The 72,089-nt window shown below is 35.2% G+C and overlaps 1 pseudogene; it reads left to right on the top strand.

The window, feature by feature from the left end:
• Positions 1-13,614: 13,614 nt before the first annotated feature.
• LOC140519004 (caspase-2 pseudogene) lies at positions 13,615-69,640 on the top strand (annotated as a pseudogene).
• Positions 69,641-72,089: the final 2,449 nt, after the last annotated feature.

Below are 72,089 nucleotides of genomic sequence, written 5' to 3'. Positions count from 1 at the left end.
AAGAAAGAAAGAAAGGAAGGAAGGAAGGAAGGAAGGAAGGAAGGAAGGAAGGAAGGAAGGAAGGAAGGAAGGAAGGAAGGAAGGTAGAGAGAGGGAATGAAAAAAGAAGAAAAGAAAGAAAAAGTAAGAAAGGAGAGAGGGAAGAAGATAAGGAAGAAAGAAAGAAATGAAGGAACAAAGGAAGAAAGAGTATAAATAGAATGTTTGATCTGTATTAAGATTTTATTTTTTTCTCTGGAGGCATAAAGCATTTTCATCAAGAGTGCCTTTGGAATTATCTTGGATCATTGTGTTGCTAAGAATAGTAAGTCATTAACACTTATTTATCTTACAACATATCTGTTACTAGGTAAAATGTTTTGGTTCTTCTCATTTCACTCTGTATCCATTTAAGCAAGTCTTTTCTTATTTTTTTTTCTGAAATCATCATGCTCATCATTTCTTATAGTACAGTAATCTTCTATTATAATTATATGCCACAACTTTTTCAGTCATTTATCAGCTGGTGAATATCCTCAATTTCTAATTCTTAGCCACTACAAAAAGAGTTGCTATAAATACCCACATCCAAATAGGTCCTTTTCCTTTAAAAAAAAATATTCCCTAAGCTTCTGACTTTGGCCATCTTCTTTTTTCTCCTTTTACCCACCTCTTGGCAATCTCACCATTATAATTATTTCAGTTACCACCAAGAAATAGATGACTCTGAAATCTATATACACATACCTGATGTTTCTCCCTAAAGTCTCTCTCTCTCTCTCTCTCTCTCTCTCTCTCTCTCTCTCTCTCTCTCTCTCTCTCTCTCTCTCTCTATATATATATATATATATATATATATATATATATATATATATATATATATATATATATATATATATATATATATATATATATATATATATATATATATATATATATATATATATATATATATACTGCATTGTGTTGATTCCTTTGGCATTTACATCATAATCATTTCTTTTTTAAATGTATTTTACTTTAATATATATTTCCCAATTACATGTAAAAAAAAGAACCTTTTAATATTCCTTTATAAACTTTTAAGTTCCAAATTTCCTCCCTCACTTCTACCCACTCCTTGAGAAGGTAAGTAACTTGATTTTGGTTATACATATCATGGTTATTTCTAACTTTCATCTCCCTGCCAAATGAATCTTTCTTTGAGGCAAATTTAAGCAAAAGTAGTCAATGTGGAGACTGTCTCCGATAGAGTATAACATAGCCTATCTCAGTAGTTTCCTTTTATTTGTCATAATTTTCAACTGCAAGAAGAGGATTTCACCTTAGAACACAGAAACACTGCAGAATTAAAAGGTACCACAAAGACTATCTCATTCAATACATACCTGAAAAATTATTCCTACTTCAAAATATCCAGAAAATGAAAGCCGCTATTTTTGGCAACTCATTCTACTTTTAGATAACTCTGATTATTAGAAATTTAGCTGTGGGTTTTCATATAGCCTAAATCTGTCACTGAAATTTCCACCCATTGCTCCTAATTTGACTTCTGGGAGCAAGTAAAGTAGATCACATACCGCTTAAATAAAGCAGTGCTAGAAGTACAAGATGCTGAAATGAAAGCAGAGACTTACCCAGGCTCTCTCACAAATTCCTTTAGATACATCTAAAAAGTTAATCTGAACAAATTTGAGAGTGGCATAATCCACTAGTCGAAAGAGTGTGGCACATTTTCAGTTCAGGAGAATCAATAAGGTGAATGGGAAGGATCTCTTGCACATGCTGGGAGAGTGCAGAGCAAAGGATCTACCCCCAACCACAGGCAAGCAAGAGCTAGCCATGACAGACTGACTCATCATTGCAGTGGTGATCATCAAGCCCCTCAGGAACAGATGGGGTTCTGTTGAAGCTGGATGAGAGAGAAGGGCAGGGCCTGTGGCAAAGGCAACAGCTACTCCTGGGGCTTTCAGCCCACTGACAAAATATTAGAAAGTCACCTACTTGAATTTCTGGGAGCCAAGGTGGCAGAGTAAACCATAAGTGCTCTTATCCTCTTTCCTGAACTTCAAACACCCAAAGAATATTGCCCCAGGAAAAATCCTGGAATAGTGCAGCCAGAAGGGGTACAGTATTCTTTTAGCTCAGAAGGCTAGGGAGATTTCTGGGAAGGGTCTCTCTTGGTGTGGCTGAAGGGCTGAGGAAAGACAGGAGGCATCCAGCAAGCCCCACCTCAGCAGACCAGAGGGATATTATTGAGTCCCAGGGGAGTGCAACTGGCAAGTGTCAACATCAGGACCCCAGGCATGCCTTTGCATAGCCAGGGGAATTGGCAGAAACTAGCAAGGAGGGGTGTCCACCAGCTGCTTTTTCTACCTGTGTTCTAGTGCAACCCTACAGGGAGGAGACCTCTAGGGGCCAGGTCACGCTTCCACCACATTTCATGCTGTGAGCTTCAGTATAACTCTGGAGGAATTTAGAAAGATTTCTCCTGGTCTTGATGTTGGTACACACCACCGAGCTCCAGCTCAGCACCAGGTGAGCTGCAGTATTATATGGCATCTAGCTGACAGAAACAGAGGCCGCAGTAAAAAAAAAAAAAAAAAAAAAAAGCAATGGCAGTAGCCAGGCCCCTAGCCCCCAGCACAAGAATCATGGGACAGGGCCCTCTGTGCCCCAAAAGCAGAGATTCACTTTAAAAGCCAGGAAAAAGGTAATCACAATGAACAGGAAGCAAACTAGAAAATCAATAACCATGGATTCCTACTATGGGGACAGGGAAGATCAAAATACAAATTCAGAAGAGGACAGCATGGACACTATACCCACATCGGAAATCTCAAAAGGGAATATGAACTATTCTTAGAAGACCTCAAGGAGGATTTTAATAGTCAAATTAAAGAGGTAGAAGAAAGAACGACCATTTCTTTTAAAAATATGATGGACAAATGGAAAAAAAAAAAAACCACTGAAGAAAACAAATCTTTAAATGTAAAATTGGCCAATGGAAAAAGAGGCACAAAAGCTAACTGAAGAAAAAAATTCTTTAAAAATTAGAATAGGCCAAGTAGAAGGTAATAACACTATGAGGCACCAAGAAGCAGTCAAACAGATCTAAAGAATGAAAAAAAATAGAAGAAAACATTAAATATCTCACTGGAAAAACAATTAACCTGTAAAATAGATCCAGGAGACATAATTTAAGAATTATGGTGTATCAGAAAGCCATGATGTAAAAAAGCCTGGGCAGTATCTTCCAAGAAATTATCAAGAAAAAATGACGCAATTTCCTAAAACCAAAGGCAAAAATAATCATTGAAATAATCCACTGATCATCTCCTGAAAGAGATCCCAAATTGCAGATTTATCAGGTCAAGGAGAAAATACTGCAAGCAGCCAGAGCAGAGAGAAACAATTCAAATATTGTGGAACTGCAATTAGGATTACAGAGGATTTTATAGCTTCTACATTAAAAGAAGTAATTGCAATATGCTCATCTGTAATACAAAAATGCTTGGACTACAACCAAGGATCAACTCCCCAGAAAATCAGAGCATAATCTTTCAGGCAAGGAGATGGGTGTTCAATGACATAAGGGACTTCCAGACCTTCCTGATGAAAAGCCAGAGCTCAATAGAAAATTTGATCTTCAAATACAATACTCAAGAGAGGCATAAAAAGGAAAACAGGAGGAAAAAAAAGACTTGTTATTCAATAAGGACAAACTGTTTATATCCCTACACATGAGGATGATATTTGCTGATCTTGAGAATGGTATATTTATTATGACATTTAAAAGGGATACACATAGACAGAGGGTGTGGATGTAAATTAACAGATGTGATAAAAAAAATACTAATTAAAGGGCACAAAGGGATTGCAATGGGAGAAGAGAAAAGGACAAGGCAGAAAGTGTAAATTACATCACATGAAAAGGCACAAAATCATATTAAGGTAGAGGGAAAGAAGGGAGGGAGATGAGCATTGTTTGAGCTTTACTCTCATCTGATTTGGTTCAAGGAGGGAACAACATACTCAGTTAAGTATAGAAATGTAACTTGCCCTCCAGAAAGTAGGAGAGGTAAGGGGAAAGAAAAGCCAGGAGAGTGGTGAGAAAGAAGGCAATAATTAGTAAGGAAAAGGAGAAAGAAAAGGGAGGGGGCCTGATAGAACTGGAGGAGATTGAGGGAGGTAGTGAGCTAAAGTAAATTTTTTTTAATTTTTTGATATATACATTTTATTTATTTTTAATGCTCTACAATCACTATCATAAAACTTAGATTTTTCCCCCTACCTACCCCCCACCACCTCCCTCCCTCCCCAAGATGCCATACAATTCTGTATAGGTTCTACACATACATTCCTATTGAATACATTTTCATTATAGTCATGCTGTGTATAAGAACTAAAATGAATGACAGAAATCATATAACAAATCAAAACATAATACACACACACACACACACACAAAATGATCTGCTACATTCTGCGATTGAATTCCATAGTTCTTTCTCTGAATGTGGAAGGCACTTTGCCTTAGAAGACCACTGGGAATTTTTTTTTTAATGTCCTTGCATTGCTATGAAGATCCAAATCCACTAGAAAAAACTCTCTCAAACTGTGGTCATTGCTGTGCACAAAGTTCTCCTGGTTCTGCTCCTTTTGCTCAGCATCAGATCATATAAATCTTTCCAGGCCTCTCTGAAGTGTTTGGCACAATGGTATTCCATTACATTCATATACCATAATTTATTTAGCCATTCCCCAATTTATGGGCATCCTCTTGAATTCCAGTTTTTGGTCACTACAAAGAGAGCTGCTATAAATATTTTTGTACATGTGGGACCCTTTCCCATTTTTATCATCTCTTGGGGATACAGTCGTAGAAGCAATATTGCTGGGTCAAAGGGTATGCACATTTTTGTGGCCCTTTGGGCATAATTCCAAACCTCTCTCCAGAATGGTTGGATGGGCTCAAAGCTCCACCAACAATGAATTAGTGTTCCAACTCTCCCACATCCTCTCCAACATTTATCATTTTCCTGTTCCGTCATGTTTGCCAATCTTATAGGTGTGACATGATACCTCAGAGTTGTTTTGATTTACATCTCTCTAATCAAAAGTGATTTAGAGCATTTTTTCATATGATTATAGATATCTTTAATTTCTTCTTCTGAAAATTGTATGTTCATATCCTTTGACCATTTATCAGTTGGGGAATGATGAAACAAAATTGTTTTGAGGAGGAGAAGAGAGAAGAGAGAAATAAAAACATAAACAGGACGGGAAATAAGATTAAGAGAAAGACACAGATAGTAATCATAACTGTGATTGTGAATGACATGAACTCTCCCATAAAATGGTGGCTGATAGCAGAATGGATTAAAAGCCATATATAGTATGGTATTTACAAGAAACACATTTGAAACAGTGGGATACACATGGGATAAAGGTAAAAGGTTGCAAGAGAATATATTATGCTTCAGCTGAGGTAAAAAAAAAACAAAAACAAAAACATCAGGGTAGCAATTTTAATCTCAGACAAAGCAAAAGCAGAGATAGATCTAATCAGAAGAGATAAGGAAGAAAAATATATCCTGCTAAAAGGTTCCATAGACAATGAAGTAATCCCATTACTAGACATATCAACCAAGTTGTATATCACCCAGATTCTTAAAGGAAAATTTAAGGGAATTACAAGAAGAAATAGACAGCAGAACTATATTGGGGATGTCAACCTCCCACTTTCTGAACTTGATAAATATAACGTCTAAATAAACAAGAAAGAAGTTAAGGAGGTGAATAGAATGTTAGAAAAGGTAGAAATGGGAGATGTCAGGAGAAAACTGAATGGGGATAGAAAGGAAAATACCATTATCTCAGCAGGACATAGCATATACACAAAAACTGACCATGTACAAGGGCATAAAATACCTCACAATCCAGTTCAGAAAGGCAGAAATATTGCAGATATCCATTTCAGATGATGATGATGCAATAAAAACTATATGTAATAAAGGACTATGGAAAGATAGACTAAAAATTACTTGGAAACTAAATAATTTAATCATAAAGAATGAGTGGGTCAAATAACAAATCATAGAAACAATAATAACTTTAATCAAGAGAATAAAAATAATGAGAAAACATACCAAAACTTATGGGATGCAAGGAAAATAGTTTTTTAGGGAAGTATTTTATGATTGAATGTTACACGAATAAAATAGAAACAATAAGAAAGAATAGAAAAGGGAACAATTGCTTGGGCATGCAAGTGAAAAAGCTAGAAAAAGAACAAATTGAATATACTCGAATAAATACCAAATAAGAAATACAGAAAACTAAAGGATAAATTAATTAAATTGAAATTAAGAAAACTATTGAACTAATAAATTAAACTGAGAGCTGGATTTATGGAAAAAAATAAAATTGATAAACCTTTGGATAATTTGATTGAAAAAAAGATAAAAACAAAACCACCAGTAACAAAAATGAATAGAAGGAATTCATCCCCAGTGAAGAGGAAGTTAAAACAATAATTAGGAATTATCTTGCCCAATTGTATGCCCATAAATTTGACAATCATAGTGAAATGGACGAATATTACAAAAATATAAATTGCCCAGATTTGCAGAAGAGGAAGTAAAATACTTAAATAACTCCACAACAGAAGTAGAAATTGAACAAGTCATCAATGAACTCCCTAGGAAATAATCTCCAGGGTCAGATGGATTTAAAATGGAAATCAATAAAACATTTAAAGAAAAATTAATTCCAATACTACATAGACTATTTGGGAAAATTGGTGCAGAGCAGTCTTACCAAATTCTTTTTTATAAAGTGAATATGGTAACCTAAACTGGAAGGAGTCAAAACAGATAAAGAAAATTATAGATCAATTTCCCTAATGAATATAGAATGGAAAAAAATTAAATAAAGTATAAGCAAAAAGATTACAGCAGATTACCAAAAAAATAATGCACTTTCATCAAATAGGATTTATATTAGGAATGTAGGCCTGGTTCAGCATTAGGAAAATATCAGCATAATTGATCATATCAACAAAAAAACTAACAGAAACTGTATGATTATCTCAATAGATGAAGAAAAAGCTTTTTGAAAAAATATAACACTCATTCTTATTAAAAAACACTAGAGAGCATGGGAATAAATTGGGCCTTCTCAAAAATGAAAAATAGCATCTGCCTAAAACCATGAACAAGCATTATATATAACCTGGATAAGTTAGAAAATTTCCAATATCATCAGAGGTGAAACAATGATGTCCATCATCACCATTTCTATTCAATGTGGTGCTAGAAATGTTAGCTTTAGCAATAAGAGAAAAGGAAATTGAAGGAAATACAGAAGGCAAAGAAAAAACTAAGCTATCACTCTTTGCAGATGATATGATGACATACTTAGAAAATCCTAGAAAATCAAGGAAAATACTACTTGAAATAATAAACAACTTGAGAAAATTTGCAGGATATAAAATAAACCCACAAAAATCATCTACATTTCTATATATTACTAACAAAGCCAGACAGTAAGAATACAAAGAGAAATACCATTTAAAGTTATTGTAGGTACTATAAAATATTTGGAAGTCTACCTGACTAAACAAATCCAGGATTGACTATATGAACACAATTACAAAACATTTTTCACACAAATAAAGTCAGATCTAAATAATTAGAAAAACATCTGATGCTCATGGGGACCCCGAGCTAATATAATAAAAATGACAATTCTACCTAAATTAATTATTCAGTGCTATCTCAATCAAACTACCAAAAATGTATTTTATAAAGCTAGAAAAAAAATAATATTAAAGTTCATCTGGAAGAAAAAAGATCCAGCAATCAAGAGAATTAATGAAAATAAATGCTAGGGATGGTGCCCTAGCTATACCAGAGCTAAAATTGTATTATAAAATCGCAATCATGAAGACCACTTTGGATCGTCTAAGAAATAGAGGGGTAGATCAGTGCAACAGGTTAGGTTCACAAGACATAGGTTAGGTAGTCAATGATTATAGCAATCAGCAGTTTGATAAACCCAAACATCACAAGTTCTGGGATAAGAACTCATTGTTTCACAAAAACTACAGGAAAAGCTGCAAAATAACATGGCAGAAACTGGGCATAGATCAACAACTGACACATTATATCAGAATAAAGTCCAAATAGGTACACAATCCAGATAAAAAGGGTGATACTCTATACAAATGAGGGTAGCAAGGACTAGTTTATCTCTCAGATTTATAGAGAATGTAAGAATTTATAACCAAAAAGAGATAGAGAACATTATGAAATGCAAAATGGATAATTTTTATTCCATTAAATTGAAATGGTTTTACACAAAGAAAGCCAATGCAGCCAAGATCAGGAAGGAAGCAGAAAACTCTAGTGCTTCTGATAAAAGTCTCATTTTTAAAATATATAGAGACCTGAGTCAAATTTACAAGAATACAAGTCATTCCCCAATTGATAAATGGTCAAAGGATATGAACAGGCAGTTTTCAGAGAAAGAAATTAAAGCCATCTTTGGTTATGTGAAAAAAATGCTTTAAATCACTATTGATTAGAGTGATAACAAATCAAAACAACTCTGAGATACCACATCATACCTATTGGATTGGCTAACATGACAAAACAAGAAAATTATTACTGTTAGAGAAGATGTGGGTGAGTTAGAAGAGTAATTCGTTGTTGGTGGAGCTTTAAGCTGATCCACCCATTCTGCAGAGCAATTTGGAACTACACCCAAAGGGCTATAAAATGTGCATACACTTTGACCCAGCAATATCGCTCCTAAGAATGTGCCTGAAAGAAATAATAAAAATTGGAAAAGGAAAGGACCCACATGTACAAAATATTTCTAGCAGCTCTTTTTGTGTTAGACTAGGAATGGAAATCGAGGGTATGCTCATCATTTGAGGAATGGCTAAGTTGTGGAATATGATGTAATGAATATTATTGTGCTACAAGAAATGATAAGCAGGTGGACTTTGGGAAAACCTTGAAAGAGTTATATGAACTGAGGCTTAGTGAAGAGGGCAGAACAAGGAAAATATTGTACACAGCAACAGCCACAGTGTGCAAGGACTGCTTCGGATAGACTTCAACCTTCTCAGCAATTCAGGGACCCTTTTCCAAAGGACTCACAATGGAAAATGCCATCCACATGCAGAGAAAATCTATGGAATTGGTTTGCAGTAAAGCAGATTCTTTTCTCTTTTTGTTTTGTTTTGCTTTTTTTTCATTCTCATACTTTCTCCCATTCATTATAATTCTTCTATGTAACATGACTAATTGTGAAAACGTATTTGATAGGAATGTATGTGTAGAGCCCATATCGCATCGCATGCTGTCTTGGGAAATAAGGGGGAGAAAATTTAAAATTTGTGTAAGTGAATGTTGAAAACTGAAAATTAATTAAATATTAAAAAATGCAGCATTCATTCAACCATGTGAAGGCAGACAACATGTACTCCTACCTAGCTACTCTACATTTCCTCATCTATAGGCTAAGTCTATCCAGGTCATTCAACTAATCAATGATTAGTTGATTAGACTATTTGAACTTCAGCCTGTTCACCATCATGGTTGCTGCCCTTTGAGAGTCTTCTAGTCTATTGATATCTTTCACAAAATACAATATCTAGAACTGAATACAATATTTCATATATTGTCTGAAGAGAGTATAAAACAAAATCAGTTATTTCATCACTCCCTTCAAATTTATGCATATATCAAAACACTATTCTTGTTTTCCTCATAAATTTCATTCCCATTCTGAATTCATGATTTTATGGTTTCAGTAGGTACAATACAATAAGGAACCTAAAGGCTATATTTGATTATTTCCTCTGTCACCTTGTACATGCAATAATTGCCAATACAAACTTTTTAGATATCTCCAAGATTTCTTCTTCTCTCTTGACTCCTCCTTGCTATTTCCTTGGCCAGCACCTTATTGTCAAATTTTATAATGAACCATTTGGTTATTTGCTCTAGTTATAAGAGCCTGGTAACAGTCCATTTGGCTTCTAGTAGCACACCCTTCCAATCCACATTTTATGTAGAGGAATCGTCCTTGTAAATAGACTTGTTCTTTGCTTCCTTCTGTTCTTCTCCAAGATGGTTAATGAGTTCTTCTTATCTATTTCATAAAGTTACTTCCTTCTTATTTAGTTTTAACTTTAACATTTGCTATAACTAGGCCATGTACAGATAGCTACTGTTGAAGTGAATTTCATAACAGTAGTAGACTATTTCATGTTAGTTAAAATATATCTCAGTTTCTTCATTAGCAAAATGGGGATAATAACAGCACCTTCCTCCTGGGGTTGTTGTAAGGATAGAATATTACTATTAAAATGTTTAGCCTACTTATCCTAATATAATAATATTATATAGCAAATTTAATTTTTCTGATATTTGTTGGAAGATGCTTTCCATGACCAGTGCCTTCTATAGCTTATTTTCTAGAAATTAGCATAATTTACACTTATAAGTTTTCCAAATACTATGAATCCATGTCCTCTTTATTTTACTCAAATCTTACCCTCCAATATATTTTATGCCTTTAACATAGTTTGCAACTGATGTTGGTATATAAACTGCAATTTTCTCCATGGTGGTCTATTTGATTTTGTTCATAATAAGAACTGTAAGGAAAGAAAACTAATCATCTTGGGAAATATCATATTTTGTTGACTTTTTGCATGGGAAGAAACCAATTTTGCCCACTATTTTTTTTTTTGTTTCTCAGAGGAAATCTTCTATGTCATCATTCCATTTGGCTACAACTTCTTAATGTGTTCTGGTTTCATTTAGAGGGAGAATATCCATATAGATGTTTCAATTATGGTATATCATTTCATTAATTGATGGACTACATTTTTGTATTTAAATACCAAAAATAAAATTCTATCACATTTCTATACCATAACTAATTCAATCATTTTCTAACTCATTTGTACTGTCTCAAATTCCAAGTATTTGCCACATTATAGAACGCTATAAACATTTTTGTGTATTCTTAGAGTTTGTTTGCTTGAGACTAATCACTCTCTTAGTGTACCCTGTCTTTTCCCTGCACCCATTTTCTCTTCTCACCCTTTTCTTCTATTTTCCTTTTGAGAAAAATATATTTCTGTAACAAACAAAACAAACAATATATACTTGTGTGTATGTTTTTCCTCTCTTTGGGTAAGGATAAGAATAAGGTTTAATTGAATACTCTCATATCCCCTTCTTCTTTGACCAGGTAACTCTGGATTTGGGATATTGTATATGTGGGAGTTTTGATTTTAGAGTTTCTTTTAGAAACTAATTAGTTGTAGTGGCAAGCATCTTAGCACACCCAGGAAGGCCTGCTAGCACAGGTCCTTTATTCTGTTTTTCTAAAGAAATTTTCTAAAAGGGTCAACAATCTCACTTTAATTACAGATAATAGAATGAAGTTAGTATAGAAAATACAAATAGATAAATTAGCACAAAGATTCAAGAGACAGGGCTCCAAGTGTCAAAAAAAAGTAATCCAATCACCTAGAATACACCACTAGACTGGAAGAGCATCAATATTTGAGTAGTCAGGGGCCTCTTAACAAATGGCTACTCGGTCCTATCCTGGGAATCAAAAGGTCCTTCCCATGAGCAAACCCCCCAAGCAACATGCCAACCTCCCAGAATATATAATAAAACCTGGTCCCTGATTGTCTCAGAGCAAATAGGTATAAAACCTAGTGACTAAGCAGAACTGTGAATTATCTAGGTTCAAAGAAGATCAGTCCTTCAAGTGTTCTCAATTTAGTCCAAGCCTGGGAAGCTGAACTTGAAAAAGAAACAAAAAAATTACCACATCACTTGTGCTTCCATTAGTGCATTCCTTGTATTTTCATTTTGCCATTTTCTGTCATGTTTTTGTGCCTCCTTTGCCAAATTGTTAACTTTTTTAATGATTTTATTGTATCACAAGCATTACTCTTCCCAGTTTTTCCTCTACCTTTCTTACTTAATTTTTAAAATCCTTTTGAGTTCTTCTATGGTATGAGACCACTTCATATTTTTTTTTGGATTCTTTGAATGAAGAAATTTTGACTTTGATATCTTCTTGTGAGTGTGTGTTTTGATATTGTTGTCACCAAAATTTTTTTTCTGTGGTCAGAATTTTTTCTATTGTTTGCTTATTTTCCAACCTATTTCTTAAATTTTAACTCAATGCTAAAATGGATTTCTGCTTCCCAAGTGAAGGAGGTACTGTTCCAAGCTTCATATCTATTTTGTGCAATTGTTTTCAGATGTAATTCTGGAGACATGTAAGTATTTGGTTCTTCCAAGGTGCTATGATCTAGGGAGAAGTATATTTACTACTCTCTGGTACTGTGCACTGGTTTGTGAATGACCATAAGCACTCTTTTTCACCTTGGAACTGTAGTCAGGGCCCCTGCTCCCTTGCAGCTGAAAGTTCTGCTGTGCTAGTGCTCCTCCTCACACTGGGACTAAGACCCAGAACTGTGACTCAGATCCAATTATAGGCAGTGCAACAGAGTTCTGCCCCAGAAAAGGGATTCTTGTAAATCTACTTCTGACTCACTGCCTGATGCCTTTACACTCTGTGAACTGAGGGGTCCTGAAACTGCCACTGCTACTGTTGATTCAGTCACCCGGAGAACTCCTCCTGTTTTTCTGGGGCCAGGGCTGTGCAGGCACAGCCAGCATTGGACCATGCCCTACTTTTAACCTGATACAACAAACCTTTCCTGCTGATCTTCTAGGTTCTCACGGACTGGAAAATTATTTCATTCCATATTTTTATGAGTTCTGTTGCTCTAGAATTCGTTTAGACCCATTTCTTGAGGATATTTGGAGGAGTTTGGGGGAGAATTCAGGTGAATCACTGCCTTTACTCTGCCATCTTGACTGTGCCTTTGCTTTTTAATAGGCAGGGAGCTAGTTATACCTCTTTCTATCATCTTGGTTCACTGCGAACTTGCCTATTTTTTTCAGGGAATAACTGGCAAACATTTTTGGTAAGTAGATTGGTGCTTAAATTATTATCCAGGCTTACATATACATAGAAACGTTAAGCAATCTGTCATCCTTTGTCTAAACAATACTTGCATAGATAAAGTTGTAGTAGAAATCTTTGACATATTTCTGTCCTTGATTCTAAAACTGTATAATTTGAAATGAATACACAAAATCTTATATTCCATTACAAATATCAAATTTAGTCTTTTAAAAAAGTTTTATGATTCAAATTTATTGATTTAAGCCATAGGAATGTTTTGCAATTGGACAGTAGTAAAATGGTAGAATTACAATTGCTTATTCAATTGTATGTGTGTATGTATGTATATATGTATGTATGTGTCTATTTTTCTATAGAGTCCAAAAATATATTTCTTACAATGAACAAAAGAATCAGTTTCTATTGAAAGGTAAATGTTTTCAATATCTAGTACAACACATTTTACCACCAAAGAAATATACGAAAGGCCTCAGCTTGGAAAACCTGGATAAAGTTTCTTACAGACTGATTCTGGTTTATTTCTCCATTTACCACTCTTTTTAGATGTACCTGTAGAAAAATACGGCCATTTTAAAGTTCATTGATCTAAAGATGACCCTTGTATCCTGTAGCTCCAATGTGATATTCACAGCACCCAAGGCAGCCATGAATATCAGCAATTCTGAGTCACCAAATACCACAGAGTCTCCACATGTAAGACAAAACCAAAACATTTATTCAGACACAAGAAAGCCAAATCTTTCATAATAACAAAGATATCTATACACAATAACAACACATAGAACAACACCATCCCCAGTCCTTCTTCCATGCTACGCTTTCCACAAACCAATCCCAAGCAGGCCCCCTTAAACAAAATCACAAACAAGACCTTTCACTCATGCTAGCTAGCAGCCTGCTATCTTGCATTCTTCCTAGCTCTGATTGCTCTCATGACTAACCTCCCCTCAGCCCTGTTCTAGCTCCACCTCTTTCTGTTCCAGTCATTCAGCAGACTCCTCCCACCATAGGTTCCATGTAACTCAGACTTCCACAAGATTCATGGGCCTATTAATGAATGGGAAAGGTCTCCCCATTCAAATTACTACTACATGCCCATACCCACCTTTAAAAACCTTCAAAGGATTCTCTGTTAAACCCAGCCCCTGCCTGCTGCTCCCTCCCAAACTGAGGAATAGGGAGAAATGAAGATTTTTTTGTGTTTTTATTTTCATTGATGTTTCCTACCTTTTATGTGATATGTGAGTACAGGATGTGAGATGGTTTTGATGAACCATTTCTATCCCTCAAGGTATCATGTTTGTTCTCAGACTATTTCCCATGACTGCCAAGACCCCTTAGTGTTTGACCAAGATAAAAGCTTCTGCTTTGTCACTAGATTTAGGCTTCATGTAACCAGCACCATGGTATCTACAAAGGAGAGCATCAGAAGAACTTCACCATCCTTACAGAAAACAACATCAGCTTGCCCTAAATCAGGATTGAATCCTCTTTGAAACTTTTCCATCCCCCAGAAGTGAAGACTTTTGGTGTATACTCATCTCCCTGTGCTAGGTCTTAACAGATATCAAAGGTTATAGAGTCATGGAGCAGGGTTATTTCTGTTGTTAAATATTCCAGGGAATCCTGAGTGATGGTGAGGAAAGGATGTAAGGTATTTTGTTGGAGAAGACTCTGTAAGGTATTTGTGCTATCAAACAAAGATTTTTTCCCCTTCAATTTAATTACAATTAGATCTTATTATTTATTATACAACTTTTAATCTGATGCAGAATAGTAAAGATGGCATCCAGTGTTGATTATCTCTTGTGAAAGCCTGCTTAAAACATTCTTTGAGTGTTCTTAATTTACGTATTTTATATTTATGTGTTTATGTGAGTTGATTTTTATCTAATTTAAAAAAACAAAAATCAAGGATAAATAGTTATGCATTATGGAATGAAATGATCTTAAAACAACAAAAAATTCATGTAACCCAAAGGACACAGCAGAGATGCATGTTGGGTTTGAAGTGTTTGTGGCATATTACCGATGCTGACTTGCATCTGAGATGTGCCATCAATGATACATTCAGTAAATCTAATCTAATATACATTTAGTAGGTACCTACTATGTGCCAGGCAGTGTCCTAAACATTGGGGATAAAATTAATAAAAGAAAGATAGTCCCTGCCCTCTGAAGAAAATTAGTCTAAAGAGGAAGATCATCTTTTGTCATGAACTCAAGATCTGAACTTCATCATTTTGATAGTCCTGCTCTGAACTTACATGAATTCCATGTATAACAAAATATAAAACAATTGACAGGATTCCATAATGTTAAAAAAAAAACTTTGAAAAGTTGGGTTAGAATTTCAGATTTCAATATTTATGACTGACTCATTTCTTATGACATTTATCAAAACTGAGACAGGTCAGGAATATCTCAGCAATTCCAGCAGGGCTCTCAAATATACAGCAGGATATTTCTTAAGCAAAGAAACAACATAGAAAGATTAATGATTTACCTATTTTATTTTAGCACTTTTGGTTTATACTTAAGAACATACTAAATCTTCTGACATGAGGATATGTAGGACTAAAAATCTCATTGCTCTAAAGGGACTCATTTTTTTAACAAAGGGGGAAATAAAGCCCAAATTCTTGAAATAAATTGCCCAATGTAATCAAGAAAATTAGTGACAGGGATAAGTGGAGCCAAAGTGTCTTCATTCTTACTGTAACATTCCGGTCTAATTTTACAATTGAATTTAATTGAATACAGCAACTATATACCACATACTATGTGCAAAAATCTGTGATAGTTGTGGAGAATTCAGACAGTGACAAGAGAATAAAAAATCTATGATAAAATGAAAGTTCATGCAAAGGAAAGATATATAGTGCTGTAAATGTTTCAATGTGAGATATTGTCATTTGGTGTAGGGTATCAGAGTTCTTCATAGATAAAGATGATTCAATTTGGGCTTAGAAAGTTTAAGTGAAGGGCTTAAGGTCACAAAGATGGTGAGATTCTAGATACAGTGCAGTAAGGGCTTTATCTTTTGACTCTTAATTCAGCCATCTTTAAAGGTCACCACCATGCCTCCTCTTCAAAGAATTCACCTAATTGGAATTGGATTTACTATGATGTTTGTCAATAGTAAAGACCATCCAACCTCTCAGACAGTAGATTGAGTTTAAAAGCATATACATTTTGAAATTGTGAATTAAAATCCATTCCAGATTAATCCCTCCTTATTGACTGTTTATAAACTACCCTAAATCAAAAGCAATTTAATTGAAAACATTTTTCTTACTACTTTATTATAACTCATTCAATCAGCAAGCATTTATTAAGGGCTCAATATGTGCCATATACTGTGCTGTGTGATGAAGGATACAAAGACAAAAAATCTTTGCTCTCAATAGAGAAAATGTGCGCACAGGTAGGTATAAAAATGATAAATAGAAATAAGACACAAGATAAGCTTGATAAGAAGGTATGGCAGCTAGAAGGGACAAGGAAAAAATATCTAAGTCAAAATCAAGAATCCAGATCAAGTATTAAAACACTAACAATCAAAACAAGAACACTGTTTTATCTGAACTAATTAAGCAAGTGAATTCATTAGCATTTTTTGAGGCAACTGGGGTTAATTCGCTTCCCTAGGGTAACAGAGTTAGTATGTATCTTAGGTCAAATTTGGACTCACATACTCATGACTCCAGGGCTAGTGCTCTATCCTCTGAATCCTCTAACTGCCCTTCTACAGAATTTTCCTTTTCATAATGCAGGCAACAGCTGATTCCCTAAGTCAAGCTCTAAATAATAAAACACATTCATTTAGCATTATAGAGTTTGCAATATATCTTATGAGTATCATCTCATCTCATTTTAGCTTGAAAACAATACTATTTTGTATTGTTTTGTGGGGTATTGCTATCCACAGATTATAGATAAGAAAACTGAGTCTTAGAGAGGTTATCAATTTGCCGATGTTGACATTGTCAATGGTGGGATTTGAACCTATATTCTTCCTTACTAATTCTAACACTACGCAAAAAGCCTTGTAGTCTCTCACTAGTCACTGCTTCTGGAACTGGAAGACCTGGGTTCTAATCCCAGTTCTAATAAACATTTCCTACCTATGAGATTTTGATCAAGTTACTTATCCACCCAGGCTTCAATTTCCTTAACTGTAATTAATATGAGGATTGAACTAAATGGCCTCTGAGTTTTCTTCTCCCCCAAGATTGATAATTCTATGATGAAGTCTCCATGTCTAGCCACTTTAGTTTATAAATAATAAAGAAACTGATGTTATATTGTCTTGAATAGACAATCACCTCTTGAGTACAAAGGTACAGAAAAAGAGAGAACGACTTTCTCATTGATTTCTCCTTAAAAATTCTAACATAGGGATTCTTGGGAACCATGGTTAGATTTCAGTAGGTCCTTTCCCTAGATGGAGAAACATTTCATGATGATTGATTTGCCTTGTTAATTCTATATATTTTATTTTATGCATTTGAAAATGTTTTCCCAAAAACATGATCTGACATGAAACATGAAGCTTCACTAGACCATCCAAAGTGGTCCAAGACATACAGAAAGTCAAGAAACTCTCCTCTAAGTAAAGGGATGAAGACTTTTTCCTAACCAGGCATCAATAGCACAGGACAGCATGATGGATTGAAATGGCAATATTTAAATCCAGATCTACGTCTCATTGTACTATGTCCCATTCCTTCTCTTTATTGATATTTATCACTGAGCTCCTAAAATTAGCTAAAATTTTATTAAAGAAGTTTAACTTTTTAGACTTTCTTAGATTACTATAGTTTTTTTTATTTAATTCATATATCCTTGTTAGCAGCCCCTGAGCTTCCTAGAATTTCTAAGAATGAAGAATTTGGAATATTCCAAGAATCATGTTTAAACACCATCACCTTTACTATAAGTCAAGGCACAGGCTATTTCATTGTCTAACAAATCAATGAGTACTTATGTAGTAATGATGACGTGTTCCTCATTATGGTCAATGTGAAATTCTCTTTCCTCTCTCATGGTCTGCCTTGAAAATCACTTACTTTCTAAGTTTAATAAGATTTGAGATTATTGGTTTTGAAGCTGTGAATACATTCATTCAGCCTAGATATAATATTCATCTGCTCAGTCAAGATTTTTTTTAAACCATGTTTAATAATTCAAAAATATAATGACAGGAATAATGTAACCTATAAAGAACTAAGGAAAATTAATGGGTAGTAGAGAATACAAGGGTCTCTATCTGTCTGTTGGTTGTTCTTATCAGTAAATACTGAGATTAACAACCCTATCAATGGAAGGAAAGTCTGAATTAGAGGCACTGAAGCAACTAACACCTTCAGCAAAATCAATCAAAAGGAAAGCTCATTGAATTTTAGCACAGTCTGGGAAATAGTGCAAGTTGTCAATATATAAGACATGAGAGAAAAGAAAGCTCAATGAAGGCTTTCCTAAGAGACTAGAAAGTAAAACTGAATTGGACCAAAGAATCTAGAATTAGCCACCTCAGGTATTGAGCCAATCTGGAGAGCTCAAATAGAAAGATCATTATCTTAGTCTGTATACACCAATTACAAGGAACCTGAGTCTTTATTGACACACTAGGAAGAATGGAACTAGACTGAGTCAAAGGACCTAGATTGATTTTTCAACACTGCTACATTTAGTCATGAATAATGAGAAAATCACAAAATCTCCAAGTCTCTGTTTAATCACCTCTAAATTGAAGCTGGACTACCTTATCTCTAGTATCCCCTTCCAAATGTAAGATCTCATGATTTAAGGTTAAAATAGGTGGGGTTGCTTCAGTTTCCTAATCTGTAAAATGGGAAAGGTTGAATACTTGCATGAACTACTTCATCAGGTTATTAAGAATAAACTTTTAATATGACTAAAAGATACAAAATGTAAATTAATATTTTACTGATGTCCAGAATATATTCAACATAGGATTTTAAGCAAAACCTTTCTGTTCTTTGGTACTCTGGTAGCAAATATGGCAACCTTGAATCATTTTATAATGTAGCCTTATTCTTCTAGTTATGATAGATAGCCATCCATTACTCTAAACCTTTTTCAGAGTTCCAAATATTTTACTTGGCTATCACATGAATTATCAACTATTATCATGAGTCATTTTTGTTACATTTTAAAACAGGAGAGTGAATGAATATTTCAGTGAATGTGTAAGGATATCTGTCATCTAAGAATGAAAACTATAATCAAAGAAATCAAAACTAACTTGCAGATATAGATTTCAAGTTCATCTTTCTTGCAGTAAAGATGGGAGAATTAGCAAATTAACAGCATAGACTTACTTTACTAAACACAGCTATATTAGGTGTGAGGCCTCAGTTTAAAATTCCTCCATTTTTCTCTCCTGGGAGACTATGATGATTAACTACATAAGTCTTCTCTATCACTTAAATTACTGTTAAATGTTCTTCCCATACCATATCTTTAGAAAACATTGTAGCTTTTATCAGTCTGAATGAAAATGTTATTACTCAGTTTACTGCTACTGCAAAAGAATGTCAGAACCTATTGCTACATGTGGCTTAGTACTATTTAGCTAAAGTGAAACTATTGAATTGTAAAAATGATCTGAGAATTTCTAATAATCTATTAAAATTTCTGACCTAATGGAATTTAGAAACTAATATGGATTCATACATTTTGTCCATGATTGGAATATATTACTAGACAGAATTCACAAAAAGTTGTTGAAAGTGTTGTACATCTTTACTGAAGGAAGTCTTCTCCTGATTGACTCTCATTTCTATTCTACAAGGACCAGTACTCAGAAAAAGTGACACTATAGTGAAAAGTGACACACATCCTCTTCCTCTTTCTATTCCTCCTCCTCTTTCTTTCTTTTTTCTTTCTCTCTCTCTTTCTCCTCCTCCTCCTCCTCCTCCTCCTCCTCCTCCTCCTCCTCCTCCTCCTCCTCCTCCTCCTCCTCCTCCTTCTTCTTCTTCTTCTTCTTCTTCTTCTTCTTCTTCTTCTTCTTCTTCTTCTTCTTCTTCTTCTTCTTCTTCTTCTCCTATTTTCCTGTTCCTCTCTTCCCTTTACTTTTCTAGATTATTTGAGATCTGTTGATTCCATTTCTTCATTATAGAATTCCTTGTCTATTCATTTTAATCAGACTTCCATCCTCAATACTACTGAAACTATTGTCTCCAAGGTCACTGATCATTCTCTGTGAGGATCTTATGACATTATGTTTGTAAAGCATAGTGCCTGACACAGAGCAGGTATTATATAAATGCTAATTATAATACTTATCATTGTTACTATTATTAATAATGATTATTTTATTGCTAAACTCAATGACTTTTTCTCAGTCTTCCTTATTTTAGACTTTTCATTAGCACATTATTTGTTTTCAATCACTTGAGTTGTGTTCAACTCTTTGTTTGTTGGCAAAGATACTGGAGTGGTTTGTCATTTCCTGCTTAAGCTCATTTTATAGGCGAAGAAATTGGGGCAAACAGGGTCAGCGTTTGAGGCTGGATTTGAACTTAAGAAAAAGAGTCATCCTGATGCCAGGCTTGGCATTCTATCGACTGTGCCACCTTTCTTGCCCTTTATTAAGCTATAAGCTAAATTTTTTTTCCATTAATATACTCTTTTCCCTTGACCTCAAAAGCTTTTCCATTTCCTGGTTTTGTCCCATCCTTTCTAACTACTATTTTTTCCCATTATATGAATGAATTTTCTCCTTCCACACATGGACATGAAGTCATCCATGGCTTTATGCATGTGTCCTTATTTCATCCTCCACATTTTCTCTTTGACAATATTATCTATTAGCATGCCTGTAATTATCACCTGTATTTATCTGTCTCCAATGAGAGACAGAGACACATAGTCAGAGACACAAGGAGAGATACAGAGAAAGAAAGAGTGACTAAGATGGACAGACTCAGAGTCACTAAAAGACAGTGAGATTGTGAGAAAGCGAGAAGCTGGTATCTCCTAGTTTTTGAGACTTTGCCAAAGGTCATTCCTTCTCTTGTTTCCTCATTGAATTTCTCAATTTCTATTGACTCCTTTTCCTTTGATTATAGATATACTGAAGTCTGAAATAAGCTAAAAACAAAATAAAAGACAATCTCATTGACTTCTCTTGACTGGAAATATGTTATACATGTGATGCTTCCAGAGATTTAGTGTAACTTACATTGGTCTGGAGTAGAGAAAGTGCCTTTTAACTTTATCAAGCCTTAAATTTCTTATTTCAAGATATCTAGACCATTCTTTTGCCCATTCTACATCTTATTCTGTGTGTGTGTGTGTGTATGTGTGTGTGCCTTTTTTGCTCTCAGATCATAAGCTCCTTGGGGGAAGGAACTGTGCTATTAATTCACATTTTAGCTAAAGTAATTAGCAAAATTAATATTTCCATATTCAGATCACAAAAAAATTCAATGAAGAATTTATGTAGGATTCATGAAAGGGAAAATATATTAATCCCAAAAGATGGAAAGATGCAGATAAACTTCATTCTGATCATTTTAAAGACATACCCTCTTACTGTGACAATGGATCTATTAAACCAGTGGTCCTAGCCTTGGGGCTTTTGAATTTAGTTTTTTTTTTTTTTAACATGTTGCTTCAATATAATTGGGATTTTTGTAATCCTTTACATTTATTTTATTTTTGAAAATCATTTATTCTAAGAAAGAAACATATAGTTTTCATCAGACTTCAAAGTAAGCTCATGAAATATACACAAAATGTTATGAACTCCTGCATTAAAGTATCAGAAAAGTAGGTCCTTTAATGGATGTGTAAAAACTATTTGTTGCATTCAATTGAGATAAATACTTTTTATTGTTTAGGTCCTTTATTTCCTTCATGGGTTTTGTGCCCAAATAACTATATACTCAACAGCTGGCTAATAATAAGCCTGTCAATCGAAGTTGTCATCAGAAAGAAAATTCAATCATTGTATACACATGTATACATATATACGTATATAATGTGTATGCATGTGTACATGTATGTGTGTTGTATCAGTAAGTGTCCAATATACACAGGAGAGCCTGTTATCACAAGTTTTTTAGATCTACTTTTATAAAAAGAAAGGGGTCAGCAATCACTTCAATTACATTCAACATTCAGAGACCAACAGACAGGCTTCCAATTGTCTGATCATTATACACATATATATGTGGCTACCAGAGGGGGAAGCAGCAACATCTGAGTTTTCAAACCAGGGTCCTGCTGATCAGCTTCCCAGAGTCTCATCTAGCACACAAATCTCCTTCCAAAACTAAGCCCTAAAGCAAAACCTCCCCTCAGAGTATATACATATATATATATATATATACTCAAATTACATCTGTGTACACACATGCATACATACATACATACATACATACATACACACACATGTAAGTTGGGGGGGGGGTGTATGAACCATTGGCAGCAGATGTGATGAAGTTCCGAAGAATGGTAGTTGCCTTTGATGAGAAGGATCAACTCCTTACTGAGAATTGGAGCAAAGGAAGTTTTAGAGGACTCTTGAAGTTTTAATTTGGTGGTTCAAAGGAGAAGAAAACCATGAAATATTCCCTTCATTTCTTTCAAAGTACAATAGGAGATGTAGTTCTTAGATGAGAGAGAGAAAGGAAAACTGAGATAGAGGAAAGAAGCAAATATTTTGAAAAACCACTAAGTAGGTTGAGATTTAATAATGAAAAAAAAAAAACAAAATAAAAGTGCCATACAATATCAGGGTTCCAATTGATACTAAATAACACAAACTTAGAGTGTCCCAGTCAACACACTAACATGATTGCTTTCAGTCATTACAAGTAGAGAATGAGTAGGAGGGAGAAAGCAGATCATATGGATAACTGAGGGTTTGGGTTGGAAAGATATGACTGTTAGTAGTTCAGATAGTATAGGATTCAACAGTTGAGGATAGTAATTATTTGGACTTTTGACCTTATGTTATCCATTTCCAAAAAAGTTAAAAAAATAAAAGACTGCTTAACCTAGAGCCAGGAAGAAGATTTGAGTAAGATATTAAGAAGTTTTAATATACAAATTTTTGAGATATTGGCAAATATTGCCAAGGAACTAGTCTATACGTCATTAAGAAGCAGACTGAGTTCTGTATCCTGGGGATTAGTCTTGTATAATTCATTGTACCTGGAGACATAGGAAACTCTACCTGATAATGGAAAACTGTCAGAATTTTAAGGTTAAGTCACTGAATTTTGACCAGTTTTTGCATTGAGATACTACAGGGCATTAATATTTAAAACAGCATTAATTAACCAAAAATTCTTCGAAAAGGGGCATTTATCAATTTGGATGTATATTCTTTCAAAGGGGGCATTTATCAGTTTGGATGAATAGGTGAGAAGAACAAAAACAAGAAACATTTGTGTTAAGATTAAGGTGAAAATCTTATATCACATTTGAAAAGTGCTATGCTAGAACGATTTTAACTTTGACTACCACGTAATATGTACTCTGAGGTCCACAGAATATTCTTAATGTATTAGGTAGACATTGCAATACCCTGGTCAGAGCAACTGTTTTCTCTAAAACACTAGCAGCCTGCATTGTGCTAAGAAAATGACATGAAAAGGGGCAGAAGCAAGATGGTGGAGTAGAAGGACAGATCTGATATACTCTCCCCCCAAAACCCATAAAATATCTGTAAAAATGACTCTAAACAAATTCTAGAGCAGCAGAAGCCACATGATGACAAGTGAAAGAGATTTCCAGCCAAAGGCAGCCTGAAATGCTGAGAGGAAAGGACTATAGCACCAGGCTCAGACTACAGCACAGCCCACAGAGCTCAGCACAGCCTTGGTCTCACAGCACAACAAGGAAAGGACTGGAGCAGGCTTCAGGGTGCAGGATCTCATGTAGCAGCTGAGGTTCTCAGATTTTTCAACCCACAAACCCGAGAAACACCTTCAAAGGTCAATGAGAAACTTCTTTCACCTAGGTGAGAAGGGAGCAGGATCTTGCCTTAGCCCCAGCCCCAGGCAGCTGCAGCATCCATTTTTGGATCCCTAAACCTAAAGACCCTGGGGGAATCAAGCAGCTGACCTGGATCTCAGCCCTGAGTGGTGGTCCTGGGATGAGGAGGAGCACTGGGATGGTGGAACTGGAAGCAGTTGTGGAGAAGGAATCCTACTCATAAATCCTGTGCAGAAAATCTTGTAGTTGCTCCCAGACCAGAGTACAGGCCAGGAGCGGAGTAAATACCTCTCCCTTAGTTGTGCCACCATGGAGGAACAGAGAACTTACAGATCAGTATAACACTTAACAAAAGACTAAAAAGTCAAGTAACTGGCTGGGAAAATGCCTCCAAAATGGGAAAAAGTAAGACTACAGAAGGTGACTTCCTTGGTGAAAAGGTATTTTCCTCCATCATTTCAGATGAGGAGGAACAAAGCATATCATTAGAGAAAGACATCAAAAGTCAAGGCTTCTTTATCCAAAGCCTCCAAAATAAATTTACAATGATCTCAGGCCATGGAAGAGCTCAAAAAAAATTTTGAAAATCAAGTAAGACAGGTGGTGGAAAAATTGGGAAGAGAAATGAGAGAGATGCAAGAAAATCATGAAAAGTAAATCAACAGCTTGATAAAGGCAACCCCAAAAATGCTGAAGAAAATAACATCCTTAAAAATAGACTAACTCAAATGGCAAAAAAAGTCCAAAAATGAGGAGAAAATGCTTTAAAAATCAGAATTAGCCAAATGGAAAAGGAGGTTCAAAAGTTCATTGAAGAAAAAAGTTCTTTAAAAATTAGAATGGAACAGATGGAAGCAATGACTTAATGAGAAACCAAGAAATTATAAATCAAAACAAAAAGAATGAAAAAATTGAAGACAATGTGAAATATCTCTTTGAAAAAACAAATAACCTGGAAAATAGATCCAGGAGAGACAATTTAAAAATTATGGGACTACCTGAAAGCCATGATGAAAATAAGAGCCTAGACATCTTCTTTCATGAAATTATCAAGGAAAACAGCCCTGATATTCTAGAAGCAGAGGGTAAAATAAATATTTAAAGAATCCACCAATCACCTCCTGAAAGAGATCTGAAAAGAAAAATTCCTAGGAATATTTTAACCAGATTCCAGAATTCCCAGGTCAAGGAGAAAATATTGTAAGCAGCAAGAAAGAAACAATTTGAGTATTGTGGAAATATAATCAGGATGGCAGAAGTTCTAGCAGCTTCTACATCAAGGAATTGGAAGATTTGGAGTATGATATTCCAGAAGTCAAAAGAATAGGATTAAAACCAAGTATCACCTACTCAGGAAAACAGACTGTAATACTTCAGGGTAAAAATGATCATTCAGTGAAACAGAGGACTTTTAAGCATTCTTAATGAAAAGACCAGAACTGAATAGAAAATTTGACTTTCAAAAACAAGAATCAAAAGAAGCACGAAAAGGTAAACAGGAAAGAGAAATCATAATGGACTTCCTAAAGTGGAACTGTTTACATTCCTATATGGAAAGATAATATTTGTAACTCTTGAGACTTTTCTCAGTATTTGGGTAGTTGAAGGGATTATATACATATAGACAGAGGACACAGGGTGAGCTGAATAGGAAGGAATGATATCTAAAAAACTGATCTCTCATAAAAGATCCAAGAAAAAGCTTTTTCAGTGGAAGGAAAAAGAGGGGAGGTGAGAGGGAAAAGTGAAGATTACTGTCATCACATTTGGTTTAAGGAGGGAATAACATGCACACCCAATTTGGTACAAAAATCTACCTACACTATCAGAAAGTAAGGAAGAAGGTGATAAGTAGTATTTGGGGGCCATGACAGAAGGGAGGGCAAATGGGAGGAGAGAGTAATTGTAAGTAAACATTTTTGGGGAGGGACAAGGACAAAAGAGAGAATAGAATAAACAGGATAAGATAGAGGGAAATATAGTTAGTCTTCACAGCATGATTATTATGGAAGTCTTTTGCATAACTACACATATATAGCCTATATGAAATTGTTACCTTCACAGTGGGGATGTGTGAGGAGGGAGGAAGAGAGAGAAGTTGGAACTCAGATTTAGGAACGAATGTTGAGAATTGTTTTTATATGCAACTGGGAAATAAGAAATACAGGTAGCAGGGTATAGAAATCTATCATGCCCTACAAGAAAAGAGAGATCAGGATAAGGGAAGGGAGGGGTGTGATAGAAGAGAGGGCAGATTGGGGGAAGGGATAATCAGAATGCAATGTGTCTTGGGGTAGGGGGAGGTGAGAAATGGGGAGAAAATTTGGAACTCAAAATCTTGTGGAAATGAATGTTGAAAACTAAAGATAAATAAACAAATTTAAAAAAGCAAAAAATGACATAAAGTGTCAGGGAAAATATATATTGACTTTTAATAGTACACAGAGTTGGCTATTTACCTTAGAAAATGGGGCAGTGTGACAAATTTGACAACTTATTTTTTTCCTCATTGTGGTTTTGGAGAATAGAGGGTAACATATAGCTGTATTTCAGAGCTACTCAGATCCTCTTTAAATCTTAATGTTCTTTTGAGATTATCTCTAATTTTCTCTATATATGTATGTATATGTATGTGTTTGTATGTAACTGTTTGAATATTTCTCCTGTTGCCCTTACACTGTGATAATAAAATCTAACATAGGTCAATTGGGAGGGATTGAGTGAAGATATAAATCATTTGGATTATCAGTCATTAAGTGAATTCAAAGTGATATTGACATATATGTATATATGTCACATATTCATATAGATACATATATTCATATGTATATATATATATATATGTATGTATATATGTATATTCAAGTTCCTAAATATGAGAATAAATTTATCTATATGTTACACTTCTTAAGAAAAGGAGTTGTGGTCTTAGGGCAGGGATTCATTGGCCAATGTTGTGACCAACAAGCTCTCCCAGAATAAAATTGTGCACACAACGCACAAATTTTAGTTCAATTTACATTATTAGAATTTTCTCTATCACTCTAAGTCTAGACAATGAACAAAACAATTATTCAAACTCTAATCTGTAGTTTTCTATTTTAAGATGTCTAAATGCTCACACTGAGCATTTATCAAGTGAATCAAGTAAACTCCAGCAAACCTTTGCAAAGAGGACATAGTATTTGGGCAGTAATGCTACAGACAATTTAAATGGAGCAAGTAAATTTCAAAAGAAAAGCATCTGCAGAGTAATTTTGACAGCAGATCTGGAAACAGTAGTGAGGAGCAAAAGAAGATTCCTTCTGCTCCTCTTCCAGACCTGGAAGAGTGTTATGGGAAAAATAACTCACACTGGGCCAGCTGGTGAGGGATATAATATATTCTGGTAAGAATTAAGTTTAGAAAGAATGTGAGATAAAGATAAATGATAGTCTGTTAACAAAAGTTTGGGAATTTCTGGATATACAAAGGAAGAGAATGTTATAAGGGTAGAGTAGAGAAGAATAGGTTTGAGAAGGTCTTAAGAAGATGGATAATCATGCTGAATTAATATATTAAACAACAAAATCCTTTCATATCTTGGTTAGACTAGATAACTGTTGAAGTGTGTTCTAATTCTCAAGCTCTGTTATCCAGGTTACTAATACTGCATAGGGATGACAGTATGGGGACTCAATTAAACCACATGACATTTGGACACTGGGTCAAAGAAGAAACTATTTCACCATATGTATTTGTTTGAAAAACCATAAAATATAGAAAATATAATCCTACAATATGTTATTTACCAGAAACACATTTGAAACAGAGGGATATACACCAGATAAAGGTAAAAGGCTAGAGTAGAATATATTGTGCTTCAGCTGAAGTAAAAAAAGAAAAAAGAAAAGAAAATGCAGGGGTAGCAATCCTGATCTCAGACAAAGAAAACAAATATAGATCTAATTTAAAAAGATAAAGAAGGAAAGGATATCCTGCTGAAAGTTACCCTAGACAATGAAGTAATATCATTACTAAATGTATACACACCATGCCAAGCCTAGAGGCCTGTATTGGGCTACCCGAGCCTTTCTTACCTGTCCCAGGTCTTTGGTTGGCCAAACCGGATAAACGTATGAGAGAAAGGACGTTCCAGAGTCAAACAGGGGTTGAGCTTTATTTCAGGGTCCGGATTACAAATGCAGGGTGGTCTTCCTTAGGAGGAAGAGGGGGAGATTTCCTAAGGAGGCTAAGCTTAAGGGATTGGAAGTAGAAGTACAAGCGGGGAGAGAGGGGGAGGGGAGAGAGGAAAGAAAAGAAGCGGAGCCCTACTTTTCTCTTTGGCTCCACATGTGCTAAGAGAGAGCTTTCTGGCTTCCTCAATCCTACTTAATCTTCAGCCACACAGTTTGCATCTCAATACCGTGCTGTTAGGTAACTAGGTGTGCTCCAATCTGGGACGACCTCGAGGGCAGGGAGACTCCACCCATCAGGTATCTCCGGGGGAGAGGCGGAAATACCCGAGCTAGCCGAGCTAGCTCAGTCTGACCTTCTCGAACCCCTGCTGTTCATGGAGGGCCTCGTAAGACTCTAAGATTTAGAAGTCCCACTTTTACCCGCCCGAGACCGTCCACACGGAATTGAGCTTCCAGTCCCAACATATCCCCTTCTTTGTTATGCGCGGAGCGCACCTGGCTCTAGAGCAAACAGTGGCTGGAGGCTGAGTGAATTAAGGAAGGCCTTTAGCATATGAGTACCTTACAACAAGACTTCATTCACACAGAAATCTGCAGCTAGCACAACTGACAAAGGGAGGCATCAAATAAAACAAAGATGAAACTAAATGGCTGAGTTACAACAGGGGAAGTGCAATCAACTAATCCAAAAGCATATTTTAAGAGAAGCAGGTGGTGTAGGCGCCTTACATCACCACTCCCTTAATCTTGCAAATGGATCTATACAGGTGGAAAATTGGTCACCTCTTCCCCCCCCAATGTCCTGGGTTTGTGATATCAAAGTCCTCCTTCAGCCACTGAAAAAGATGCCTAGATGGAATGGGCAGCAATGTTGGGATGAGTGCTGCTTCCTCTCTGGGCAACAGGGTTAAAGCTGTTAGCAGCAGACTCAGGTGGTGCATGATCCTTCTCCGGGGTCTCCGGGCTCTCCACCTCCTGCGTCTCCGCCGTCTCCGACATCGGTTCCCACTTACGGATCCTTCTAATGGGAATCCACGCATCACCTTTTCCTGTGGAGACACAAACATACCCTCGATCCCCTATTAGTATCTTAAAATGTCTCATAGCTGGAGTAGTATGTGCGCTTCTTGAGACATCTGTATCAAGCTCTGATTGTATTAGGCCTCTTGATCTTAGCTCTGATTGTATTAGGCCTCTTAATCTTAGCTCTGATTGTATTAGGCGACCTTTTCCCCTTCTTTGTTTAGCCAGGATCGCCTTTAAGGTAAAATTGATAAAAATGCAAACTGGCTCTTTACTTAGGTATAGTTGCTGCCAGGTGCTTACAAATGCTTGATTAACATTTGTAAGGAACCTGAATTTCCCGGATTTTTTCTTTATAACAAACACAGGAGCATTCCAGGGTGCTGATTGCTCCTTAACCAGTATTTTTAATGCCTGGAGTTTTTCTGGAGTCAGGGCCATTGCTCCACCCAAATCGGGGTGTCTGACTTCCAATTCAAGGGCGGGGACTCCAGAGCAACAGCAATGGCCCTTACTAAAAATTTGATAACCTCATCCCGAGGCGGCTAATAGCCATTCCGGCAATCAAAACATAATCGGAGGCCAAGTACTGTAATTGATTTCCTGTAGCCTCAAACTGCCCTGTTCCTGTAAATTGCTGATAAGCCTGGGGGGCCTGAGCTCCTAGCCCACCGGTAGTGCTCTTTACCCTCTGAGAAAATTCTGATACCCAAATCACATTCTGCCCAGGGGTAAGGCAGGCTCTAGCTAAGCTCTTCCAGTCATTAGGAGTCAGAACGAACTGACCACTGAGAGTTTCAAGCATGGCTATGACAAAGGGTGAATTAGGGCCGTGCTTGGTACAAGCCTCTTTAAGAGTCGCCACTCTCTTCCACTCTATAGGTATGTGGCTCCTCCGAACCCCACCGGGGACACTGGGGTCCGCTATTTCTAACACAGGAAATGTCCTTACATCTTCTCCATTCTCTATAGCCTTTCTTATTCCTTTTTCCAAACTGGACTGTGGCCCTGAACTGTCTGACCAATGGAGCAGGTTATAAGGAGGCGCGGAGGGAAGGCACGGCGTATTCTCCCCTGCCTCGCCTTTTCCATCCGCTAGATGGAGCTCCGAGTCTATTTTTTCTTTACGCTCCTTAACTTTCTGCTTAACTTTCTGCTTGCCTGGACTCTCCGTCCCTCCCGTGTTCTCCCCTCCCCTCTCTCCGCTTCCACTCTCATTCCAATCCTGCCCTGGCCTCTCTGGCCCTTCCAGCAGGCTTTTAATTACACCGAATATCAGGAAATCTAAATCCTCCAGCTCCCCAGGGTATTGTTGCTCGTAAGCAGTCATTTGCTCTCCAACCGCTCCCCATTTTTCTCTTGATATTCCTGCCTGCTTGAGCCAAAGAGAAACTTTCCAAATCCTTTCACAAAATTCTCGGAGGTCATCTAACTCTATTGTGACCCCCGCCTTCCTGCATTCCCTGTGAAGTTTCTCAGCCCAGACCTCCTGTTCCTCTGGCTTTATTACTGGCAATAGATTCCCCATCTCCGCCCTTTTCCCAGGGGTTTGGGAAGCTTCTCTCCCCTTTCTCTCCTTCCAAATCTAGGATTCGGGACTCGCTTCTTTCACAGCCCCTTCCGGGTGTACCCCAAAAGCACCCAGGATTATCTACGCTCCCAATCCCTGTTGGGGTGCCAACTGCCAAGCCTAGAGGCCTGTATTGGGCTACCCGAGTCTTTCCTACCTCACCTCCCGAGGTCTTCGGCTGGCCACGCCGGATGCACGTATGAGAGAAAGGACGTTCCAGAGTCGAACAGGGGTTGAGCTTTATTACAGGGTTTCGGTTACAAGTGCAGGGAAGTCTTCCTTAGGAGGAAGAGGGGGAGATTTCCTAAGGAGGCTAAGCTTAAGGGATTGGAAGTAGAAGTACAAGCGGGGAGAGAGGGGGAGGGGAGAGAGGAAAGAAAAGAAGCAGAGCCCTACTTTTCTCTTTGGCTCCACACGTGCTAAGAGAGAGCTTTCTGGCTTCCTCAATCCTACTTAATCTTCAGCCACACAGTTTGCATCTCAATACCGTGCTGTTAGGTAACAAGGTGTGCTCCAATCTGGGACGACCTCGAGGGCAGGGAGACTCCACCCATCAGGTATCTCCGGGGGAGAGGCGGAAATACCCGAGCTAGCCGAGCTAGCTCAGTCTGACCTTCTCGAACCCCCGCTGTTCATGGAGGGCCTCGTAAGACTCTAAGATTTAGAAGTCCCACTTTTACCCGCCCGAGAGCGTCCACACGGAATTGAGCTTCCAGTCCCAACAGCACCAAGTGGCATAACATCTAGGTTCTTACAGAAAAAGTTAAGGGAGTTATTGGAAGAAATAAGCAGCAAAAGTTTTATGGGGGAACCGCAACTTCCCCTTCTCTGAACCAGATAAATCTAACCACAAAAAAACAAGAAAGAAGTTAAGGAGGTGAACAGAATTTTAGAAAAAATAGAAATGGGAAACCTCTGGAGATAGTAGAATGGGGATAGTAAGGAATATGCTTTTTTCTGAGCAGTACATGACACATACACAGAAAGTGACCATGTGCAGTAACAAAAATATACATATAGACATACGTAAGGGGGTCTGCTATCACAGGTTTTTAGATCTGCATTTATAAAAGGAAAGGAGGGGTCAACAATCACTTAAATCAATGAAATGTATCACTTACTTGCTTCAGGGAAAAAAGCCAGCACCTTGAACTTCAGAGAAAATACAGAGAAATCAAAATCAACATATATGCTCCCAAATATTTGACATAAGCAATACATACATCATAGATAAACAGATAGCTTCAACAGGGAGGAGAGCACCAACGCCTGAGTTCTCAAAGCTGGGAAGCTCCTTAGCAGGTTCCCAGAGTCTCTTCTGGTCAAATGCTTCCACTTAGTAAGCTCTAAAGTAAAAACTCACCCTCAGGGTATTTACACATTTTTTAGAGCCAAAGGGCATAATAACCCTGGAGTACCAGTGCTGCATTAACAAAAGGTGTAGGCCTTCCTACAAATCTTCCCAGGTCCATTAATGGGTGGGGAAGATCTTTAATCATATTAAAATAATTAACATTACAAATACTTATATTTGAAACTCTTTTTTCTGTGTTTTACTCCTAGTAAATATTCTTGGTTGATAAATGCAAGATTCACTCAGAGACACTTCATTATATTAAAACAAAAACAGAAAAAGATCCTACTTTGCTTGCCATGACATGTACTAAGGCATAAAACCTCACAATCCAATGCCAAAGGGCAGAAACATTAAATGAATACTTTTCAGATCATGCTGCAATAAAGCTCAATATAAATAAAGGGCCATGAAAAGACAGACTAAAATCAATTGGAAACTAAATAATCTAATCCTAAAGAATGGGTGGGTCAAAAAACCAAATCTAGAAACAATCAATAACTTCATCCAAGAGAAAGACAATAATGAGACAACATGCCAAAACTTATGGGATGCAGAAATTTTATATCTCTACATCCTTACATGAATAAAATAGAAAAAGAGGAGATCAATTAATTGAGCATGCAACTAAAATACCTAGAAAAACAACAAATTAAAAATTCCAACTAAATATCAAATTAGAAATTCTGAAAACCAAAGGAGAGATTAATAAAACTGAAATTACTAAACTAATAAATAAAACTATCAGTCAGTTTTATGAAAAACAATAATAAAATAGATAGCCTTTGATTAATTTGATTTTAAAAATGAAAGAAGAAATCCAAATTTCCAATAACAAAAATGAAAAGGAAGAATTCACCACCAATGAAGAGGAAATTAAAAGAATAATTAGGAACTATTTTGTCCAATTGTATGCCAATGAATTTGACAGCTTTAATAAAATGAATAAATATGTACAAAAATATAAATTGCCCAGATTAACAGAAGTGCATATAGAATACTTAAATAACCCCATCTCTGAAAAAAAAAAATTGAATAAGCCATCAATGAACTCCCTAGGGAAAAAAATATCTCCAGGGGCAGACGAATTTATCAGCCAATTCAATCAAATATTTTTTTAACAGTTAATTCCAAAATTATTAAAGTCCTACCAAATTCTTTTTATGATATAAATATGGTACTATACCTAAACTGTGAAGAGTCAAAACAGAGAAAAATATTATAGACCAATTTCTCTAGTGAATATAGATGCAAAAATAAGCTAATAAAATATTAGCAGAAAGATCATAGCAACTTATCACTAGAATAATACATTATGACCACGTAGGATTTATGCCAGGAATTCAGGTCTGGTTGAATATTAGGAAAACTATCAACATAATTGATCATATTAACAACAAAATTGGCAGAAAACGTGATTCTCTCAATAGATGCTGAAACATCTTTTGACCAAAAGCAATACTCATTCTTATTAAAAATACTAGAGAGCATAGGGATAAAAACAACCTTCCCTAAATTGATAAGTAGCATCTACCTAAAACTACGAGCAAGCATTATATATAATGGGGATAAGTGAGAAACATTTCTAATAAGATCATGGGTGAAACAAGGATGTCCATTGTCATCACTGTTTTTCAATATGATATTAGAAATGTTAGCTTTAACAATAAGAGAAAAGGAAATTGAAGGAAATAGAGAAGGCAAAGAAGAAACTAATCTATCACTCTTTGCAGATAATAGAATGATACACTTAGAGAATCCCAGAGATTCAAGTAAAAACCTAGCTGAAATAATAAACAACTTGAGTAAAGTTGCAAGATATAAAAAAAGCACCTGCATTTCTGTATCTTACTAAAAAATCCCAACAACAAGATACAGAAAGAGATATTCCATTTAAAGTTACCATAGACATTCTAAAATATTTGGGAATCTACCTGCCAAAACAAACCCAGGGACTATACGAACAAAATTACAAAGCATTTTTCAAACAAATAAAGTCAGATCTAAATCACTTGGAAAACATCAGTTGCTCATGGGTAGGCTGATGTAATATAATAAAAATGACAATTCTGCATAAATTAATTAAATTATTCAGTGTCATATCTATCAAGCTACTAAAAATTATTTTATATAATTAGAAAAAATAATATCAAAATTCATCTAGAAAAACAAAAGTTCCAGAATATCAAGGGAATTAATGAAAATAAATGTTAGGGAAGGTGGTGTAACTGTAGCAGATAATAAATAATATAAAGCAGCAACCATCAAAACTACTTGATACTGGCTAAAAAAAAAAAGAGTGGTGAATCAGTGGAATAGGTTAGGTATACAAGACATAGTAGTCAATGATTATCATAATCTGCTGTTTGATAAACACAAAGACCCTATCTTCTGGGATAAGAATTCACTATTTGACAAAAACTGCTCAGAGAACTGGAAAACAGTATGGCAGAAACTGGGCATAGACCAATGCCTGACAGTGTATACCAAAATAAAGTCAAAATGGGTACATGATTTAGATATAAAGACGGATACTATAAGCAAATTGGGAAAGTAAGGAATAGTTTACCTGTCAGATTAGTGGAAAAAGGAAGAATTTATGATGAAACAAAGATAGAGAACATTATGAAATACAAAATGGATAATTTTGATTACATTAAATTGAAAAGGTTTTGCGAAAACAATGCCCAAGCAACCAAGATTAGGAAGGAAGCAGAAAACTGGGAATTTGTTTTTTACAAACAGTATCACTGACAATGACCTAATTTCTCCAATATATAGAGAACTGAGGCAACATATAGGAATACTAGGCATTCTCAAACTGATTAATGGTCAAAGGATATGAACAGGCAGTTTTCAGAGGAAGAAACTAAAACTATCTATAATCATATGAAAAAAATGTCCTAAATGCACATTAACTAGAGAAATAAAATTCAAACTAACTCTGAGGTACCATATCCCATCTATCAGATTGGCTAATATGACAAAACAGGAAAATAATAAATACTGAAAAAGATATGGGAAAATTGGGACACATACTGTTTTGTTGGAGTTGTGAACTGATCCAACCATTTTGGAGAGCAATTTGGAACTATGCCCAAAAGGTTATTAAAATGTGTATACCCTTTAACCTAGCAATACCATTTCTAGGGCTGCATTCCAAAGAGATCATAAAAATGGAAAAAGGACCCATATGTACAAAAAAATATATATTTAAAGCAGCTCTTTTTGTGGTTGCCAAGAACTGGAAATTGAGGGGACACCCACCAATTGGGAGATAGCTGAAAAAGTTGTGGTATATGAATATAATGGAATACTATTGTTCTATATGATGAACAGGCAGACTTCAGAAAAACCTGGAAAGACCTATATGAACTGATAGTGAGTGAAATGAGTATAAAGAAGGGAAAATTGTACACAGTAATAGTCACATTGTGTGATAATTGACTTTGACAGATTTAGCTCTTCTCAGCAATGCAAGGACCTAAGAAAACTCCAATAGACTCATGACAGAAATTGCCGTCCACATCCAGAGAAAGAACTATGGAGTCTGAATGCAGAGGGAAGTATACTGTTTTCTCTCTTTTGTTTGTTTGTTTTTCTTTCTCCTGGTTTCTCCCATTCATTCTAATTCTTCATTACAGCTTAGTATCCTGCATATCCTCTAGTGTCTGTGAGGAACTGAATAAAATCATGTAGGTATAATGTTTTGAAAAAAAAATCAATATGTACATGCATATATATATATATGTATATATATATATGTATATACATATATGTACCTATATACAGTGTCCCAAAAGCCTTAGTACAATTTTAAGCTTTAACAATTTAAAATTGCGTACAATTTTAGAATACTCTGAATGTATGTATGATATATGCAATATGAATTCATAGACAGTATGCATATTCATATGTGTATGCATATATACATGCATGCTTGCATATGCATATGTCCTATCCAGTCAATATGCCAAGTATTTATTAATTATCTGTGTGCAAACTCTACAAAGAAAACCAAAACTGCTTATATCTGAGGGAACTGACTTAGGCTCAGGGAGGTTAAGTATAATGATTTCATATATTTCAATGCTAGAAGAAGATTCAAAGACAGATATTGCTGACTCCAAGCTCAGTCTATACATTATTTCACCATGACTCCCTTAACATATATAAATGTTATGATATATATTTTCACCAACTATAAAATTGTCATCCTCCCCAAAATACTTTTCTAAATCCTGATAGCATGGGGAACAAACTAATTTGCTGCCATTTTCTGCTTTCTATGTGTATTTGTGTGTTTGTATGTGCATACCTGTAGGTGTGTTTTCCTAGTATATATCACAGTGCCCAGAACCAATATTTTTCCCCCTCTAGATAGAAAAAGTAATGCAAAGCCAAGCTCTAATGTTTGATTTTCTGCCTTTGGACAGTAACACTTCTTAAATATGTATTTCTGGACAGGGCCTCAGATGAAAAGTAATCCAAAGAGTCTATTAAAGTAGTATTTGAATCAGTTGGACGAGCAATTCCTGGGTACTTTCCATGTGCCATAAAAGGAATCTTTGCAAATCAGGGAAAATAAGAAGCTGATGAGCCATTATCTGCCAGAGTAATGGACAAGGAAGCAATTCTTCTGGGGACTCTTCCCATGCCCAAGCATTGAAATTCAATTTCTCTGTGGCATTGGGTAATGGAACCCCCAATGTTTTTTTCTTAGTTTCTTTATGATTACCAAGTCCCAGAGCCATGCATTAGTTTCTCAATCTTCTTCCCCAACCTCTTGAATGATGTCTTATGGACATATGCCCAGAGTGGATTCCAAGTGAGTTAATGTGGCTTAGCAGATGTCGAACTTGGTATTTCTGCATCAACAGTGAAGTTATTAACACTGGCAATAGAAAAAGTGGCAAAGACTGAGAAGGACCCAGAGGTCTCTGACTTTTTTTCTTCCTTCTATTTTATCAGCAAACAGATTTTTCTTCCTTAGTTCACAATATGGTAATGACAGATGTTCCCTCAATCAAGACTTTTATTGGTGGTGATGTATTTTTTAAAAGTCTAACCTTTTTCTTATTTTCTGTTTCTTCTTTGCCATTGCAGGTGTGCATGAACATGTGGGCATATACATGCATACACACACGAGTATATATGTGCATACATGCATGAACATATGTGCAAAACACACACACAAACACACATGAACACACAGTCTATTAGGCTAGCCAAGAGAGCAAAATGTGTAACTAACATTCCAAATGATCCAAGTATCCAGGTATCTAAGGAATCAAATTTTTGAAATGTGATGATTCATTAACAATAATGTACCTGTTGTTTAAATAAAAAATATATAGATAAATCTTTGAATACAGCTACAAGTTAAACAAAATAGTCTTGGCTTTTTTTTTCTTGGCATAGACATAGAAATGGCATGTTTCTGAATGGAAATGTGCTTTCTCCCCTCTGCTCTCTGAATGATATACCTCACATCTTACACTCCACATTTTAGCATTAATGTTCCTCTAGAACTTTAGTTGAGAGGAAGGAATTTCTCCAACAAGGGTAAGGGAGTGAAATCACAGTTGAGGAAAGGACATGTTAGGGGCAAGAGAAGTCAAGTTGACATTTTTGACCCAAGTTTAAAAAAATTCTACTTAATCTTCTGAGCTTTGAATATAATTGGACATTTCTGACCTATTTATACACCGAATTATTAAATAAAGTTTATTTTTTACAATCTTTAAGGGTAAATTCAGAGAGCTTTCATAATGAATTCTATGTTAATCAACAGATATACGAATATAATTTCATGAGTCTAAAGAGCTTTTATAAAACATTGATATCCAAAATTTAAAAACATTTTAAAAACTTTATGTAGCATTTCTTCTGTCTTGAATTTTACACAAATAAGATGAAATGCAATTTAAGATTTATTGGAATATCTTAAAGACAGGACCAAAAAAGTGTTTAGGTATCATATTTCAAGAAACTATAAAGGAAAACTGGACAGATATCTTAGAACCAAAGGGCACCCTAGTTAATGAAAGAAGCTACTAATTACATACTGAAATAAGCTTTAGTAAAAGCAGTACTTAGGGAAAATGTATTTCTCTAAACACTTACATTAATATAAGAGACAAAGAACAGATCAAGGAATTGAGTACGCATCTAAAAAAATAAGAAAAAAATAAAAATTTCAAATTAATTTAAAAAAATAGAAATCCTGAAACCAAAGGAGAGAGTAATAAAGTTGTAAATTAAAAAATTGAAAGAATAAATAAAAGTAGGAACTAATTTTATTTAAAAAATAAAATAGATAAGCCACTGGTTAATTTAGTTTAAAGAAATGAAAGAAAGAAACCAAATCAAGAGTATTAAAATGATGTGAGAAAATGTGTCATCAAATGAAGAAGAAATTGAAGCAATTATTAGGAGCCATTTTACTAAATTATATGCCAATAAAAAGGCAATCTAAATGAAATGATGAATATATACAAAAAAAAATTGTTATCCAGATTAGCAGAAGAGGAAACACAATATTTGTAATAACCCTACCTTAGGGGGAAAAAATTGAAAGAGCCATAAATGAACTCCCTGAAGAAAAATTCCCCAGAACAAGATGGATTTACAAGAAAAATCTATTAAACTTTTAAAAGACAATTAATTTCAATATGATATAAACAATTTTAAAAAATAGATAATGAAGGAGCCCTACTAAATTCCTTTTATGACATTTATGAATTTGTTATCTAAATGAGGGGGAGAAAAGCAGTGAATGAAAAATACAGACCAATTTCACTAATGAATGTTAATTCAAAAATTTAAACAAAATACTAGCAATATATAATCTAATATATAAATATACATAATGTAAACATAACAATAATATATAATTAATATAATACAACATAATACAATACAGTGCAATATAATGTAATATAACATAACATAATATAACATAACACAATATTACATAACAGAATATAAAATAACATAATATAATATATGATATGATATGGTATGATATAATATATAAATATTGAATATTAATATAATACATAAAATACTAGCAATATATAATAAAGATCATACATTGTGAACAGGTGGGATTTATACCAGGAATGCAGAGCTGGCTAAATATTATAAGAATAATTGATTATATCAATAAGGAAAACATCATATGATTATTCCAATAGATGCAGAAAAAGCATTTGACAAAATAAGACACCCATACCTATAACACTTGAAAATTAGGAATAAATGGAGCTTTTCTTAATGTGACAAATAGAGTGTATTTAAAACTAAGAACAAACATTATGTACAATATGAATAAGCTGGAAGCTTTCCCAATAAGATTCAGAATGAAGGAAATATGTCCATTATCATCACTATTATTCAATATTATATTAGAAATTCTAACTATAGCAATAAGACAAGAAAAAGAAATTGAAAGACCAAAAATAGGAAATTAGGAAACAAAACTATCTCTCTTTGAAGATGATATGATGTTATACCTAAAGAACCCTAGAGAATCAATTAAAAAATTTGTTGAAACAATTAACAACTTTAGCAAAATTGAAGGATATAAAACTAATCCATGTATATTGTTAACATTTCTATATATTAGCAACAAAACTTATCAGGAAGAGATAGGAAGAGAAATTATATTTCAAATAACTACACACGGTATAAAATATTTGGGATTCTATCAGTCAAGATGCATCCAGAAGTTAATGAATACAATTACAAAACAATTTTCACAAAAATAACTATGCATCTAAACAGAGAAATATTAATTGCTCAAGGGTAGGCTGAGCAAATATGATAAAAATGACACCTCTTTCTAAATTAATTTACTTCCTTTGGGTCATGTCAGTTAAACAACCTAAAAATTATTTCATAAAACTAGACAAAACAGTGAAATCCATCTGGAAGAATAAAAAATCAAGACTATCCAGGGAATCAATGAAAAACATATGAAGTGGCCCAGCAATACCAGCTTCAAACCATACTATAAAGCAGCAATCATCTAACAAGATGGTACTGGATAAGAAATAGAATAGTTGCTCAGTGGGTACTCACTATGCAAGAGTAAATGACTGCAGTTATCTAATGGTTGATAAACCTAAAGATCCAAGATTTAGTGCTTCAACTTTCTATTCAATAGAAATTTGGGGGTAAAAAACCAAAAACAATAAACTAGAAAGCACTCTGGCAGAAACCAAGCAGAAGAAAATCTGACACTATTTACCAAGATATGTTCAACATGGGTAAATGATTTAGACATAAAGGGTGACATCATAAGCAAATTAAGGAAACATGGAAAAATTACCTGTCAGATACATGTTATTAAGTATCTTAATAAAAGGTAGCTGGCCTAAAAAACCCTAAGACTTGAAATCAAGTCCCACTTTTATCGTGTACTGTCTTTGAGACCCTGAGAAAGTCACTTATCTTCAGTGCTCTAGTAAGTTTCTGAGATTATAAGTTACAGAGATGCTCACCCTCATTTTCAGAGGGAGTTTTCATATTTGAGATTTCATTAAGCCAATGAAATCACAAGTCCAGTCTCTATTCCTATTTTAATTAATTATGCATCTATATTTAAATACTATACATTTTCTATTTAAGTGTATTCAACTATGTAAAAAGAAAAACTTTGTCTTTATATGTAAATATGCATATATATACACATATATATAGATAGATAATTACATGTACTTGTTTAAACATAATTAAAATAAACTTATGACAATTACTATTTCATTTTTCTTTGCTTAAGGTCAGGTAACTTTATGCTACATGAACCTTGAATTTCTCTTGCCTACCCTACTGTTTTCAAGAAAAAACTACTAAAACTTTGTCATAGAAATGTATTACTGTGTGTAATAGCTCATATTGAGTACTCATAAAAAAGAGAGCCCTCAATCACAACATTTCTACACCTCTCTGGGAAGTTTTCCGAATCTGCATGCCCCTTATACAACACGTCTCTGTTCTATCTTCAGCCATCATGGATAGCAGCTGATTCACAACTTCTCAATCACAACCATTTTTCCATACATGAGAATGGTTATTCAGTTGTCCCTCAGCTTTCCCTTTCCAAAACGAATTATTCCCTGTGCCTTGAAACATTACTCATGCATCTTATTCTCACGTCCTTAAATCATCTTTCCCTCTTACTTTTGACTGGTTTCCGATAATGCAATTATTAACAGTGTGAGCCTGAGAACAAATCAGTAGGTAAGACCAGCATCTTCTTTAACGAAATGAAATTCTTCAAAAAAATGTGTTTTCTTTCATTTTATCCAGGCCATTGCAGTGAGAAATGTTAAATTGGAAAAAAGCTCAATAAGAATTATATTATCAGACTCTTTAAGTTAATAAAATGTCAAAAAGGAAGAAAGAGAATGTGCTCTCTTGAGGAAAAGTAATAGGATTAAAGTGCTATATTTTTAAAGTTTCAAGAAGCATTACTCTATTAATCAGTGGAATTTAAAAAAAAATAATTAATGGAAGTAATTAGATTACTAACTTCCCAAATTAACAGGGACATTCCAAAGGAAAGTTTCTGGAAACAAGTTCAGTAACTGTGTAAATATTCTTAGAAGAAAGAATTTTAAAATTAAAAGGGATACTTGTCCTTCTATGTTTCCTTTAAGTTCATACAGGCTCAATTTTACTGTGGAAGGAAGCAGCAGAGCCACTTCTATCTGTTCCATGTCAACCACTGTATGAGTAAGCACCCCAGCATATACAGGGGGGCCTGCTACCACAGGTTGTCAGATCTGCATTCGTAAAAGGAAAGGCACCTTTTGAAGATTTAACAATCATTTTAATCAAGGACAAGTATCAATCCTTTCACCAAGCACATATATCATTCACCTATTTCAGCAGAGTCAATACCTCAAACTTCAAAGAAAATACAGAAAAATTAAAGATCAACAGACATGGCTTCCTCTGCCTGAATTCAACAGACAGTCGGAACCCAGCTATCTGAGCATAGTTACCAGCAAGGGAAACATGATATCTGGGTTCTCAAAGCTGGAGAGTTCAAACATGTAGAATAAAAGCTTCATGTTCCATTATTGTGGACAGATCTTCTCAGGTGCTAGTATAATATAATAGAAAGTATCTACAGTCAGACTAAGCAATTAATATACTCCTCATACTTTCTGAGTAATCACTACCTCATTATCTTTTACACAGCAAACACCTGACCTAGCTTCTTGTATGACTAATACTCCATACACATCCCCATAGAGAGTTTTAGTATTGAGAAGTTAGAGTTGTAAGACAGATTGTTTAGCGTTTTTTTCAGTCATGTCTGACAGTTTTTACCCCATTTGGAGTGAGTGGGTTCACAATTTCTTTCTGCAGCTCATTTTACAGATGAGGGAACCAAGACAAATAAGTTTAAATGACTTGCCCAAGGTCACAAAACTAGTAAGTATCTCAAGCCATATTTGAACTAAGGAAGATAAGACTTCCTGATTCAGGCCTAGCACTCTATCTACTGCACCACCTATTTGCCCTGTAAAACCAGCTTGTAGAAAATCTCTTCCAATTTTTCCTTCTGGAGATAATAAAATTGAGGTCAAGAGAAAGAAAGAGACTTGCTTAAGGTCACACTGATAACACAAAAAAAACAAAGAATTTAAAACCAAGCATTTTGACTTGATATGCAGGAGCTCTATTACTACACCATAATAGTTTCACACAGTTCTCAGCAGAAAGACCATATACCAAAATAACTCCCTCACTCAGATATAATAACATAAAATTAAAACACTCTTCCATTATCCTCTCCTCAGAGGCATGAATAAAAATAATGATCAAAATGAATCATGACCACATCCTCCTCCTACTCATCATCATCATCATCATCATCATCATCATCATCATCATCATCATTATTTTCTTGCAAATAGAACACACAGAACCAATCAGCAATGCAGAATATTATGTGGGAATACTGTGACATTAGATGCTTGTAGAAAGAGCATTAAAGGATTTCAAGTTCTGGGAGCCAAGATGGCTGAGTGATCAGTAACTGCTATCTCCCTCCCCTTGTTGACCTTGACCAGCCCAGAGATTATTTCCCCAGAAAAACCCCTAGAACAGTGGGATCAGCAGAAGGAGTAAACAGATTCTCAGAATGGGAGGCTAGAAAGATCACTAAGGAGAGTTCCTTTTGCTGTGGCCAAAGGCGACCAATGCAGGATCAGAGCTGTCCCAGACAGTCACATCTCAACAAACCGGGTGAAGATCCTGAACCCAAGGGGGGGTGAAGCTGGTAACAGCCAACACTAGGACTGCAGGTGTGCCTCAGCATCCCAGTGGAATCAGGAAGACACTAGCCCAGAAAGGTGAGCTTGACTATGCTCTAGCTCAGCAAAAAAGCATTCAGGGTCCAGACCACCCGTCTCCCACACTTAACAAGTTACATCCATGGTAATTGTTAGGAAAAGCCCCAAAAGACCTAACTGGCTTCTGTTTTCAAATACAAGTCAGTTCAACACCAGGTAAGCTGCAGCATTTAATTCCCAGCTGAAAGAATCAGAGGCCACAAAACACAAAGCCTCAAGTTTTAGGCACAAGAGCTGTGGAACAGGGCTCCTTGTGCTAAGACTCAGAGATCTACCTTAAAAGCCAGGAAAAGGGATATTATCATGAGGAAAAAGCAAACAAGAAAAGACTATAGAATCTTTCTATGAGGACAAGGATCAAAGCACAAGTACCAAAGAGGCCAATATTGAGACCGTACTCCCACCTGAAACTTCAGAAGGGAATATGAATTGGTTGAAAGAAAAAAAAGAATCTTCTTAGAAGAGCTCTGGAAAGATTTTAAAACCAAAATTAGAAAAATAGAAGAAAAAATTGACCAATGATTTTAAAAATATGAGAAAAGAATTCACTGAAGAGAACAGCCCCTCAAAATGGAAAACTGGACAAATATAAAAGGAAGTACAAAACCTAACTGGTGAAAATAACTCCTTAAAAGGAAAAATTGGACAAATGGAAAAGGAGATAAAAAGGTTAATTGAAGACACAATTTGATAAAAAATAGAATCGGGAAAGTAGAAGCTAATGAATGTATGAGACGTCAAGAATCAGTCAAACAGGATCTAAAGAATGAATAGATAGAAGAACATGCAAAATATCTCATTGGAAAAAACAACTTACCTGGAAAATAGATCCAGGAGTGAAAATCTAAGGATTATTGGCATACCAGAAAGCCATGATGAAAAAAAGAGCTTGGAAAATATCATCCAAGAAAGCATCAAGGAAAATTTCCCAGAAATGCTAGATCTGAAGGGCAAAATAGTGATCAAAAAAATCCACCTTTCACACCCTGAAAAGGACTCCAAACTAAAAACACCAAGCAATATCATTGCCAAACTCCAGAACTATTATATGAAGGAGAAAATACTAAAAGCAGCCAGAAAGAATATTCTTTGAGAGGTACCCTCATCTGATTGGATTCAAGCAGGGTACAGCAAACTCAGTTAAGTGTAGAAATCTAACTAACTCTATGGGCAGTAAGCGGGGAAAGGGGAAAGAAAAGGGAGGGAAGGCTGAAAGGGAGGGAACAAGTAGTAAGGGAAAAAGGGAGTAAAATGGCGGAGTGTTGAAAGAAGGGAGGGAAGACTAAGGGAGGCAGTGGTCAAATATTAAAACTCTATTGTGCAGGGAAAGGGAAAAGGGAGACTAAAAAACATAAACAAGGAGGGGGGAAAGAGGTTGGAAGGAAGGACACAGACAGTAATTATAACTGTGAAAGTGAATGGGATGGACTCTCCCATAAAACAAAGGTGGAGAGAAGAATAAATTGAAAACTGTAATCCAGCAATACGTTGTTTACAAGAAACACATTTGAAATGAGGGGATACACACGGGTCAAAGAAAAAAAGGTCGAAACAGAATATATTGTGATTCAACAGATGTAAAAAAAAAAAGAAAGAAAGAAAAATAAAGCAGGGATAGCAATCCTAACCTCAGACAAAGCAAAAACAGAAATATATCTAATAAAAGGAGAAAAAGAAGGAAACTATATCCTGTAAAAAGGTACCATAGACAAAAAAACAATAGCATTGCTAAACAAATATACTCCAAGTGGTATAGCATCCAGATTCTTACAGGAGAAATTAAGGGAGTTACAGAAAAAAATGGAAAAAAAAATTGTACCAGTGGGGGACCTCAAACTTCCCCTTTCAGAATTTGATAAATCTAATCTAGAGATAAACAAGAAAAAAAGTTAAGGAGGTGAATAAAATTCTGAACAAAGTAGATATGATAGATCTCTGGAGGAAATGGAATTTGGATAGAAAGGAATATACCTTTTTCTCAGCAGTACATGAAACATGTAGAAAAATTGACCATGTACTAGGACATTAAAAACCTCACAGTCTAGTGAAGAAAGAAAGAGATAGTCAATGCTTCCTTCTTAGATTATAAAGCAAAAATAATTAATGAAATAAAAGGTAATGGAAAGATAAATCAAAAATTAATTGGAAACTAAATAATCTAATCCTAAAGAATGGGCAGATTAAAGAACAAGTCATAGAAACAATCAACAACTTCATTCAAGAGGATGACAATAATGAGACAATATATCAAACCTTATGGGATACTGCAAAAGCAGTTCTTAGGGGAAGTTTTATATCATTGATTGCCTACATGAAGAAAATAGAGAAAGAGGAGATCAATGAATTGACCATGCAGCTGAAAAAAGCTAGCAAAACAACTAATTGAAAATCCCCAAGTAAATATCAGTTAGAAATACTGAAAACTGAAGGAGAGATTAATAAAACTGAAATTAAGATATACTGAACTAATAAATAAATATGAGTTGGTTTTATGAAAAAAACAATTAGATTGATAACCTTTGGTCAAACAGATTAAAAAAAGAAAGAAGAAAACCAAATTAATAATATGAAAAATGAAAAGGGTGAATTCATCTCCAATGAGGAGGAAATTAAAACAATAATTAGAAATTACTTTGCCCAACTGTATGCCCATAAATTTGATAAAGTGAATGAGATGGATGAATATTTTTTAAAAAATATGAATTACCCTGATTAACAAAAGAGGAAGTTGAATACTTAAATAACCCCATCTCAGAAAAAGAAATTGAATAAGAAATGAATGATTTCCTTAGGAAAAAAATCTCCAGGGATGGATGGATTTACCATTGAATTCTATCAAATATTTACAAAACAATTCCAATACCATTTAGACTATTCAGGAAAATTAGTGAAAAAAGCATTTTTATGATACGACTTTGGTGCTGATAGATAAAACAGAAAGAAACAAAAAAGAGAAAGAAAATTATAGACCAATTTCTCTAATGATGTGCAAAATTTTTAAATAAGATTTTAGCAAAAAGAATACAGTAACTTATCATGAGAATAATACATTATGATCAGGTAGAATTTATACCAAGAACTCAGGGCTGGTTCAATATTAGGAAAACTATCAACATTATTCATCATATCAACAACAAAGCTCACAGAGACCATATAATTATCTCAATAGGTGCAAAAAACTTTGACAAAATACAAAATCCATTCCTATTGAAAACACTGGAGAACATAGGAATAAACGCAGCCTTCCATAAAATAATAAGCAGTACCTACCTAAAACCATCAGCAAGCATTATATAAAATGAGGATAAGTTGGATCCATTTTCAATAAGATCAGGAGTGATACAAGGACGTCCATTATTGCCACTGTTATTCAATATAGTACTAGAAATTTTAGCTTTAGCAGTAAGAAAAAAAAGAAATTGAAGGAATAAGAATAGGCAAAGAAGAAACTAAGTTATCACTCTTTGCAGATGATATGATGATATACTTAGAAAATCCCAGAGTATCAAGCAAAAAACTACTTGAAATAATAAAAAGAAAACTTTGGCAAAGTTGCAGGTTATAAAATAAACCAACATAAATCATCTGCATTTACATATATTACTAACAAATCCCAACAGCAAGAGATAGAAGGAGAAATCCCATTTCTATCTAGGGTAGACACTATAAAATATCTGGGAGTCTACCTGCCAAAACAAACCCAGGGACTATATAACATAATTGTTGTGGGTAGGCCGAGGTAATATAATAAAAATGACAATCCTATCTAAATTAATTTATGTATTCTGTGCCATACCAATTGAACTACCAGATAATTATTTTATAGAACTAGAAAAAATAATATCAACCTTCATCTGGAAGAACAAAAGTTTCAGAATATCAAGGGAACTAATGAAAAGAAATGCTAAGGAAGGTGATCTAGCCCTCAGCTCAAATTGTATTATAAAGCAGCAATCATGAAAACCACTTGGCATAGACTAAGAAATAGAAGGGTAGACCAATGGAATAGTTTAGTTACTCAAGACACAGTAGTCAAAGAATATAGCAATCTACTGTTTGTAAAACCTGAGGACACCAGCTTGTAGGATAAACACTCACAGTTTGACAAATATTGTTGGGAAAACTGAATAACAGTGGGGCAGAAACTGGGCACAGATCAATGCCTGACACTGTACACAAGAATTGAAGTCCAAATTGATACATGATCTAGGTATAAAGACTGATATTATAAACAAATTAGGGAAGCAAAGAATAGTGTATTTCTCAGATTTATAAAGTAGGGAGAAATTTTTGACTAAACAAGAGATACAGAACCTTATGAAGTGCAAAATGGATAATTTTGATTATACTAAATTGAAAAGTTTTTGCACAAACAAACCCAATGCAACCAAGATTAGGAGGGAGGCAGAAAACTGGGAAAGAATTTTTACAACTAGTGTCTGTGGTAAAGGCCTCATACATAGAGAACTGAATCAAATGTAGAAAAATACAAGTCATTCCCCAATTGATAAATGATCAAAGGATATGAATAGGTAGTTTTTGGAGGAAGAAATTAAAGCTATCTATAATCATATGAAAAAATGCTCTAAATCACTATTGATTAGAGAAACGCAAATCAAAACAACTCTAAGGTACCACCTCATACCTATCAGAAAGGTTTACATGACAAAAGCGGAAGATGATAAATGTTAGCAGAGCTGTGAGCTGATCCAACCATTCTGGAGAGCAATTTGGATCTATGCCCAAAGAGCTATAAAATGTGCATACCCCCTGAACCAGCAATATTTCTTCTAGGGCTGTATTCCAAAGAGATCATAAAAATAGGAAAGGGTCCCACATGCACAAAAATATTTATAGCAGTTCTCTTTGTGGTAGACAAGAATTGAAAATTGAGGCAATGCCCATCAATTGGGGAATGGCTGAACAAGTGGTGGTATATGAATGTAATGGAATACTACTGTGTTATAAGAAATGGTGAACAGGAAGACTTCAGAGTGGCCTGGAAAGAACTATATGAACTGATGCTGAGTGAAAGGAGCAGAACCAGGAGAACTTTGTACACAGCAACAACCACAGTGTGTGAGGAATTTTTCTGGTAGACTTAGCCCTTCACAGCAATGCAAGGACTTAAAAAAATTCCCGATACACTCTTGAGGCAAAATGCCTTCCACATCCAGAGAAAGAACTATGGAATTGGATAGCAGAATGTAGCAGACCATTTTTTCTTTTGTTATGTTTTGTTTTCATGGTTTCTCCCTTTCATTTTAATTCTTCTATGCAATATGACTAAGGTAAAAATGTATTTTAAAATATTTAATAGGAATGCATGTGTAGAACCTATATAAGATTGCATGCTGTTTGGGGGAGGGTGGGGTGATGGAGGGAGGAAGAGAAAGGAAGGAGGAAAAATTCTATGATATATGAAAGTGATTGTAGAAAACTGAAAACAAATAAATTAATTTAAAAAATAAATAAGACAAAATTCTAAATAATCTAGTGAGATCAGCACACTCTCATATTTCTAATGTTCAGATATGTCTCTGTACTTCCCTAGCAAATATAAGATGTGTAGAGGTGGTGGAGTGGGGGTTTGGAATGTACTAACAGAGGGCTAACCAATAAAGAGTTCAATAAAGATTGAACACTTTCCTGAACCTTCAACATTAAAAAAAAAAACAAAAACAAAACCAAAAACAAAAAAAAAACACACAAAACAGTGTAATTACAGTGCTAGGATTGATAAAGATAAAAATAGGCTGTTGGACATTTATGTGATTTTCCCCTTTCTGATCTCTTAATTATTCTGGTTGCTCAACCAGAAATAAACAAACAGAAAAGTGAAAAGGAGAGAAAAAATTGAAAACATTTTGGTTATTTTAAACTTTAATGAAATAACAGACACATTTTAAGATGCTCCAAGTAGGTGCTAACTTTTCCTGTTCATCCTCAGCCCAGGACTAGTATATGTTCATGAAAGACAACACCCAGAATGACTCCTTAATTAATCACTGCTGTTGATCAAGTGATCCTTTGACTTCTTATTTTTCTTAAGAAGCTGGAGTGACTTCTTCGTTCTGATTAATTTGTTTTTCAGCATGCTTGTTATGACACTGTAATCTTTCTCTGTTGCTTAACTATGCCATTAAGAAGACCAAAAGTTGTCAAGGACATACAAATTCTGATAGGTCTTATCAAATTGGAAACATGTTATACTTCAGGGAATTGTAGCCTACATGTATATTTTCCAAGGACCAGCTTTGTGAAGTTCTGAGAGGCTAATCAACAAGTTTTCTGTGAAATAATTTCTGACTCAATAAACTCTAAGACAATTTACATTTTTTTTCTGCAAAAGAGTATAAAGGGTATAAAGCAAATCCACATAAATCAAGAGTATTCTTATATAATTACCAACAAGATCTTGCAACAAGAGATAGCTACAGATACCCCATTTAAAATAATTCTAGACAGTAGAAAATACCTGGGAATATGCCCTAAACAAACCCAGGATCCATATGAATAAAATAAAAAAAAAGCTTTGTACACAAATGAAATAAGATTTAAATAAGTGAAGAAATGATAATTGTTCAGAGATATAAAGGACCAATATAATTAAAATGACAATTTTACCAAAATTAATTCACAAATTCAATGCAATCCCAATTAATTTACCAAAAATAATTTCACAGAGCTAGAAAAATTCATTTGGAAGAACAAAAGGTCAAGAGTATCAAAGGAACTAATGTGAAAAAATGCAAAAGAAGATTTAGTAGAATCAGATCTTAATCTGCACTAGAAGGCAGTAGTTATCAAAACTATATGGTACTAGCTAAGACACAGGAAGAAAGATCAGTGAAACGTAGACATATAATCTATAGCAACAAACAAACATAGCTATCCAGTGTTTGACAAGTGTAAAGACTTAAGTTTGGGGGATAAGAATTCATTATTTGGTTAAAAAAAAAATTTTGGGGAAATCTAAAAAGCAGTTTGGCAGAAATTGGACATAAACCAGTATCTTACACCATTTACCATATTATTTATTAGAGTTATGGATAGGTGAACAATTTAGAAGTAAAGAAGAGCTAAAGAGTATTGTGAGATATAAAATGGGTAATTTTGATTACATAAAATTAAAAAAGTTTTGCACAGATAAAACAAATTTAGCCAAGATTAGAAGGAAAGCAGAAAATTGGAGTAAGAAAATACAGACACTTCCTCTGTTAAAGGTCTCATATGTCAAAGATCTAAAGAATTTTGCCAAATCCATAGGAATCTGAGTCATTCCCCAATTGATAAATGGTCAAATGATATGAATAGGAAATTTTTTGATGAAGAATCAAAACAATTTATGGTCATGTGAAAAAATACTCTAAATCATTGTGGATTAGAGAAATGCAAATTAAAACAACCTTTAAATACCATACTACAATTCTCAGATTGGCTAAAATGGTAAAAGGGAAAGGTGACAGATATTACAGGAGACATGGAAAAGTTAGGACATTAATTTATAGTCGACGGAACTATCAGCTGATCCAACAATTTTGGAGAGAGATTTTGGATTATGATAAAGGGTTATTAAACTGCCTATACCTTTCACTCAGTTATACCACTATTCTGTTTCTCCAAAGTATTAGGGAAAATGGAAAAGAATCTACATGATCTAAAAGACTTATAGTAGTTGTCTTTGTGGTGACAACCAGAAATTGTGAGGTTACTTGTCAGTTTGGAAATGCCTAAACAAATTAAGACATATGTTCATGATGGAATATTACTCTGTGATAAGAAATAATGAGCTCAATGATTTTAGAAAAAAACATTGAGAAAACTTCATAAATAATAAAGAATGAAATGAGAAGAGTCAAGAGAACATTGTATACAGTAGAAGCAGTATTGTTTAAACAGCAATTTTGAACAACCAAGTTATTGTGACTGTTGTAAATATCCAAATCATCCTCAAAGATCCTATGAAAGAAGATGCTATTTGAATCCCAAAAGGAATATTGCTGTGGTGTAGAAAATGATGAGCTGGCTGATTTAGAAAAACACAGAAAGTCTTGAATTTATGAAGGAAGATGTTACATACCTTCAGAGAAAGAGATGATAGAATAAAAGCATAATACAGTCTTACATACATATGTATGAGTGTATATGTGTATATATGTTGATGTTTATAGATATCTGTGTGTATATATCTACATGTATATATACACATATATGAATGTACATATGTATGTATATGTGTGAGTATGTTTCTGTGTATACATACACATATGTATAAATATATGCATACAGATATATGTGTATATGTACATAAATATATACATACACACATGCGTATATACATACACATATATACATATACCTAATTGTAGCCTTCTGAGTGGGGGAGGAGGAAAAATAAATAAAGTGAAAAACGCACAGCAGAGAACAAAAGAACATCATCAAAGAAGCCAAGAAAAGCCAAGTAGCTTTGAAAACAATGGATAGTGTTTATCATATAGACTTTCTTGAAATGGAAAGTTATTGTGTTATATTTAATCCTCTCTTTTGGTCTGCTGCATGTATGGCAATTTTTTTTTCCTTTCTCATTTTGTACTTCAGCGTAAAATAAAAATAAAAAAAAATATGAAAAAAAGCGTGATTGTATGCCCTGGTAGAGAGAGTATCCACTTCTAGAGAATATTGTTTCTTTCTTTTGACTTCGGTACATACTATGATACCTGACAAACAGTAGGTGTTTAGTAAGTATTTACATGCCTGATAAATTCAGAATTGATTTAGGCACTGAAACAAGACATGTTTGTGTGAAAGAAGAGGTTTTATTTTCCTTATTCCTGGATCACACTTCAAGGCCTCTTTTTTTGTCTATATGCCTAATACAGCAAATGATGTGAAAATCCATGGAGGTATGAAATAAATATACTAAGGGAAATCATTTTATTATATTTTAGAAATTGTCTCAGCATGTCCTTAAATCTACCAAAGCGCATTGCACATGGCAAATACTTACAAAATACCAGCATATTGTTTTATTAATTTTGGAAGAGATGAAAATATTCACTGCCTATTTAAATATTCTATGATTGCTACTCTTTGTTACTGTTGTGGGTGGTATGAGAGGTTGTGTGATTTACAGTGATGAAATTTGCTACATGTATTTTGATTAGCTCAAATTTTATGTATCCTACACCAATTTTGTAATAAATACAACTTGACATATATTCATAATCACATACATGGAAGGGAACATAAAGAAAATGTAATCCAATGTCATTTTCCTCCATCTAAATGTTCTTTGAAGGTCCTTTATGCTATCAATATGTGATCCTGCTAACCTTTCATAATAATAGCTAACATGTATATTGTGCTTTAAGGCTTGTTATGAAGACAAATCTGTAAGGCAGGAACTATTATTATCTTCATTTTATAGAATAAGAAAATGGGATGAGAAGGTTGAATGACCTTCCAAAGGTAATACAGCTAAGTGAATGTATGAGGACAAATCTGAAAACAGGTCTTCCTGACACCACAACCATGAGGCCACTTAAACAATTACCATGTATCAGTCAGTATGCTAAATGTGGGGAAATTCAAAGATGAAATCGTGCCTGCTCTCAAGGAACTCATTTTCTATCAGGTAAAACCAATATGTGATGAGATACAAAATTATGGAAAGTGAATAAATTATTTCGGAAGGGTGTAGGAGTAAGTACTAAAAATAGAGGAGGGAGAGCTCAGTTAAGGCTTAATATGGAAGGAGATACTTCAGTATGGAAAAGGAACTTGATACTCAAAAGGGAATATCATACAGGGGGTAAATTATAGAGCTGGGATTTAAAGTCAGGTCATCTGACTAAAAAGCAAGGTAACTGACAGTTTATTTGTGATACATTTTATTAAGGTGTGCTGGGATGTGATGTCTGTTGATATGAAGAAGGACTTCCCAAAGGTACGGATGATCTTGTGATGCTACATTTCTTGAAATACTGAAGCACATATACTTGCAATGATAAGCAGTTCCTTGCAAAGTAGAATCAAAATGAACTTAATCACCAGATTTTTCCACTTATTAAATTGTGTTTTGACACAATAAGAAGAGTATCCATTCATTTTCAACAACTTTGTTGATCATAACTGTTTGGGGACATTGGGTGCATAACCTAAGTAAAAGAAAACCAGGTATTAATGATGTTATAAATAGTACTTAAAGAGATTTAAACAAATGAATTTAAGTTTAAGAGATTTTTACATGGGGTCGTTAATATTTCCATGAAAAGAAGCATTGCTTATGACACATGTTCTAAAGGAAATCATTTTGAGTTTTGTTTTTAGTACTTGAAGGGGTTGAGCATATTTTTTCCACATGCAATGGGGGTGGGGAGAGACGGGGAAAAGTATTTCAGGAATATTAACAAGAACCAAAAATCAGGGACTAGAAAAGAGATTGGGGCAAAACCAAAATTAAAGGTATGTAACAAATGCATAAAGAAAAAAAAGAAACTTTGACAAGGAGCTGGAGACTAAACCATCGAGACTGACAATAAGTAAAAAAAAAGTGAAGAAAAGGTGTGAGGAGAAGAATAGAACGATACATCTTCTTAAAATGTATTTACTCATATGGAATGTTAAGTGAAAGGGATGGGTAGCAATTACAGTGGAAAGTAACACTCCCGCCATACACAGATATTTATAAACTTTAAGTCATCCAAATACCTATTAAATAACTGGGATACTACTTGGGACATTAAATAACAATATCAGCAATTTATACAATAGTTTACCTTTTTCAAAACAGTTTTTATATATTATTCCTTTTGCTTCCTACATATGAAAATTTATATACAGAGAACAATTTCACACACACAGATATAATCATTTCTTATCATTAATCTCTTTGAATTATTATCATTTATTTTGGGGGAAGAGAATAATTATTTCACCCCAACTCTTACTCCTGGGAGGTGGCGTCCAGTGAATATGTACTTGCAAAAGATAAGAACTTGACCAAAGAAATTATGGGGGAACTGATATATAAGGAATAACATCAAAGTATGACTTCCTGTTTTCCTTCTGTTTTTTCAAGTCTCTTTCCCCATTGGTGTGTTCTTCCATTCTGGAAAAAAGAAACTCAAGCCAATCATTCCTCATTCTCCACACTTAGCCACATACCTTCCTCCATTATAAAAATGATCTGATACTGATTTTTTCCCCTTGTTTTCTTATTCCAGATTCTGAGTACTCCCCTCTAGCAGAATGCAGAGTCTGTCCTTTGGAGCAAGACAAGCATTATGCATGAAGGGTTGTAGGTGAGTTTCTGGGAATGAAACTATTTATTTTATACATAGAGAAAAATATTTAAATACAACTCTTAATACTGAGAAATAATTCCGAGAAATAGATATTATTTCATGCAACTCTTCTCATGTTTCTTTCAAATCTTCACAATTTCTTATAGCATAGTAGTGTTCTACTACATTTATATAATATAATTTTTTCAACCATTTCTTAAATTATTGCACCCCTTAATTTTAAATTCTTTTGCCACTACTAAAGAGCTGTTATAATGAATTTTACATAAACAGATATAGAAATAAAATGTAAATAGGAAAATATTGCATGTGAGGAAAACTAAAAACTGAATAAAGCCTACAAGATGAATTCTGATACATATATATATCTTCCATTAAAAAATGATAAACAAAAGAAAGAAAACCTCAACCAATTGCCTCTGTACAGAAATAATAAAGAACAAATATAACATTCTCTAAGAAATATCATAGGTCAATATATTGATTTTATAGATTGGATCATTTGTACTCAATATGTTTTTACTGACATTCCTGAGAGTTCCAGTGGCACAAGTGAAAGAAAAAACACTTTATATCTCCTCCCTTCTTTACTTGTAAAAAATGTTACCATATTGCTATTAATCACCAAGTCTCCAAATAGTTGATGAAAGTATTGAACAACATGACTCCTAGAAAAGATTTTGGAGGCATAATCTATTAGTCATACCTGATTTATTCATCCAGAATGAACTTTATCAATATATCTAAAAGAAAACAAAAAAATGACAACTTTACCTTTTACATTATACTTATGAGAATTCCTTCATCTTTTCTCAGGAATTTTCTTATTTTTGTTGTGTTTTGTTTTTAAGAAAACCTTTTTGAAAGTCAAAATTATCCATGGTGTTTCCCAGGTACAATATTGTAATAATTTACATTCTCATCATCGGGGGTTCATTCTTTTTTGAATGTTAATTTGAGTATAGCATTTAATCTTTACAAAGTGATATTTTTCATAGTGGTCCTGATTTTATACCATTTTAATCATATGCCTTTTCTCAGTTTGCCTGGATAGTCAGCCCTAAACTATTCTACTCCTGTCACTCAGTATCTCTCCATTGAAACTTCATTAATTTTCATATGAAACAAAGATATTTGGTTTCTCTTTTCACATTCAGAAAATTATTATTCCCATTCCCATAAAAGAGTAGCATCCTGACTCAGTGCACTGTGATCACAGTTTGTTGGATTTAGAAATATCAATTTCAACATATTCAACAGAGAGGTCAACCGAGGTGCAGAAAGTTTGGAAACTGTTGAAGGTCACACAGCTAGTAGTTATCTGAGGCAGATCTGAAATCCAGACTGTTAGTCTGACACTGCAGGTACTATGCCAGTGGTGTCAAACTCAAATAAAAAGCTACCCTTTTGGGCAACAATTTAACTTAGAAAACCACAAGTTAGTTGTATATATGGTATTGCCTTTTTATTTAATCTGAAAAACATTTTCCAATTATAATTTGAACTTGTTGGGCATATTGGAGTGTTCTGCATCCTTTTAGAGCTGGGAACTGGACACAAAAATAGGATACCAACTTGCTGATTATGAGTATGATCTGAAAAGAACTTTTGCCCAAAAAGTTTTGAGGCCTCAAAAACTGAAGAGATTTCAGGAGCAGCACAGGACTTAATATAATCTTAGAATTTTAGAGCAGGAAAGGACCGAAGAGATACACTTTAACCGTGTATTTTATACATGCAAGCAAAAGCAGTAACAATAATAATGAATGAGGGCCAGAGGTTCAGTTTGCACAACTGTAATGAATTGATTTGTTCCAAGCCACAAACTGACAGAGTTTGGTATAAAGTTTTGAGATCTGATTTCCCGGGGCTTCCTTAGTTTAAGAATTACAAACTGGTGAAGATAACATTGAATATTAGAGGCAACACTCAGCTGAACTCTTCTCACACTGACCTCCAAATGTTAAATAATACCTGAAATAAAATTCTGGAGCAACAGAGGCAACAAAAGATCAGGGTGAGATGTTTCTTTACCAGCCTAAGATAACTCAGGAGGTTATAGGAGAGGTCTGTGACACTAGGGTGAGAAAAAGATGGAGCATATGACAACAACACCAGAAGTGAACCTTGGAGGCAGTCCCTAAACCAACAGAGCTCAAATAATGACCAATTGGGGCTTTGGTTGGGCCCTATTATTGACCAGTCAGTGAGAGACAGAGTGATTGGGTTTACAGCTTGCTCTTTTAAAAAGAAATCTAGCTATAAACTCCAAGTTATCTTGCAATATAAGGACTAAGTAAAATATAAAGGAACAGTCATGGTGGATAGACACAGAGAAGACTGCAATAGTCCTAAATGACCTGAGGCACCCAAAATGAGTAAAGCAAGTTGATATTTTAACTAGGTTAAGCATGACCAGGTATTGGAATCAGGGATCTAGAAACTTGACCTTGACCAAGAGGTTAAGGTTTAAGATTCAGGCAGATGAGGGAAGGGAAGTAACTGGGAAATTGATAGATAGATGATATTCATAGTATTTCTTCAGCAACCAGAATTGAGTTTGGCATCTCCCATTTTCTCTCTGGAAGGTGGAAGCATACCTGATGTTCAAGGCAAACTTGGAGTTTGACCAGTCCCCACAATGTGGGACTCCTACTTGAAGAGTAGCCAAAGGAAGACTAAGAGTTAAAGAGTCCCAAAGGAAACTGATTGAGAACAGAAGTTCTCACCTGTCCCCACCTTCACTGCACCTCTCACATAGGGAAGGACATTCAGCTCTATCAATAAAGAAAGAGTCCTATAGCACTTGGATTTAGGAAAAGGATGACCATTACTTTCTCTATTTTAGTTATTGCTGTTGCTCACAATTTTCCACTGCCCAACTTCTTGATAAGTTTTAAATGAGTTTATAGATAAAATTACTATTGCCCTTGACTTACAGGAATAAGGAACTTTACCTAAGCATTTTCTGGGCTCGTCTGCACAATACTTATTGTAGCAATGGTTTGCATTTTTCTTTTTTATTTATTCATTTGTTTGTTTACTTATTTATTTATTTTCAGTGTTCCACAATCACCACCATACAACCTAGATTTTTTCTTTCTCTCCCTCCCCTTCTCTTGCTCCCACCTCCCCCCTCCTTCCCTGAGACAGCATACAATTTTATATAACTTCTACACATACATTCCTACTAACTATATTTTCACCATAATCATGTTGTATAGAAGAATTAAAATTAATGGGAGAAATTGTATAACAAATGAAAACGTAATACAAAAGAAAATGATCTGCTACAATCTGCAAATGAATTTCATAGTTCTTTCTCTGGAAGTGCAAGGAATTTTGCCGTAAAAACCACTGGGAATTTTTTAAGTCCTTGCATTGCAATGAAGTTCTAAAGTCAACCAGAAAAAGTCCTTGCACAAAGTAGTGGTTGCTGTGTACAAAGTTCTCCTGATTCTGCTCCTTTCATTCAGATCATATAAGTCTTTCCAGGCCTCTCTGAAGTCTTCCTGTTCATCATTTTTTATAGTCCAATAGTATTCCATTACACTTATACACCATAATTTATTCAGCCTTTCCCCAGTTGATGGGCATCCCCTTGATTTCCAGTTTTTGGCCACCACAATGACTGCTGCTATAAATATTTTTGTACATGTGGGACCCTTTCCCATTTTTATGATCTCTTGGGGATACAGTTCTAGAAGCAATATTTCTAGGTCAAAGGGTATGCACATTTTTGTATCCTTTTGGGCATAGTTCCAAGTTGCTCTCCAGAATGGTTGGATCAGCTCACAACTCCACCAACAATGAATTAGTGTTCCAACTCTCCCACACCTTTTCCAATATTTATCATCTTCCTGTTCTGTCATATTAGCTAGTCTGATAGGTATGATGTGGTATGTCAGAGTTGTTTTGATTCGCATCTCTCTAATCAACAGTGATTTAGAGCATTTTTTCATATGACTATAGATATCTTTAATTTCTTCCTCCGAAAACTGCCTGTTCATATCTTTGGCCATTTATCAATTGAGGAATGACTTGTATTCTTGTACATTTGACTCAGTTCTCCATATATTTTAGAAATGAGGCCTTTGTCACAGACACTAGTTGCAAAAATTCTTTCCCGGTTTTCTGCTTCCCTCCTAATATTGTTTGCATTGGATTTGGTTGTGCAAAAACTTTTCAGTTTAATGTAATCAAAATTATCTATTTTGCACTTCATAATGCTTTCTATCTCTTCTTTAGTCAAAACTTCTTCCCTTCTCCATAAATCTGATAAATGCACTATTCCTTGCTCTACTAATTTGTTCATAGTATCAATCTTTATACCTTGATCATGTACCCACTTGGACTTTATTCTTGTGTATGGTGTCAGGCATTGCTCTATTCTAGTTTCTGCCACATTTTTGTCCAGTTTTCCCAGCAATTTTTGTTGAACAGTGATTTCTTATCCCAGAAGCTGGAATCCTTGGGTTTATCAGACAGTTAGATTGGTATATTCATTGTCTACTGTGTCTTGAGTACCAAGCTTATTTCCCTGGTCTCCCCTTCTGTTTCTTAGCCAGTACCAAGTGGTTTTGATAATTGTTGCTTTATAACACAATTTCAAATCTGCTAGGGTTAGACCATCTTCCCGAGCATTTCTTTTCATTAGACTCCTTGATATTCTGGACCTTTTGTTCTTCAAGATTAATTTTGAGATTGTTTTTTCCAGCTGTAGAAAATAATTATCAGATAGTTTGATTGGTATGGTACTAAATAAGTAAATTAATTTAAGTAGAATTGTCATTTTTATTATATTGACTCAACCTACCCATGAGCAAGTGATGTTTTTCTACTTACTTAAATCTGAGTTTATTTGTGCGATAAGTGTCTTGTAATTGTATTCATATAGTCCCTGGATGTGTTTTTCCAGGTAGACACCCAAATATTTTATAGTGTCTACCCCACCTTTAAATGGGATTTCTCTTTCTTTCTCTTGCTGTTAGGCTTTGTTAGTAATATATAGAAATGCAGAATATTTGTGTGGGTTTATTTTGTAACCTGCAACTTTGCCAAAATTGTTTATTATTTCAAGTAGGTTTTTACTTGAATCTCTGGGATTCTCTAAATATATCAAGCTATCATCTGCAAAGAGTGATCCCTTAGTTTCTTCTTTGTCTATTCTAATTCCTTCAATTCCTTTATCTTCTCTAATTTCTACAGCTGCCATTTCTAGTACCATATTGAATAATAGTGGTGATAATGGACATCCTTGTTTCACCTCTGATCTCATTGAAAATGCATCTAGCTTATCCCCATTGCATATAATGCTTGCTGAAGGTTTTAGGTAGATACTGCTTATTATTTTATGGAAAGTTCCCTTTATTCCTATGCTCTCCAGTGTTTTTAATAGGAATGGGTGCTGTATTTTGTCAAAAGTTTTTTCTTCATCTTTTGAGATAATCATGTGGTTTCTGTTAGGTTTGTTCTTGATATGATCAACAATGCTAATAGTTTTCCTAATATTGAACCAGCTCTGCATTCCTGGTATGAATCCTACCTAATCATAATGAAATATTCTGGTGATAAGTTGTTCTGTTCTTTTCGCTAAAATCTTATTTAAAATATTTGCGTCTATATTCAATAGAGAAATTGGTCTATAATTTTATTTCTCTGTTTTGTCTCTGCCTGGTTTAGCTGTCAAAACCATAGTTGTAACATAAAAAGAATTTGGGAGGACTCTTTCTTCTCCAGTTTTCCCAAATACTCTATATAGTATTTGAATTAACTGTTCTTTAAATGTTTGATAGAATTCACGTGTAAATCCATCTGGCCCTGAAGATTTTTTCCTAGGCAGTTCATTGACGGCTTCTTCAATTTCTTTTTCTGAGATGGAGTTGTTTAAGTATTCAACTTCCTCTTCTCTTGATATGGGCAATTCACATTTTTTAAAATAATCATCTCATTTAGATTGTCGAATTTATGGGCATGAACTTGTGCAAAGTAATTTTTTGTTTTAATTTCTTCCTTACTGGAGGTGAGTTCACCACTTTCATTTTTAATATTGATAATTTGGTTTCCTTCTTTCTTTTTTGAATCAAATTGACCAAAGGTTTATCAATTTTATTAGTTTTTTAATAAAACCAACTCCTAGTTTTATTTATTAGTTCAATAATTTCTTTTAATTTCTATTTTTTTAATCTCTCCTTTGGTTTTCAGTATTTCTAATTTGGTATTTACTTGGGGATTTTCAATTTGCTCTTTTTCAAGCTTTTTCAGCTGTATGCCCAATTTAGTGATCTGCTCTTTTTCTATTTTATTCATGTAGGCATTCAAAGATATAAAACTTCCCCTAAGAACCGCTTTTGCAGTATTCCATAAGATTTGGTAGGTTGTCTCATTATTGTCATTCTCCTGAATGAAGTTGTTGATTGTTTCTATGATTTCTTCTTTAACCCACTTCTTCTGTAGGATTAGATTATTTAGTTTCCAATTAATTTTTTGTCTATCTTTCCATGGCCTTTTATTATGTATGATTTTTCTTGCATTATCATCTGAGAAGGATACATTGACTATCTCTCCCTTTCTCCACTGGATTGTGAAGTTTTTATGCCCTAGTACATAGTCAGTTTCTGTATACGTTCCATGTACCTTGGAGAAACAGTATATTCCTTTCTATTCTAATTCAATTTTCTCCGGAGATCTATCATACCCACCTTATTCAGAGTTTTATTCACCTCTTTAACTTCTTTCTTGTTTATTTTGAGGTTAGATTTATCAAGTTCAGGAAGGGGTGGTTGAAGTCCCCCACTAGTATAGTTTTGCCATCTTTTTCTTCCTGTAACTACTTTAGCTTCTCCACTAAAAATTTGGATGGCATACCACTTGGAGCATATATGTTTAGTAATGATATTGCTTCATTTTTCATGGTGACTTTTGGTAAGATATAGTTTCCTTCCTTATCTCTTTTATTTAGATCTGTTTCTGCTTTTGCTTTGTCTGAGATTAAGATTCTTACCCCTGCTTTTCCTACATCAGTTGAAGCACGATATACTCTTTTCCAACCTTTTACATTTACCCTGTGTGTATCCCCACATTTCAAATGTGTTTCTTGTAATCAACATACTGCTGAATTATGGCTTTTAATCCATTCTGCTATCTATCTCTGTTTTATGGGAGAGTTCCTCCTATTCACATTCACAGTTAGGGTTATTGTGTCTTTCCCTCCATCCTCTTTCTCACCATTTGTAATTTTAGTTCTCCTTTCTCCCTTCCTCTCCACAATAGAGTTTTAATTTTTCACCACCTCTTCCCTCAGTCTTCCTTCCCTTCTTTCACCCTCCCTCCCTTTTACTTCCTTTTTCCTTTACTATTTCTTCCCTCTCTTTTAGCTTCCCCTCCTCTTTCTGCCCCCTTCCTCTCCTACTGCCTATACAGCTAGTTAGATTTATATACTTAATTAAGTTTATTGTTCCCTCCTTGGACCAAATCAGATGAGAGTACCTCTCAAACAATGCTCATCTACTTCCACCCTTTTCCTCTATTATAGCATAATTTTGTACTTCTTCTTGTGCTGTAATTTATCATTTTGTGCTTCCTCCTTTTCACATCTCCTGTAACAATTCCTTTACATGCTTAAATCACATTTTTATTATCACATCATTTACTTTATATCCATTCCCTCTATCTCTGTATATCTCTTTTATATTTCATAATAGATATACAATTATCAAGATTAACAGGTATCATCTTCCCTTATTGGGAGGTAAACAATTTGCCCAAATTGTGTAATAAGTTTTCTTTTCCCCTGTTTACCTTTTTATGGTTCTCTTGAGATCTGCATTTGAAAATTGAATTTTCTATTGAATTCTGGCCTTTTCATCAGGAAGGTCTGGAAATCCCTCATTTCATTGAATGCCTATCTCCTTGCCTGAAATGTTATGCCAAACTTTGCTGGTTGTAGTTCCAGCAGCTCCTTTGCCTTGTGGAATATCATATTCCAATTCCTTCAATCTTTTAATGTAGAAGGGGAAAAGTCCTGTGTAATTCTTACTGTAGCTCCTAGATATTTGAATGGTTTCTTTCTGACTACCTGTAGTATTTTCTCCTTCACTAGATAGTTCTGAAATTTGGCAATGATATTTGTTGTTGTGTTTAGTTTGGGATCTCTTTCGGGACATGAATGGTGGATTCTTTTGATGACTCTTTTGCCCTCTGGATCTAGTACTTCTGGGCAGGTTTCCTTGATGATTTCTTATTGTTCAGACTATTTTTTTTCATCATGGCTTTCTGGTAGGCCAATAATTCTTAAATTTTCTCCCCTGGATCTATTTTCCAGGTCAGTTGTTTTTCTAATTAGCTATATTACATTTTCTTCTATCTTTTCATTCTTCAGATTTTGTTTCACAGATATTGCTCTCATAGAGCCATTAACTTCTATGTGTCCAATTCCAATTTTCATCAAATTGTTTTCTTAGTTAACTTTTGCATCTCCTTTTCCATCTGTCCAATTATTCCTTTTAAGGAATTATTATCTTCAGTTAGTTTTTGTACTTCCTTTTCCATTTGTCCAATTACCCCAGTCAGGTGTTTTGCTTCCTTTTCCCATTGTTCAATTTTTCTTTTTAAAAAGCTCTTCTCTTCAGTGATTTTTTTTTCATACTTTTAAAATCATTGGCCACTTTTTCTTCTATTTCTTTCTTCAGCTGTTCCAGGAGTGCTCTTTGTGCATGCAAGCAGTTCATAGTCCCTTCTGAAGTTTCAGATAGGAGTATAGTCTCAATACTGACCTCTTTGGTATTTGTGTTTTGGTATTTGTTCCCAAACAAACATTCTATGATCTTTTCCTTCCTCCTTTGCTTCTTGCTCAAGATGGTGTGTCTTTGTGTGCTGTGGCCTTTGGTTCTTTCAGCTAGCTGCTAAAGAACCTGGTGCTGAGCTGTCTGGTGTGAGAAAGCAAAGGTGAATTCTGTTCATGTTTACTTGGTTTAACCCTGGATATAGCTTGTTAAGTGTGGGGGAGGGGTGGTCTGGTCAGGGGACATCTCCTGAGCTGAGCTAGAGCAAAGGCAAGCTCAGTCCTTGGTGATCCCAGCTTCCATATTGTCTTCTCTTTTTCCTGGAGTGCTGAGGCACCTGTGTCCTGGTGTTGGTTGCCAGGCTCCACTCCTCTGGGACTCTGATCCTCTGCCATAGTAAGAGGAATATTCTTAATTTTTTTTCTTAGCCTCAGGTGCTAGGAGACTGTTTGCCCTTTCTGCTGTTCCCACCGATCCAGGATTTGTCTGAGGAAATATTTTTTGATTCTTTCAAGGTCAAGAAGAGGAGAGGGAGAGAGCATTTACTGATCATTCTACCATTTTGGCTCCTGGAAGTTCAAGTAGGTAACTTACAGACATTTAATCTGCTGACTGAAAGTCTCAGGGGCAGCTACTGCAGATACTTGGGTCTCCTTCCATGGCTCTCACTTGCTCAGCTCCCCTGGACTTTCATCCAGAGCTACTATCCTGCCATGCTGCAGCTTCCTCAGACCACCCTGGGGCTTTGCTGCTCAGTCCTGCTGTGACAGGGACCTCATGCTGTGATCTGTATTCTACTCCTGTGAAAGATCCTTTCTGCTGACCTTCCAGTCTGTCCTGGGCTGTGAATCTGCCATAGTCTGTCCCTATTGGATTCTGCACCTCCAAAATTTGGTCAGATTCTCTTTTCTGAGGCATCTGATGGGTGGTCTATGTTTTTCTAAGAAATGATGATAATAAGAATGTGTCTTTACTCCTAGTTCCCATTTTCAGAGTTGACAGCTTATTTAAATAGGACAAAGTAGAAACATTGCATTGTACATAATAACTGCTGACTATTCTTATCCATATTTTTTATCTGGTGCTGATTCTATTCTTTTCTTTAATGTATTGACATCCTTACTATTAAAAAAGACACGTGATTGAGTTATGACTCTCACCTCAGCAGTGTTATGTCTATCATATTGTTTTTCTTTCTTCTTGGACATCCTACTTGATGACTGTACCATCCAGATATTTTTACTTTTTTTTCCATAGAACTAGCCCAGACCTCAAAGGATCTTAAGGCAGAGTATTAGGCTTAGTCAGTCAACAAGCACTTCTGAAGTGATTACTACTTGCCAAGTGTTCTATTACACATTAGGATAAAAAGAAAACCAAAGTGTAGTCTGTTTTGCAAAGGGCCTCACAGTTTAATTGTTCAGTAAGAATAAAATAAAATTTATCATTTCAGTTAAAATTTCAATTTTAACAAATAATGGATGAAACAAGAACTGTTAGCACTTCCTGTGAAAAGATCTATATGTTTAATGGAATGGACACTTACTATGAGTCAGCAAGGTAATGTGGCAGGATAAAGTGATAATGCAATCTTAAGATGAAATTGAAAAGAATTTCCATTAACAGAGAGATGACAATCTGACAATATTCTTTCTTCATCAGACTTCCTTTAGTCTGTACTTCGTTATGCGCATGTTGATTTAAGATTATTATTATTACTATTATTATTATTTCAAGAGTGTCAATGGGAAGAACAACCAGGATGGTGAAGAACTTGGAGTCCATGATGTAGTGAAATTAACTGAAGGAACTGGGCATGGTTAAGCTAGAGGGTGTAAAAAAATAAACCTTAAAGGTCACATGCTAACTGTCTCTACATATTTGGAGGATTATCACATGGAGAAGGAAATAGACCTGTTCTTTTTGGTCCTGGAGGATAAAACCAAGAGCAAAGAGCTGCAAAGAGGAAATTTGGGACTTCATATAATGGGAAAAGTCATTTAGGGGAGTCATGTAATGACCAGATGTGTTAGAGGTTCTTCCTATTTTGACGGTTGGATCATTTATTAATCTTCACTGGATTTTCCAGGGCAGCAAATTCATGATTTGGCCAGTTGATGTCTTTTTATTCATTCATCTCCAGTTCACCACCCAATGGAAAGACTTATCATCATTCAGTAATTAAGTAGGAGATATTCATAGGATACCTGCACATGGTCCTCCATTCTGCACCTCTCATTTCCAGAAATAGATTCACCAGATATTCATGTGGCCTGCCCATGTATCTTCCCACTACAGAGCCAAAATAACCAGTCCCCTGCAGCATTGTTTATGGATATCTGAAGTCACTATCAAGTTCATCTTGTTTTAAATTTGGCTCCATTGTCTTTTCTTCCTTTATACCTTTTCATCATCTACCTCAGAAAATCAATTGACTTCTGATTTTCCATTATCTTTCTTGGACTTTCTATTATCTTGTTTGTCTCCTTGGATTCATTTTCCAACATACTTATTTTTATCTTTGGTGATAACCCATCCTCTTTTATATTTCTTACTGAATTTCTATACAATCCTGAAGTTTTATGTTTTGGCCTGGTCTCCTGGAGGTCTAGTCATAGAAGTCTTCTTTCTTTCTAGTGATATTTCTTCATTGTTTTAATGAAATGTATGTTTTATTATTATAGAACTATTTTTCTTCTTATTAAATTATTTTATTGTTCTGTTAATTTTACTGCCACATTTTCTACATAAAGATTTCTTTCCACAAATTTTTTTTTGTTTTGCTTTATTTTTTCTGCTCTTTTGAATTGATTAAGGAGAGATCAAATCATCCTGGAATAGGAATTTAAAAAGCTTTTCTGGACTGGGACAAAAATTCATATTGCAAAGGAGCTTAAAGATTAGTCTGGAATAATAGTCCAAAGACTTTCAAAACCATGTTTAGCATACCAGTTCTCAATTTCTTTAACTATTTAGGTTTATGATTACATTTGGACATCATCTCTTAAGAAAGACATTAATATTCTGGAGAGAATTCAGAAGAATCAAGCCTGCATCACTTTTGCATATCTGTCCCCAGAGCTTAGCAGAATACTAGTAAGCTGACAAGTGCTTCAAAAATGCTTTCAAATCTAGTAGCTTTTTTGTTTGTTTGTTTGTAATTTTACCATACTGGCATTCTTGAGAAAAACACTTGAAAATCTAAATATAGAAAGTAATGGCAAACATCAAACAGTGTTTCAATTCTACTCACAGCCTCAGCATGATTCATGGACAAGCAAAGGCTGATTCATGCCACTGTCCTTCCACAATCAGCCTCAGGTTCCAACACCCTGTAGATGTATAACAGGAGTTTCCAAAGTACATCTCATATTACTTGCAGCACTGTTATAAACTTCTGCAAAATAGAAAATACTTCTTTCCAGAAAGTTGGGTAGATTAAAAAAAGTAAGCTCTTTATAGAAGCTGGATTTTTAAAATTGCCATGGGATTTTATTGTATACAGAACTTCAATAAAATTGAAACAATACAATGATTTTCCTCATTTACCATTTGGCTATGATAACAAAGTAATGTAATAATTCCTAACTCCTTAAATTATTCCTCAGTCTTCCTATCTTCAGAGAACTCATAATGCTAAGGAAAGAATAATGGGATTGGCTTTTAAATTCTAAATTTCAGTCAAAATATAGTTGCTACCTAGTTAAGCATCCTTGAGAAAATCTCTTTAAAGACTTAATATCTTTAAAATGAGTATATTAGATATCATCTTTCATCTCCTGCCTAGTCTGATATTCTATTGTTCTATGAACTCATAGCACTGTTGCATACTACTAGTTCAGCTATATTCCATTTGATACAGGTTAATTCCAAGGTCTTCCCTGCTATAATACTGTATAATTCTATGTTTTAAAGAAATTACCCTGTCATTGACTGCACCATATTGAGAAAGATCATTTATGCAAGGGAAGAATACAATAAAGGATTTATATACTTTTTTAAAAAATGCAAAAGAAATCAGTTGCTATGTTGAAAAGATTGCATAGCATAGAATGATATAATGAATACAATGATATAATGAAAAAGATCAGTGGACTAGGAGAAGGTAGTAGGTCTTTTGTACTTGAACCACACATTGTAGATATATGAACTAAGAAATATCATCTATCTATCTGAACGTCAGTATTCTCACTTGTAAAACATAAATGGAATTACTTCCCAGACTATACCTCTGGGTTTCCTAATTCTGGATATTTTGATCTATTTTGCTTTTGTCTAGACCTGTGATTTCAAAAGTATGAGAACCTCAGGATACAACCTCTTTCCACCTATATTGATAAACAAATTGCAACTTAGATTTTCAGAGAATGACCTGAGATGATGGAAGCCTAACTGATTTATCCCCTGTCACAAAGAAAGGATATGTCATATGGAGGACTAGAACCCAGTCATTTATTTCCCCGAAAACAAAAAAAAAAACTTCATTAGACTATAAAGATAGTTCACTGGACTTTCCAAAGATTATTGTAAAGATCATGACATGTGTGGAAGTGTTATAAAACTGTAAGGTGTTATTCCTCTCATATGTAGATACTTTATTTGCTAAACGGGGCATGTAACCACTTTCAGATAGTTCTACGTATGCGGAACTAAACTGTCCCCTAGGGAAATGCGCTAAAAGGACTTTTGAAAATAGTTCAAGGAGCTGAGAAATACAGGAAATGGTGGAGGTTCGGGAGCCTGCCCGGGCCTCAGCTGAAGGGGGTCAAAGACTGTGGGGGGGGGGGGAAGGTGACTGGGGAGTGCAGATGAGGAAACTGAGTCACACTTCCATCCAAGCACATCTTTTGATACAGTTGCAGGTGCTGAGACTCTGGGATTCAGCCCCACGTAGGGATATTGGGAGTCTGGGGAATAGAGGAGAAACATCAAGAAACTCTGAAATACTGGGTTGTGCTGGCCTAAGCTGTTGCTTAGTGAACGTTTAGAGCACCTTTTAGAGAAGGACATCATTACCTTAGAGATGAGGGAGCTTATCCAGGCCCAAGTAGGCTGTTTCAGCCAGAATGTCGAATTACTTAATTTGATTCCAAAGAAGGGTCCCCATGGTTTTGGAGCGTTCTGGGATGCCTTACAAGAAACTAAGTAAGGGCATCTGGAGGAGCTGTTGCACAGAACCCTCTGCAGCTTTCAGCATTTACTGCCACCACTGGGCTGTGATGATGACTCAAGGCTCCCTCTCCCAGTGTGTGAATCCTGTCTCCCTTACAAGCAACTCCACCTGTCTGTAGAGACCATAGAACATTCTCTGAACAACGGAGATGGACCTCTAGCTTCCAAGTGAAACCCTGTAGCCCAGAGTTTTATCGAACACACCACCATTTGGTCTATAGACTGCAATCTTGCCCTAGTGGCCTAGCACTGGTGCTGAGCAATGTGCGCTTAAATGGGGAGAAAGACTTGGAGTTCCAATCTGGTGTGGATGTGGATCACAGTTCCCTGGTGGTAGCCCTCTTCAAGCTCTTAGACTATGATGTTCATGTCCTGGATGATCAGACTGCACAGGAAATGCATGAGAAGCTCCAGAGGTTTGCACAGCTGTCAGCTCACCCGAGCACAAATTCCTGTATGGTTGCTCTCCTTTCTCATGGCATAGAAAGTGGCATCTATGGTGTGGATGGCAAACTACTCCAGCTGCAAGAGGTTTTTCAGCTCTTTGACAATGCCAACTGCCCAAACCTGTAGAACAAGCACAAGAAGTTTTTCATTCAGGCCTATTATGGAGATGAGACAGACTTAGGGGTACTACTGATTAAAGTTCATGCACTTATGAAAGATCGAGAAGGCTATGCCCTTGGCAGAGAGGTCATCAATGTAAGGAGACGTCTGAATATTCCAGCACCCACTGCCACCACCTCTACTTATTTCCAGGACATCCTCATACATGATGAACACCCATCCTCTCATCTTACCCAGAGGGAGACTACAAGAGGCATGAATGGAACTGTCCTGCTTCAAAATGAACCATTTATTCCTCCCCTTCAAGGATAATGGGATTCTTCCAGGCTTGTTTTATATACCTTTTATTTTCCACTTTCTAGATGAGGCCTGAAGGCCAGCTCCTCTTGTGTGTGAAATTCTAGAGCTTTTTCTTGGTAATCCATAGTCATTGCCAGGAAGAATGCTTAGGGTATACAATAAGAGAGTCTGGCAGGTAGTTCTAGAAAACTATGCTTTTATGGGATAAGTGAGCTTCAGTCCTAAATACTATTGTTGAATACTCAACCAAGCCCCAGCCCTAGCCTCTTCTAGATTTTGAGTTCACTTCCAAGGATTATTATGAATAGCACTTTGATCATTGTTTCTGTCATGTGAGTTAAGCCATTTTAATGATCTTCTCCACTTACCATCCTCTCAGATTTCAAACACTAGTTTCCTTGCCATTCAAGGATATTTGGGGTGATGTCCATTACTACCTAATTCAGTACTTTAAAATCTATGATTTCTTCATTATGAATATTCACTCTTTCCACTGTTACATAATGAAACTCCTCCATGGTTTAGTAAGTGGTAGTTCAGAATTATCGTGGTCAAAACATGATTGCCTGCATTCAATTTGGTCATGTTTCTTTTAAAACTATACTAGATTCCTCTTTGGATAATAGACATGGGAAAAATCATTAGGTCCATGTTCAAAAGCCTTTCCAGCTTAGTGCAAGATCTGTCTGCTAGAGTTTGTACTTCACTAGCTTCAGTCTTTGAGAACCCAGTAGATATCACTTATAAGGGGATATTTGGTCTTAGAGGGCCAAGCACAACTCAAGACACGTATCTACAGTAACAATCTATGTAGTCTCCTTTTTAGTACTCTAAGACCTCCCTGTTAGGAGGGGACTGTCTTTCCCTGTTCACCTACTTGGAATTTACTCCAGCCCAATGCATGATAAGGGTAAAAATTACCCTTATCCAAGTGATTAAGGTGATTCTTTCTTAGTTATTCCTCAGGGAGTTTCACTGATTTCAAATATATAGTTACTTTCTCTTGTATTTTCCCATTGAAATGGGTAATACAAAGAAAGAATGGAGAATGGATGGGAACAATACCTCAGAATAATCTAATTCCTTTTTTTCCTTAATCTTCTGTCCTGAGTTGTCATCAAATCCCATTTTCTTCCTTTCAGATGCTCTGTCTTCCTCACTATTCCCATTTTCCATCTAGCTTAGGTTTTTCATATTTTCTGCCAAGATTTCTATGAAAACTTCCTGGCTAATATCCCTAAATAAAAGACTTCCAGTCTTTCACCCTCTATCCATTCCATATGCTACTCTTAGATAAATTTTCTAAACTATTCTCCTGCTAAAGAAACTACAGACTCCCAATCCCTGACTAGTTTTTAAATATCCTCTTACTATACCTAGCCTCACTGGATATATTCCAACTTCCCTTCCTATATTCCCTATAGGCACCCCCTATACCTCTCATACTCATATTTTCACTCAATTCTACAGCATTTAGTTCTGTGGTGCCTTTGCTCTTATTATCATCCCACCTTTAATGCCCTCCCTCCTTCCCTGTACTTCTGCAAAGCTTTGCCTATTCTTTGGCTCAGCTCAGTTCCCACATCAGTGAAGCCTGTTTTGAATTCCTTTTGCACTTAATAGTATCACAGTTTAGTACTTAACTGTGTTCTGATTTTTGATGAATGTCAGCTACAGCTGCTCAAAGAAACTATAAGCTTTTTGAGGACAGTGACTTTGTGTCATACTTATGTAGCCCCCATGATATGGGTGGGTGTGTTCCTCCTTCATTGCTGAAGAAGACTGTGATAAAAGAGAGGTAATGACATGACTTCCACTTGACTTTGTTTTTTGAGTGAGAGAGGGCAGTGCAAGTCACCAGCCTCACTTGTCCTCTAGGGCCATCTGAAGCCAGTGACCAGATATTCATCAGGATGACTGGAAACGCCCCAGAATGAGGCATTTTGGGTTAAAAGACTTGCCTAAGGGCACACAGCTAGTGAGCGTCAAGTATCTAAGGTGAGATTTGAACTCAGGTCCTCTGGACTCTTGCACTGGTGGTCTGTCCACTGTACCATCTAGCTGCCCTCATAATGTGGGTACATAGTAAATACAAAGATCATGTATTACACTTTTATCTCCCACAATGCCCTGCACTATGCTGAGGACTAAAGGTGCTCAATACACACTTATTGATTGGAGTGGGGGTAGAGGCCCTCTAGAAAAGGTTTTTTGTTTTCCCCAACCTGTCTGCTTAATCCTTGCCTAGGGATTAGTATGATGTGAAAGCATCTGGAAATGAGTCTCTCCTCACTTCTTACTTTCAGGGTTTTGTATTGCTTTCAGGTGCCAAATAAATACTCATGTTTGTTAAAAAGAAAAAAGAAAAAAGTTCAAAATCATAAACACAGCTTAGATTTGGGTATGGCTGGAAGGCAGTATTTTGACTAGCAATTCAATTATACAAAACAGTTTTGAGGAT

Source organism: Notamacropus eugenii, chromosome 1 (assembly GCF_028372415.1).
Source record: "Notamacropus eugenii isolate mMacEug1 chromosome 1, mMacEug1.pri_v2, whole genome shotgun sequence".
Classification (NCBI taxonomy): Eukaryota; Metazoa; Chordata; class Mammalia; order Diprotodontia; family Macropodidae; genus Notamacropus; species Notamacropus eugenii.
Note: the sequence above shows the minus strand (reverse complement) of the source record. Positions and strands in the feature narration are given on the sequence as shown.